Source organism: Podarcis pityusensis (genome assembly GCF_964106645.2).
Source record: "Podarcis pityusensis genome assembly, chromosome: 13".
NCBI lineage: Eukaryota > Metazoa > Chordata > Lepidosauria > Squamata > Lacertidae > Podarcis > Podarcis pityusensis.
The window spans coordinates 44,316,307-44,388,395 of record NC_138038.1 but is presented as its reverse complement, the minus strand read 5'-3'; the positions used below and the strand labels follow the sequence as shown (position 1 = coordinate 44,388,395).

General features: G+C 40.4%; 3 protein-coding genes and 1 long non-coding RNA gene across 10 annotated transcripts; 1 reads left to right on the top strand and 3 right to left on the bottom strand.

Annotated features, from left to right (window-relative positions):
• Nucleotides 1-354: 354 nt before the first annotated feature.
• LOC308460919 (vomeronasal type-2 receptor 26-like) lies at nt 355-11,198 on the bottom strand (the record flags this gene model as incomplete). Its single annotated transcript, XM_080977453.1, has 7 exons — nt 10,768-11,198; nt 7,203-8,090; nt 5,919-6,146; nt 4,609-4,735; nt 3,396-3,868; nt 2,155-2,281; nt 355-464 (listed from the first exon to the last, which is right to left on the bottom strand). The coding sequence occupies exons 1-7, from the start codon at nt 11,056-11,058 to the stop codon at nt 355-357; spliced, it is 2,244 nt and encodes a 747-aa protein (XP_080833579.1). The 5' UTR covers nt 11,059-11,198.
• A 4,254-nt stretch (nt 11,199-15,452) lies between these two features.
• Nucleotides 15,453-50,463, bottom strand: LOC308461093 (vomeronasal type-2 receptor 26-like; the record flags this gene model as incomplete). The annotated part of the gene is made up of 8 exons (XM_080977714.1): nt 15,453-18,057; nt 18,519-18,645; nt 33,323-33,550; nt 36,323-37,210; nt 46,163-46,390; nt 47,051-47,938; nt 48,455-48,746; nt 50,243-50,463. The coding sequence occupies 8 exons, from the start codon at nt 50,461-50,463 to the stop codon at nt 17,147-17,149; spliced, it is 3,783 nt and encodes a 1,260-aa protein (XP_080833840.1). The 3' UTR covers nt 15,453-17,146.
• Nucleotides 21,878-36,422, top strand: LOC308461122. 7 transcript variants are annotated; one of them, XR_013978800.1, is made up of 5 exons: nt 21,878-24,821; nt 25,333-25,427; nt 27,278-30,235; nt 30,407-30,526; nt 36,313-36,422. It is a non-coding gene; the product is annotated as an uncharacterized lncRNA (long non-coding RNA). The 7 variants fall into 7 exon arrangements; XR_013978802.1 differs by lacking the exons at nt 30,407-30,526; nt 36,313-36,422 and having other exon boundaries at nt 27,278-27,383; nt 28,282-30,355; XR_013978803.1 differs by lacking the exons at nt 30,407-30,526; nt 36,313-36,422 and having other exon boundaries at nt 27,278-27,383; nt 27,928-30,355.
• On the bottom strand, nt 40,940-56,436 carry LOC308461114 (vomeronasal type-2 receptor 26-like). Its single transcript, XM_080977746.1, has 3 exons — nt 56,227-56,436; nt 44,589-44,715; nt 40,940-43,872 (listed from the first exon to the last, which is right to left on the bottom strand). Exons 2-3 carry the CDS (start codon nt 44,605-44,607, stop codon nt 42,971-42,973), a joined length of 921 nt encoding a protein of 306 aa, XP_080833872.1. The 5' UTR covers nt 44,608-44,715; nt 56,227-56,436; the 3' UTR covers nt 40,940-42,970.
• Between the last annotated feature and the right edge of the window lie 15,653 nt (nt 56,437-72,089).

Below are 72,089 nucleotides of genomic sequence, written 5' to 3'. Positions count from 1 at the left end.
CAAGACAGAGTTGTTCCGCCAGGCCTTTGATCAGGGCGCAGCCTGACTCCCTCCTCTGGCAACCTGCACAGAACTTTGCTTAATTGGTTGCCATCAATTTGATTTAATTAATTTTTATAATGAAATATTTTTAGATTGTGTGATTATTTGATTTTTTGATTATTTGATTGTTGTTAGCCGCCCTGAGCCCGGCTTCGGCTGGGGAGGGCGGGATATAAATAAAATTTATTATTATTATTATTATTATTATTAAGCAGACAGCACAGGTCTGCCTTGTTTATTCAGGGAGCGGCTTGTGCATCCGTCTGCAAGGCCATAACGCCGTTTCAGGCGAATCCCAGGCTCCCTTCCACCTCAGATTGCAAACTCCCCGTTTCTCACATGGCCACTCATCTCATGTATCTCATCTCGCAGCTCTCGGAGCAGCGGTGGAGCTTCCTTAAAGAGCGGTCCTGTACTGCCACCTCGTGGCAATAAAAGAAAACAATGATTCAAATCAGCGTTTCTTGCCCTCCCTGCTCGCCCGTTTAAGAAGCCTTCGTAGGGGTTTCTGTACTTTCTGGGCAAATTGTGGTGGCAAGTCAACAGGTTTCCCACCCAAATCACTCCAAAAAAGCTCTTCAGTTAACTTGCACCCCTGCTCCAGATCAGTTCCTCTTCGATTCATACACACCCACTTAATTTTCCCAAACACCTGCCTCTAAATAAATTAGGTAAAGGTAAAGGGACCCCTGACCATTAGGTCCAGTCGTGACCGACTCTGGGGTTGCAGCGCTCATCTCGCTTTATTGGCCGAGGGAGCCGGCGTACAGCTTCCGGGTCATGTGGCCAGCAGGACTAAGCCGCTTTGGCGAACCAGAGCAGCACACAGAAAGCATGTTTACCTTCCCGCCAGAGCGGTACCTATTTATCGACTTGCACTTTGATGTGCTTTCGAACTGCTAGGTTGGCAGGAGATAAATAAATTAATTTCCCCTTTAATCATGAAACTACCCAGACCCTGAGATTACCTTCTGAGGCCCTCCTTTGTGTGCCTCCACTGTGAGAGGTTTGGAGGGTGGCAATAGGAGAACGGGGGCTTCTCTGCAGTGGCTCCCTGTCTGTGGAATGCTCTCCCCAGGGAAGTTCACCTGGCACCTTCATTATACACCTTTAGGTGCCTGGCAAAAACGTTCCTTTTTAACCAGGCCTTTGGTTGATCCAATTTACATCCTATTCCCTTTTAAAATGTGGTGGTTTTTTTGAAGGGGGGCTATTGGGTTGTTGTTTTTATTTTTATTAGGTCTTTTGTGCTTTTATATCTTTATTTTATTCTGTGAACCGCCCTGAGACCCCTGTGTATAGGGCGGTATATAAATTCAATAAATAATGGCAATAATAATAATAATAATGAATCACCATATTTATTTCCCCAAACCACCTGTAGGCAACATACTATTAAATTAATTCATTTCCCCAAAATTTAATATATTCCCTACTTACTAAGATCACCCCTTTGTTGCATATTGCAATATGCAGTGACTGCAGCAAGAGTGCTACTGGCTCAGAAATGGAAACAACAGGAAATACCGACAGTGGAAGAATGGAGAATGAAACTGTTAGACTATGCAGAGTTGGATAAATTGACTGGGAAAATCAGATACCTAAGAGACCAAAGGTTCATCGAAGACTGGGGGAAATTTGTGGAATATCTGGAAAGTATAAGTGAGGGACAGATAATGCTAGAGGGGTTTAAAAAAGCACTGTGAAAAACTAAGAAGTATTGTCTAAAGAGAAAGGAAATTAAGGATATAAATAATGTCAATACAAATTACGAAATGCGTATTTAAAATAATGACTATGGATGATTTATGGAGAAGCTGAAGGAAGTCCAGAAAAGAAGCAATTTGTGAAAATTGGATGTGAAATTTTATGTATGTTTTGTTTTGTTGTAAATTAATAAAAAATTATATATATATATAAAAAGATCACCCCTTTGTTTAATTTTATCTCAATTTTACCATCTGCCAAGAAACACCTGGGCCACTCGGAAAAACCCTACAGAGGGGGTGGGAAACTCATGGCCATGCTGGGCTTGGCTGATAGGAGGTTCCTCATCCCTGGCCTATAGGCTTACTCTGAGCAATACCCCCAATTGCGGTCTGCGCCTCCTACCATCCTGGTTAGAGATCATTACTTCTGTACACGGAGCACAGTCATAGCAGCAAGACTTCTCCCCCTCCTTCTTTGCCTTGCTGTAACCTGGATGGTGGTTATCATTGCACACTGAAAGGGGCTGCACCTTTGCACAATGCAAGAATAGGAATGGTTCATCATCAGCTCAAGTTCTGGCACTGTTGATTTCCATAGACTTATGAAAAATAGAGCCACACGTAGCACCCAGCTTCTGAATTGACTTAGACATGTTCAATGCTTTGCTGTCCAGTCTCAGCTATGCTAAAATTATGGGTCTTTCTCTTGTTTTCTATGGGCACTTGGCACTTCTACTCCAGAAGGCACGCCCCCCCCCCAAATGGAATAAAAAGTAACTAGGAAGTCTCAAATCCAGAAAATGGATGTGTGACTCTACTCTTTTTTTATTATTAAAAAACCCCAAATCTCTGTGTTGGTCTTCTTGCAGTTGTTTCAGTATTGATAAGTGGATCTTAACATTCGTTGATTTTGTGCCTTGCTTGGAAACTGATGCATTGGCCAATGGACACAAGCTTAGAAAGTGTTTTTTGTTTTTTTTGGTAAACGCAGTAACAGAAATATTTGTTATGAAGATAATTTTTAGGACCTGCACTCCAAATTTAAATCAGATTCAACAGTTAGCCCTAAGAGAAAATGAAAATAACACCAGAAATGTATGGAGATATACTTAGTCTGGATAGGTTTACTACATAAGTCAATGTATAGCAATAAAGAACAGAATATATCAGAACACCTTTCAGCATTCAGAGTTGAACTTTTGATCCCCTTGGCCACTAAAACAGCAACTATTTCATAATCACAAAACAAGAGAACAAAATCCTGAAATAGTATAATTCTATTGCACAGTTCCAGTATATTTACACCTGTTTTATAGTTCTATGCAGATACCAAGAATGTAATAAAACCACAGACTCTTCTATCATTTATGTCTTTCTCCGTATTAGATGTTCTCTGCTGTTCAGCTCAGGCCGCAACACAATAATGTAGCATTTGGGGAAAAAGATGCAGCCCAGCAGGCCAGCACTGGAAGCCAAGATGGAAAAGACTTCGACAGCCACCATATATTTTCCTCTTGTGCTCAGGTAAGTTGGGACAAAGGATACCCAAACACTGCAGAAGACCACCATGCTGAAGGTGATGAACTTGGCTTCATTGAAACTGTCAGGCAACTTCCTGGCTAGGAAGGCCACAATGAAGCTGACCGTGGCAAGGAAGGCCATGTAGCCCAAGACGCAATAGAACATCAGGACCAAGCCTTCGTTACACTGCAGGACTATTTCCTCTGTCATTGTGTGCGTGTCTAAATCAGGGAATGGAGGAGAGGTTGCCAGCCACAGAGTGCAGATCCCTACTTGAATTTTGGAGCAAAAGAGGACAACGGAATAAGCCAGTCTTTTATCCACCCATTTCCTTATCCTGGATCCTGGTTTGGTAGCCATGAATGCCAAAACCACCGATATCGTTTTGGCCAAGATGCTAGAGAGGGCCACAGAGAAGACGATACCAAAACTGGTTTGCCGGAGAAGGCAGGTCACCTTATTTGGTGTCCCAAGGAACAGTAAAGAGGAGAGAAAACACAAGAGGAGGGAGACAAGGAGAACATAGGTGAGACTTCTATTGTTGGCCTTGACTATGGGAGTGTCCCGGTGCTTAATGAAGATGCCAAAGACTAGAGCTGTGATCAGAGACAACAATAGTGCAGAGAATGTTGAAATGATGGCCAAAGCTTCATCAAAGGCTAAGAAGTTTGGAATCTTAGGAATGCATTGATTCTTGCCATTGTTTGGATAGTGATCTTCTTGGCATACGAGACAAGTTTCCATTTCTGGACGGGAGGAAAGCAATGCATCACAATCTGAACCAGTTACAGCTATTCTTAAAGACAACTTTTGTGAAGAGTCCACCTAGCCTAATATTTTTCTCCAGGGAGCCTTTCAAAACCTCATGCCTAAAACATTTTAAACAGTTAAGTCGTGCTATCAAATCTGGACTTTTGTAAGTGAAGGACGTATGTTATTTTTAATGCTTGCTTGCCTTGTTCTCTCCCCCCCCCCTTTATCCTCATGAATCATTATAGCCAAAACTTTGAGAGCCAACCCTGCTAATTTTGACAAGACTTTTCAGCTTCTCTCAATAAGCCTTGTTCTTAAAGGAGAATCACAATTTCTATTTCATCTCAAGTAAGTAGAACTTGATGGCAGAATGTAGTAACTTCATTTCTTAAAAAACCATATTCTTCAAACTGGTTGAAACTTAAAATTGTATACATATTATTTATAACCAATGGAAAAAAATGCATAATGCCATCATTAAATCCTTGCCCCGCTTTAATGAGAACAAAATTGCAAAAGAGCTTCTCAGAGATTACTGCAATGTATTGTACTGTTTGATATATCTTAACATGGCATGCCCTACCCTTCTCATTTGAGACCATCCCATCTGGACATGGAACGCAATCATAGCAGCAAAATTTAACTCCTTCCTTCTTTTTCTTTCCATAACCAGGATGGCAGATGTCATTACATTCTGAAAGCGGTGGCACCTATTCAAATATATTTGAAGAGTTTAATATTCAGAGAACATCTTGGAGCATTTATCTTACATCAGATAATCTACTAGTAAAGTGGAACGCTAATATATATTCTTCCTAATTGCACAGGTAGCACATTCAGGGCGACAATTACTTGCTGTATTAAACATCATCCGAACTGTAGAAGATTAGAATGTTAATACTTAGAATAACCAAGTAGGTTAGAATTCAATCTAATGCCACGAAGCAGAAATTTTAATCTTTTTTTAGTATTTTGACTTTGGTATGTTTTAAAGTAGTTACGTTTCCCCCCTAGATTTTCTTGTTTGGTCTTCTTGTAAAGCACTTTGAGATATTTTTAACAATCAAGGAATGCATGCAGTTTATGAAACAAACAAACCAACCAGCCAGCAAGCCAGTCTCAGGGATTTCACAGAAGAGAATGATGGACAACATCCTCTGACATTAACTGAGTTCTTGTTAGAGATTTTTTTTCCCTGGATGGTGCACTTTTAATATTGTTGTCATTTGTATATTTACTGGTAGAACTTTCAGTACTTCTTAAAGGACAATATCTTCTGCCAGGTGGCTCACAAACATATCTTCATATGAATGTTGGTATTGGAGAGACCTTCTTGGGAGAAAAGCAATGACAAACCTAGACTGCATCTTAAAAAGTAGAGACATCACCTTGCCAACAAAGGTCCGTATAGTAAAAGCTATGGTTTTCCCAGTGGTGATGTATGGAAGTGAAAGCTGGACCATAAAGAAGGCTGTTCGCCGAAGAATTGATGCTTTTGAATTATGGTGCTGGAGGAGACTCTTGAGAGTCCCATGGACTGCAAGAAGAACAAACCTATCCATTCTGAAGGAAATCAGCGCTGAGTGCTCACTGGAAGGACAGATCCTGAAGCTTAGGCTCCAGTACTTTGGCCACCTCATGAGAAGACTTGACTTCCTGGAAAAGACCCTGATGTTGGGAAAGATTGAGGGCACAAGGAGAAGGGGATGACAGAGGACGAGATGGTTGGATAGTGTTCTCAAAGCTACCAGCATGAGTTTAACCAAACTGCGGGAGGCAGTGGAAGACAGAAGTGCCTGGCGTGCTCTGGTCCATGGGGTTATGAAGAGTCGGACATGACTAAATGACTAAACAACAACAACAATTGGAGAGACTGTGCAGTTATTTCCTCACCTGAGTCAAGCCTCTTTGCCATTTGATTCTGTCCTCATCAATGGTGACTTGTTTCCCAGGAGGTGCCTGAGGATCCAGCCTTCCCACTTTGACCCTGATGTAGGATTGATTTGGGAAAGTGACCAAGTTGGTAATATCAAATTCAGCTACTAATTCTCCATGCTCATTAAATGTAATTTCATCTCCAGCGTTGTTGTTGAATGAGATCCTCTGCAGGAATGAATGGAGCTAGGTGGAGAGATATTAAAAATGTATCTGAAGTGCTGTGATATTCTTATTAAGATTGCTCCATAGCTTTCCTGGATGTATTTAAGCGCTTTTCCTTTAGGAGGGAACACGCGTCCACTAGAACCAAACATTCTGCACTATTTCCAACAATTTGGCAAGTAGGAGGTGCTAACATGAGCTAACTGTACAGGCATGAGAAACCACTTTTTTTTTTACTATTTTAAGTGCTGCCTCTCTCACTGAGGAAGGGACTGATTGTGCTATTTAACAGCTAATTTATCAAAGTTTATTTTGTTAAGTACTCGCATCTAAAAGTATTTATTTACTTCCACCTCACATAAAATATCAAAGCAGTGCACAGCATAAGATACCATCAATACTATACAAAAAGACACAAAATGACTGGTTCATCTAAAACTGAATGTGTTCCCCCCCGCCTGCTTTAATGTCTATATTTTATCTTCTTCAATTGCTTTTTTACTTTTCATATAAAGAGTGTATATATATATATATATATATGTATATGACGCGGGTGGCGCTGTGGGTTAAACCGCAGAGCTAGGACTTGCCAATCAGAAGGTTGGCAGTTCGAATCCCCATGACGGGGTGAGCTCCCGTTGCTCAGTCCCTGCTCCTGCCAACCTAGCAGTTTGAAAGCACGTCAAAGTGCAAGTAGATATATGGGTACCGCTCCGGCGGGAAGGTAAACGGTGTTTTCATGCACTACTCTGTTTTGCCAGAAGTGGCTTAGTCATGCTGGCCACATGACACGGAACCAGTACGCCGGCTCCCTCGGCCAATAAAGCGAGACGAGCGCTGCAACCCCAGAGTTGGTCACGACTGGACCTAATGATCAGGGTCCCTTTTCCTTTACACACACACACACACACACACACACACACACACGAATGAAATGGTAAGAAAAGAAAATTATAAGAAAAAGAAAAGCAAACAACTGAATAGGCCAGTTGGCATAACAGAATGCTTTACAAAATTAACCATTGTCCTGCTAAATTCCAGAACGTGGCCAGGTTTTCTAGAGGAAAAGAACACTACCTGCCAAGGTTTCACATTTTGAGGAGACAGCATATCCGCAAGCACTCTTCTTCTGTGGTTGGATCCAGCTGACTGCATAGCATGCAAAGCATGTGCCAAAGCATAGACAGCATTATAGATACTGTAGCTATGGCCAGTCATGCTCATCTCAAAATATGGAGAAGGGATGCTCTCCAGCAACTCCTCTCCAGTACACACTTTATGAGCGTTCATTGTCTCCGTGGAGTTTGAAACTGAACAAGTGAATGCCTCTTGCCAGAAACTATTTATAAAACCATCTCCACCTGCCCAACCAGGATATACATTTTGAATAAATTTTTGGAAGTCTGCAAGCTCCTTTGAGTGAATTGTGAAAGAGATAGCACCGTGGAATATTTGTATATCAGTCCCAAGAGTTTTCTGAATGCTGTGTAATGCAAAATCAATTTGGGCTGTTGTAATCCATACTTTTACTTCAGGGGACTTCTTATGTTGAGGAAATAGCAACTGAAAAATCTTCAATGCCTTTATAGTACTTGCCAACCATAAAATCGTCCCAGTTTTTCCGTATATAACAATTGCCTTGGCTTTGCTTGTCAAAAAAGCTGATGATAAAATTTTTGTATCTTTCATCAAATCAAATACGTCACCAGTGAAACGCAGATTGTTTACAACTCTCTCTGTGAATGCTGAACAGATCCCATTCTCGAAAAGCAATGGCTCTATGATCTGCAAGAAATGTTCTCCACCTTCATTATTCATAGTGACGAGCCCAACCCATTTCCATTTGAAATGCAGAAGTAGTTGAATAATTCCCTGGTACTGAAGGGCTTCATTGGGGACCATGCGGTAAAAAGATGGGAACTTAATTAGATTATTTGCTTGTGATTCAAATGAACCATATGAAATCTGAAAAAAAGGCAAACATGTAAGAATGGGAACAAGAGTGTGGATCACATTGCCATTTAACTGAATATTTTTTCACAGCGCAATTGTATATACTCCACAAATTTTTTTTGAGAGCAATGCCCCCTCTGCTTGCACACAAATACACAAACACATCTAGTCTTAGAATCATAGAATCATAGAATCATAGAGTTGGAAGAGACCACAAGGGCCATCGAGTCCAACCCCCTGCCAAGCAGGAAACACCATCAGAGCACTCCTGACATATGGTTGTCAAGCCTCTGCTTAAAGACCTCCAAAGAAGGAGACTCCACCACACTCCTTGGCAGCAAATCCCACTGTCGAACAGCTCTTACTGTCAGGAAGTTCTTCCTAATGTTTAGGTGGAATCTTCTTTCTTGTAGTTTGGATCCATTGCTCCGTGTCCGCTTCTCTGGAGCAGCAGAAAACTCTCCTCTATGTGACATCCTTTTATATATTTGAACATGGCTATCATATCACCCCTTAACCTCCTCTTCTCCAGGCTAAACATGCCCAGCTCCCTTAGCTGTTCCTCATAAGGCATCGTTTCCAGGCCTTTGACCATTTTGGTTGCCCTCCTCTGGACAGGTTCCAGTTTGTCAGTGTCCTTCTTGAACTGTGGTGCCCAGAATTGGACACAGTACTCCAGGTGAGGTCTGACCAGAGCAGAATACAGTGGCACTATTACTTCCCTTGATCTAGATGCTATACTCCTATTGATGCAGCCCAGAATTGCATTGGCTTTTTTAGCTGCCGCGTCACTTGTTCAACTGTTCCTGTTTATATTGATTCCTTTTACATTCATGTAGTTTTTAATTTATTATTTTTGTTTATATTACTGTTTCACCATAAGGAGCCCAGGATAACGCACAATGAAATGTCAGTAAAATATAAAAACACCATAGCATTTACAGCAAATATTAATACATCTAAAACAATCAAAACCAGAGGTCAGCAACCTTTTACAGCAGGGGGCTGGTCCACCGTCCCTCAGACCATGTGGTGGGCTGGACTATATTTGAAAAAAAAATAATGAACAAATTCCTATGCCCCACAAATAACCCAGAGATGCATTTTAAATAAAAGGACACATTCTAATCATGTAAAAACACGCTGATTCCTGGATCATCCACAGGCTGGATTGAGAAGGCGATTGGGCCGCATCCGGCCCCTGGGCCTTAGGTTGTCTACCCATGGTCAAAACTCATTCAAGCAACGCAGCACAACAGTACAATAGCATTACTGCTGGATTATTATTATTAATTTATACCCCACCCATCTGGCTGGGTTTCCCCAGCCACACTCTGAGCAGCTTCCAACAAAAGTTTAAAAATACATTAAAACATCAGTCATTAAAAACTTCCCTAAACAGGGCTGCCTTCAGTGCCAGATCTGTCTCCCCAGTGCCAGAACTACAACAAACAAATTTTTGATTGACTCCTGAACGTGAAGAATGTGGGGAAACTTCCTAGTTTCCCAGGGAGGGATTTTCACAGTTGGGACACCAACACTGGAAAAGCCCTGGTCCTTGTTATCACCTACTGGCTATGACTGTTGGTAGGACATTAAGCATGACTTCCCCATCTGATCTCAAACCATGGATCAGTGGGTATTGAGGAAGGTACTCCTTAGTTAATGGGTCCTGAACTGCTTGGGGCTTTGTAAGTTAGCATCAACATCATGAGTTGAGCCCACCAATCCAGTATCCAGTACCATGCTTTCAGAGATGATGATGATGATGATGATGATGATGATAATAATAATAATAATAATAATAATAATAATAATAATAATTTATTTATACCCTACCCTCCCTGCCAAGACCGGGCTCAGGGCGGCTAATACTGAATATAAATACAGTAAAAATATTTTTTTAAAAAACCAAAAAAAACCCCAAACCCCAACAACAACAGTTGATTAGAGTATAAGATAGAATACAGTTTAAAATGCAGCTTAAAATACAGTTTTGTTTTAGTGGTAGCCTATAGATCAAAGTCATAAGGGGAGAAAATGTCAAATATTCACTGGGGCCAACTATCCATGCTGGTCCTACATGGGTCAGCAAAAAGAGCTGAGGGGAAATTTATATACAAATCCCATATAAGGGGTTCCATTTTAAAAATAAATGAATAAATTGGGAGGGGGGGGGGTTAGACTGAGTCCAGCCCAAAGGCCAGGCGGAACAGGGTCTTGCAGGCCCTGCGGAAAGATGTCAAATCCTGCAGGGCCCTGATCTCCTGCAGTAGGGTGTTCCACCAGGCTGGGGCCAGAGCTGAAAAGGCCCTGGCCCTGGTTGAGGACAATCTAACCTCCTTGGGGCACGGGACTTCCAAAGTGTTGTTATTTATGGACCTTAAGGTCCTCTGCGGGGCATACCAGGAGAGGCAGTCCCGTAGGTATGATCCCACCTAGAAGTCCCATTTAGCAATCTGTCACCATCAGAATAATCTTTCAACACATATTCTTGAGATCCTCACCCTTTTCATACACATTGTTGGGTACCCATATTATATTCCCCAGGCATTTCCCATATATTTCAGCTCCTTTTGCTTTTGCCCAGTGCATCATTCCATATTTATGAATCAACAAATTCCTGCTGGAAAGAAAGAAGAATGGATTAGAGTGCCAAGTCTCTCTGTCTCTGATGCTCAGGTCCTACCTGTGGAATCTTGTACAGACCCAGTATGTCTGCCATGCATGAAGTGGTATCAGAACTCAGTCCCCCGATGACTCCTATTACATTTTTATGGATGCCACATTGGTAGTTGGGGACAAAGTAATTTGTATTAAAGAGCAGGTCCAGAGTGGCCCTGTAGGTCATCCTTGAATCAGTATAGCTGTCATAGATGTGGAACCCAAGAGTGACATTGGGCAGGATCCTGGGATTCTCATTGATCTCATCAACAGCAAAGACCAAGGCCAAGATGTGCTGGTAGAATTTTGTCAGCATTCTGCAAATAAAACGACTTGCTATTTGATGGGAAGATAAGACCAAGTTTCATAAAAAACATTGTTGTCTCCATTTATACACCGCCCACAACTGAGTCACACATCCATCTGCGTTGTAATTGAGGTGATGCAAAGCATATTTCAGGCTGATTGCTAAAAGGAAGACTTGTAGTAAAATAGCTGTGATTCCTTGTATTTTTTTGGTTTTATTCGCATTTTATTTACAACATAACATAACCCCCCCCCAATACACAAATCCACCCTCATTAAACGTGAACATAACATACAATGAGCATAACATACAGCAATACAAACAGGCAAATAAAAGACTTCCTTTATCCTATATCTGGCCTCCTTATTTGCTTCTTATAAACTGTTTCCTTTCTAAATAATTATTAAGATTTTTCTAATTATAACTTAAATATCCACTAAGTCTCCTGCAGACATTAATCGAAACAAGTCCAGGTATGTATTTTAGGGCACTGTTTTGTGAAGTATTCTCTGCATTTTCCCCATGCTTTCTGAAACTCTTGTCTAGTGTGATCTCTAATTGCCTCTGTTAATCTGGCCAGTTCAATACACTCTAACAGTTTGTCTTGCCATTCCTGTTTTGTCGGCACAGTTTCTTTTTTTCCAGTTTTTAGCAATTAGGATCCTTGCCGCTCCTGTGGCATAGAGGAATATTTTCTGATCTTCTCTTGCTATCCCTGTGTCCGTTATCCCTAGTAGAAAAGCTTCTGCATTTTTCATAAAGTTATACTTAAACATTTTTTTAAGCTCATCATATTCTGTGTTCCAGAAGCTTTTGATTTTTTTCACAGGTCCACCAAACATGTATAAGTGTCCCCTCTGTTTTATCACACCTCCAGTACAGATTTGTTTTTGTCTTATAAAAAGGTAAAGGGACCCCTGACCATTAGGTCCAGTCATGAACGACTCTGGGGTTGCTGCGCTCATCTCACTTTATTGGCCGAGGGAGCCGGCGTACAGCTTCTGGGTCATGTGGCCAGCATGACTAAGCCGCTTCTGGCGAACCAGAGCAGCGCACGGAAACGCCATTTAGCTTCCCGCTGGAGCGGTATCTATTTATCTACTTGCACTTTGACATGCTTTCGAACTGCCAGGTTGGCAGGAGCAGGGACCGAGCAACGGGAGCTCACCCCATCACGGGGATTTGAACCGCCAACCTTCTGATTGGCAAGTCCTAGGCTCCGTGGTTTAACCCACAGCGCCACCCGCGTCCCATTTTGTCTTATACATTTTAGCTATTTTGGTAGGTGTTAAGCACCATCTATAAAACATCTTGATTAGGTTTTCCCTCAATAGAGTCTACCCCCCCATAAAAGCAGGAATCATAGCTGTGATTCCTGCATTTCTGGGGGTAGACTAGATTTGCACTCTGGGACCCTCCCAAAGCTGCAATTTTATGGTTCTAACTCCGGTGGTCTAAAGGGGAGGGTGGGTAAGCAGAGGGGAATTCTCTGGTTTGTCCAGGAACCCACTTCCCTGCACAATACAGAACCAAGGAAAGCTGCAAAAAGTCCTATCCTCTAACTACTTTTCTCAAAGCAACTGAAGCACCTTACAGTCAGATAGAAAAATATAAAGATAAATGAAATTTAAATGGACCATTTACTTACAAGGGGTTGTCGATCATGACCCGAGAAGGGTGTTCATTGAATAAAACCTTGGGAAACACATAATGGATATGAGATGACATCTCACCAATGAGGAGATCGCCTGACTCATACCACTCATGATGAATATGTGCAGGATTGCTTTGGGTGCACTTCAAACTATGCTCTTTGCATCCCAGGTTGGGGAGCAGGAACAGCAGCAGCAGCACCACCAACATCCTGATTTCAAACTTTATTCTATGCATGGGCTTTCCTCCCTCTCTGTCTCTTTCCAACATGGTTGCTATTTTCAGCCTGATTTGAATAAGATGGCTTGGTGGCAGCAGAATCTGCCAAGGGATTTCTCAAGTGGGCATATATCCACTTTATCCTTGATTTCAACATTGTCAGAAAAGCATGCCTTGGATATCAAATAAGTAACACTGATCTGAAGCTTTAGCTATGTTAGGATTGTTATTGATTAAATTTCTATAGTTCCTCTCTTCTAAAGAACACAGGGCAGTTTACAACATAAACACACAAAATGCATAACATAATAATAATAATAAATACCACTACCCCCACTACAATGAACGAAGGAACCTGAACAGCTTAACAGAGCCTGATCACTCTTTTGTTCTTTATCCGATCTGGCCATGGATTACTGAAGTGTTTATAATCATTTTAGCCTTGCTTGTTGATTTTCCCCTGTCTCCCTACCACCTTCTGGAGCTTTGGCTGGGTGAATTGATTACTGTAATCTTAATAATTACAGGGGAAAGAATCACTACTGAAATGCTTTGGAATGATGTAATGTGTCATCATTTGGCGCTCTGCCAAAGGAAACTTATTTGTTAGAGCAGAGATTATGGAGGGGACTGCCAAGGATATCTAGTCCAACCCTCTGCTGATAGAGGGCCTCCACAGCTACAAAACCTGTAATACATGACCATCAGAATATTGTTGTGAGTGGTGTGAGATTCCAGGGGGTTCCAGGCACTTGCCCAGGGTTCGTGTTTCCTTTTGGGAATGAAGCATGGTTGAGATTGTGGTGTCTTTATGATATATGGTTTATTAGCACATATATACAACCTGACATAAGGGATGCAGGTGGCGCTGTGGGTTAAACCACAGAGTCTAGGACTTGCCGATCAGAAAGTCGGCAGTTCGAATCCCTGCGACTGGGTGAGCTCCTGTTGCTCGGTCCCTGCTCCTGCCAACCTAGCAGTTCGAAAGCACAAAGTGCAAGTAGATAAATAGGTACCGCTCCAGCAGGAAGTTAAACGGCGTTTCCGTGCACTGCTCTGATTCGCCAGAAGCGGCTTAGTCATGCTGGCCACATGACCTGGAAGCTGTGTGCGGACAAACGCCGGCTCCCTCGGCCAATAAAGTGAGATGAGCGCCGCAACCCCAGAGTTGGTCACGACATGACCTAATGGCCAGGGGTCCCTTTACTTTTACCTTTTATACAACCTGACCCTGCAATGGAGCATCATCACCCCCAAAGGGACTTGTTTTGCGCATAGCCACAGCCTTGGATTAGATAGAAATGAAACTTTTTTTTTTGGAAATAATTTTTACTTTATTTTACAAATTCATTCACATTCAAAATCACAGATATTAAAAATTACACAAGATTCTTCCGGATCTCAAGACCTCCCCCCTCCCCTCCGTGGGTTCTTTGTGGTGTCTTTATGATACAGTGGTACCTCGGGTTACATACGCTTCAGGTTACAGACGTTTCAGGTTACAGATTCCGCTAACCCAGAAATAGTACCTCGGGTTAAGAACTTTGCTTCAGGATGAGAACAGAAATCGTGCAGCGGCGGTGCGGCGGCAGCAGAAGGCCCCATTAGCTAAAGTGGTACCTCAGGTTAAGAACAGTTTCAGGTTAAGAACAGACCTCCAGAACGAATTAAGTACTTAACTGTCGGAACTCCGCTTGACCGAGCTGATAAGGCCTCATTTTCCTCCGAGTCGAGCCTTTGAAATCACCTCCGACGTGTTTAATGACCTGAGCCTTTGATAAGGCTCCAAGCCCATTCTATCCAGCAGGGTTCCCAGCACGGGGAAGAATGAGATAGTATGAGCTACATTGTAAAGAGTTTTATTTCTAAACTACGCAGAACAGAAAAGACATCCTCTCTCTATGAAAGCAGAGAGCAACTGAAACAAAGGAACAAAGGAAGAAAGGAAACGGGAAACCACTAACATCCTGTCTCCTTTCCTGTGAGACTCCAATAGTATGGAATCCCAGGAATGTAAACAGAGTCCTGTGACTCCATGCAGCTGCTCAGTGAGAAGGAGAAACTAACATCCCCGAGGTACCACTGTATATGGTTCATTAGCATATATATACAACCTGATATTGTATTGAAGGCTTCACAGCATCAACATCCCAAAAGGGTCTTGTTTAGCCCATAGCCTTGGATTAGATACATATGAAACATTGCCCCCTCCCCCCATCTCCAGCTTTTCACGTTTTCCCTCCATTTTACATCACTATCCTCCAAACTCTCTACTCTAAACTCTGGCTTTATCTGTTGAGGGATGGAGTCCCACCCATTTCCCTTCTCACACTGAGCCGCTTAATCCTTCTTAATGACTCATCACCCAGGTGATCACCTCATCAGTAAGGGAGCCTGGCTTATATTTGCTGGACCCTGGGGTTCAGGAAGCTAGCCTGGCTTGATTAACTTTTAACACTTGCTGGATCCAGGGATTAGAGGGACACCAGTTTAGCACTCCAAACTCATAATAATATGAACAGACCCCCAGCTTACACAAGATTTTCAATATTTTTTAATGGGGAAAAATGACATCTTAGGTTAGAACAATGAAACACAAAACAATGCAACAGAGTATCATGAAAAAAGAACAACACTTTTCTCTATGTGTCTAGTTTTCTACTGCTGGGCTACATCCTTTAACCAATGTAACAACCATAGTTTCATTCCTTCACACGGCTCCTATTCATTAACACCTCTATTATGAGGGTTCATGGTTAACCTACATTTTGTGTTTGTAACTGGATAAGAAGCTCACCTAACCTGCAGTGTACTCTGGGTAATCACCCCCTCTGCTCATGTCTTTCTGACCCTCCCTAGCAATTGCTGTGTGACAGGGGCCTTAATAATTAAATGACTGAAAATGCTGAGTCGCAATGATGATGATAATGAAATACATGAGCAATGGAAACATCCCTGAATGCAGATTTTACAACTTGAGAGCCGTGTCTCCAGAGAGAGGCTAACTCAGTCAAATATAGACACGTAAATTTGGGATGAGTAAAACTATAGCATGCCATGGGGCAAGCCTACCTATGCATCAACACCCATCCTCGTTGCATCACATACATGCCCACTTCTGGTACCCAAAATCCTATAGAGAAGTTCAGATTTTAGCCCTGTTGGTCACTATTCCTCTTTCTGGGTCCTGGGTCCAGCATATCCTTTTTCTTTCTTTTCTTTTTCTTTTTATTATTATTAAATATTTATTAGTTAACAAAAGTATGTGCAAAGTCTCTTTTTTCAAGTTACATTTTCTACAGGTCAGTTTCATTTGTTGAGACTTTAGTGTTACATTAGGAAGGAAAAAAAGGGGGGAGGTGGAGGGGGACCATGGTGGGTGGGGTTGGGGTCTGGTGGCGATGTTTCTCTTTTGCTTAATGTATGTGTGGGGTTTTTTGTTAAAACACCCACCCACCCCACTCACTCATGAAAACAAAGCTCACCACAGCCAATCACAAACAAGCAACCACAGCCTAGGCCAACCCCAACCTCTCTCACCACCAAAGGAACACAAGCGAATAGCAAAGAGAACCTACACAAACGACGCTGACACAAAAGTGTCACATCCTTATGCCCACACAGCTGCAGAAGTTGCTCTAGTCAGTGGTTGGATAGGTAAACTCTGCATTGATCACTATCTTCTTGGGAGCAGAGCTGGCCCAAGACATCTTGGTGTCTGAGGTAAGCCACAAAACGGCATCCCCATCCTCTCCAGGGATACCAACAACATAAGTGAAACTACAAACATGTCTGTTGATTACATATTTCTCTCTATCAGCTGCTCTCTATTGTTGAATTCAGGCCTTTCCAAAATAATGTAACTTTTTAAATTTAGCTTTTTAAATTCATATATCACTTAGTCAAAAAATATACTGTAATACATATATTATCTCTACATCTCATTCATATTAGCTGTCTAATCAGAATAGCTATAGAGTAATGTTGATGTTTCTCTTTCTCTTTTGGAGTTTCAGTTTCTTAAGCTGAACTTTGTATCCACATTAGCTGAACATTTGCCTCAGTTGATCAGAAAGGGCTCTTAAAAGAACATGCAACCATTTTGCAGTTTAGAAACAAAGCACAAAATTGTTGAAATAGTTTCGTTTGGTCACTTTGTCCTCATTCATTCACATTTTTGACATTTCACTGTAGAATACCAACTTGAAAATCACAGATTCTAATATTATTTATTATTCATCTTTCTTTGTATTAGATGTTCTCTGGTGTTCAACTCAGGCCTCACAAGAATAATGTAGCATTTGGGGAAAAAGATGCAAGCCAGTAATCCAGCACTAGAAGTCAAGATGGAGAAAATCTCCACAGCCACCATGTATTTTCCCCTGGTGCTCAGGTAGGTTGGAATGAAGGAGATCCAAACACTGCAGAAGACCAGCATGCTGAAGGTGATGAACTTGGCTTCATTGAAGCTGTCTGGCAACTTCCTGGCTAAGAAGGCCACAGTGAAGCTGACAATGGCAAGGAAGCCCATGTAGCCCAAAACACAATAGAACATGAGGACTGACCCTTCATTACATAAGAATATAATTTCTTCACTCATTGAGTGCATGTCCAAATCTGGGAAAGGGGGGAAAGTTGTCAGCCAAAGACCACAAAGCCCTACTTGAATTTTAGAGCAGGAGAGGACAATGGAATAAGACAGTTTTTTGCCTATCCACTTCCTGATTGTGGATCCTGGCTTGTTAGCCATGAATGCCAAAACCACTGATATGGTTTTGGCCAAGATACTGGAGAGGGCCACAGAGAAGACAATGCCAAAACCTGTTTGTCGGAGTGGGCAGGTTGCCTCCTTAGGTGTTCCAATGAACATCAAGGAGCAGAGGAAACACAAAAGGAGGGACACAAGGAGAATGTAAGTGAGGCTTCTGTTGTTGGCTTTGACGATGGCAGTGTCCCGGTGTTTAATGAAGATGCCAAACACTAGAGCTGTGATCAGAGACAACAGTAGTGCCGAGAAAGTTGAAATGATGGCCAAAGTTTCATCAAAGCCAAGAAAGTTTGGTATTTTTGGAATGCAATTATCCTGGTCTATGTTTGGATACTTATTTGCTGGGCAACTGATACATGTTTCCATGTCTGAAAAGAAATGATTAGGTGAATTTGAAACTATGAAGAAAATTCTTAAGATTTTTTGTCATCAGGAGTTCACCTAGCTAATGTTCTTTCAAAATTTCTAGCCCAAAGACTTTTGTCTGAGATATTTCAAAATTAATCTCATATATCAAATCTGGAATTTCTACATAGAAGACATCTCTATGTGTTAGTGGTCCTCCTCCTCTTTCTTAGAATCACAAGCTGTTATAGTGAAATGAGAGCATTATCACAGCTAAAATCTTCTGAACTGAGAGAGGTTACCTCCCTTTCTAAAAATATTTTCTTCAGGGTGTTTTAAAGATTATATTGCAAACAATGAGGACAATACAGACACCACAATTTTAATCCTTTCACCTCCATGCTTTTAGTGACAACAAAAATTTAAGGACTTAAGAGTTGGCTAAATAAATCGTGTAGTTTGGTCTTAATATGACATTTCTCACCCTTTTCACTTGAGTATGTCCCGCTGGGACACGGATCACAATCATAGCAACAAAATTTACTTCCCTCCTTCTTTTTCTTCCCGTAACCAGGACGGCAGTTGTCATTACATACTGACAGGGGTGGCACCTATCCAAAAATATAAGAATAATTTATTTTTTAATAAATTATTTTATGGGACTTAATCTAACACCAGGGGGTCTATCAGCAAAAGGAGCGACCGATAACATGAAACATATGATCCGTATGTGCACAGGTGACGCATAGAATGGGATAAAATGCTGTTGTTAAGCATCATACGAGCCCAATATAATTTGAGCATACATATTTGGCATACCTATACATACAACTTTATTAGAATTCAATAAATTGGCTATGCCAGTTGTAGGAACCACAGCTGTTTCCTTCACGAATGTCACTTGGTGTCCTTATGATGCAACTAAAGGATGTGGGAATTGGAGGTACTGCAGTATAATGATTCTGCTCCTACCTGCAGTGTTGTTACTAGTAAGTAATACTAGGAGGGTATTGCTTAGTTGCATGTCTTTGGGGCTGTGCTGGCCCACAAGGTTTCAGGTTCAGTCATCTTTATGATTCAACATTTATATGGAATAGCGGCTATCTTCTAGGAATCTGGAGGACAGTGTCACAAGTATACTGATGACCTGCATCTCTGTCTCGGCTTTCCGTAGGAATTAGGAGAACCAGTGAAGGTGTTGAACTGCTGTCTGAAGGTTGTGCTGGACAGGATGGTGGCTGAATCCTTATAAGTCCAATGTTCTTTGGGTGAGTGTTTTCTGTGTCTCAGAATTATGTGAAGGATCTCTTCTGGGAGGGATGGCACTAAATCTGAAGGAAGAAGTTTATAGGTTGGAACTACTTTGAGATTCCAACTCATCACTAGGGTCTCAAGTGGCTTTTGTGGTTGGCTCTTTATGCCCAGCTTAGGTTTATGCACTAGGTGCAGCTATGCCTAGCATCATACAAAATCCAGGATATTATAATGTTCATTTTAAGCCCAAGCAATGCTGCAACAATCATAGGATTCTATCAGATTCCACAAACTGGAGATCTCCCTCTGGGACTTCACATAAAAGAATGTCTGACAACAGTATCTGATAGCCATTGGTCCTTCTCAATGTGAGATGTCTTCTGAGCATGTTGCTCTTTTTCGTATTGTGGCTCATATGTTTGTTTAGTGTTAGACCTTACAGTATTCCTTGTTTAGTGTTAGACCTTACAGTATTCCTTGCTTACTGCTTGTTGGCTTACCAATATACAATAAATAGAAAGACAATATCCCTATATTATTCAATATAATATCTAATTCAAAGCAAAGTGCAATAAACCTCAGCTGGGCAACAAGTAGGCTCTTTTAAACTAACCTGCAAGCATGTTCCCACAAGTTAAGCCATTTGTTCAAATAGAGATTCTCTCCATTAAAATAGTATCCATCTAGATAGGAATTTCCTCTTCTGCAAGACTACTTTTCTCTCCCAGCAAACTTCACATTTAATCAGTGCTAAGTGACAAAAATGCCTCCTTGTTTTCATTGCATTCCATTTTATGGGATAGCCATGAATTTGACAGACTGTGCAGTTATTTCCTTACCTGAGTCAAGGCCCTGTGCCATTCAATCTGCCCATCATTAATGGTGAGCTCTTTCCCTGGAGGGGCCTGAGGATCCAGCCTTCCCACTTTGACCCTGATGTAGGATCTATTTGGGAAAGTGATCAAATTTGTAATATCAAAACCAGCTGCTAATTCTCCACGTTCATTTAATGTAATTTCTTCACCAACAGAGTTGTTGAATGAGATCTTCTGTAGGAATGAGTGGAGCTAGGTGGAAAGAGAATCAAAAGGTCTATAAAGTATTATAACATTCTGATTAAAATTGTTGAATAGCTTTCCTAGATGCATTCAAGATCTTTATAACTAAGGTTTATAAAGTTTTAATTCAACGTATAATTTATGACAGCGTAGAATTGGCTGAATCATTCTTGTTTTCTGCAAATGAAGGCATTTATACCACACACACCACACATGGAGGAAAAATTACATGCTGTCATGTCAAAAGACTTCTTTTATGCCCCCTTTCCATTTCACTTTTTAATCAGTATTGTGTGATGATATGTTCTTGCAATTTTTAAGAGGTTTTGAACAATCTCTCTGGATGACAATATTCAAGCCCACTACCAATTTATTGAGTAGCTGCAGTTTGTTATTCTAGGATGCGCCTCCTACCCTATGTTATTTTTTTAAAAAAGGTATATTTGAACCTTAAAGATACTTTTTCAATACTGATCATTTGAATAATTAGTTATATTTTGTGCAGTGCCAAATGACTCTGCTGCCTCATTTCACCAATCTCTCCCTTCTCCTCTGCAAATCAATAGTTGATTTTTCTGATGCTTTTGCTGGTGTTGGCAGTGCAGAGAAGGTTTTTCAAAGTTTGTATGGGTGAGTCAGAAAGTTCTTAAGAAATTCAAAGCGGGAAGGGGATTGCCTATATTTTTTCTATTCTTTGTTAACATCACAAGGTGGCTAAGTGGAAAATGTGCTTGATTTTAATTTTCTTTCTCTTTTTGGTTTATGGCATCCCTATACTTTGCTAGAACAGTGCATACAATCAGAAGGTAGCAAAAGAAAAAAAAAAGACAGGCACACCTTCCTAGCAAATATATTTAACCAATTACGCTGCACCTAACCAAACATGGTTTGAATTTCTATTACTACCCGCCCCATTTTTACTATGCACCCCAAAGCTACAAAAATTGTCTAATTAAATGCCAATTGACATATTGGAAAACACTACTTCCAACTCATTCTCAGCTGCTGTTATTTAGCAGCTATTCTGTCTTCAGGTAGCTGCTAGTCTGGTGCTTATGAAAGTCCCTCATCCAGTATTGGTTCTGTATCGTTTTAAGAAATATGCTAATTCCCATCTTTGATATTGTATCTATTATACTTAAATTTTATTTCTGTAACTGAATATTTTTCATTCTTTGTAAGTAAATACCAACTCACATAAAATATCAAGGGAGTGCACAAACACTTTGCAAAACAAACTCTTTGTAACAGCAAACACTACCTTCCAAGGCGCTATATTCTGAGGAGATCGGCTGCCTGCAGTCTCCATTCTTCTGTGGTTGGATCCAGCCAAGTGCCTATGAAAGGCATGTGCCAAAGCAGAGACAGCATTATAGATACTGTAGCTGTGGCTGGTCATGCTCATTTCAAAAAATGGCGCAGGAAGGCTCTCCAGCATTTCCTCTCCAGTACAAGGCTTAGCTTTGTATATTGACTTAGTAGAGTCTGTAAGTGAACAATCAAATGTTTGTTCCCAGAAACCTGAGATAAAACCATTTCCCTCTTCCCAGGAAGGATTTACATGCTGCAGAAAATCTTGAAAATCATTAACTTCCTTGGAGTGAATTTCAAAAGAGATAGCACCATGGAACATTTGTATATTAACATCAATCAGTTTCTGAAGAAAGTATATTATGAAATCAATTTGAGCTGTGGTAATCCATACTTTTCCTTCAGGTAAGTTCTTTTTGGACTGGGAAAGTATCAGCTGAGTTAACCTCATTATATTTAGAGCAGTTGACAACCATATAATAGATGCACTTTCTCCATATACAACAACTGCATTTGCTTTGCTTGTTATGAAAGCTGGGGACAAAATCCTTGTGTCACCCACTATATTAAATGAGTTACTAGTGATATGAACATGTTGTTTAACTCTTTCTGTGAATGCTGAACAGATCCTATTTTTGAAAAACATTGGTTCAATGGTATTCAAGAAACGTTCTCCAGCTTCATTAGCTGAAGTGATGAGCCCAACCCATTTCCATCCAAAATGCAGAAGCAACTGGATAATTCCCTTGTACTGAAGATCTTCATTAGGAGCCATGCTGTAAAAGGAGGGGAACTTAATTTGATCATTTGTGGATGTTTCAAATGCACCATATGAAATCTGAAAAAGAGAATAGAGAATACCCACTTCCAAAGGGATGGAAGAATTCAAAGGAAACCTATTTATCTCACATATCCCAAATTTAATGATATTTTGGAAAATATCCACCTCCACTTACATAAAAAATACACAAGCAATCTTGCTCAATTTCTCATTTCTTATGGAGAGCATTCTAGTTAGCATGTCCTGGGCTTAAATGAAAATATTATATGATTACAGTGGTACCTTGGGTTAAGAACTTAATTCGTTCCGGAGGTCTGTTATTAAACTGAAACTGTTCTTATCCTGAAGCTCCACTTTAGCTAATGGGGCCTCCTGTTGCCACTGTGCTGCCGCCGCACGATTTCTGTTCTCATCCTGAAGCAAAGTTCTTAACCCAAGGTACTATTTCTGGGTTAGCGGAGTCTGTAACCTGAAGCGCCTGTAACCCGAGGTACCACTGTATATGATCCCATCTGGATACCCCATTTACCAACCTGGCACTTTTTAACCAATCTTCCCTTACCTGCATTAAGCACACATCCTTAGTAACCTTGTTCCTGTCATGCACATTGTTTGAGACCCCCATGCTATAACAATACTATAACAACAACAAACCCATACATTTCAGTCCCCTTCACTTGTCCCTGTTATGCCACTCCATATTTATGAATCAATAGACTCTTACTGAAAAGAGAGCTGAAGAGTGAATTATGGTGTGAAATCTCAATTTTCTCTTATCCAGAATGTTCCTACCTGTGGAATTTTGTAAAGACCCAAGATGTCTGCCATGCACAAGGTGACCTCAGAGCTCAGTCCCCCAATGACTCCTATTATATTTTCCTGGGAGCCACATTTGTAGTTGGGGACAAAGATATGTGAGTTAAATAGCAGATCCAGAGTGGTGCGGTAGGTCATCTTAGCATCATAGTAGCTGTCATAGATGTGGAACCCAAGAGTGACATTGGGCAAGACCTTGGGATTCTCATTGATCTCATCAATCGCAAACACCAGGGCAAGGATGTGCTGGAAGAACTTTGATAACACCCTGGGAATAAAGTGGCATTATATCATGGGAAAATAAAATAGTGCACATAATCTAGATTTGAGAGATACAGCTTTCAGACTGTTGGGATATATAAGGGCTATATTCAAAGATAGTAAAGTCAATAATGAAGTAAGCTTTATTGGAAAGATGGGTGTTGTTTTGTTCCTTGTTTTGTCCCTTTAGAATGTTTGGATTGCTCTTTAGTCCAAATCTTTTTTATTTTATTTACTCAAACACATAGATTGTGAAGAGATCTATACAGAATGGGTCAGAATTTTTTTTGACTTTCAGTTCATCTTCTGTATTTCTGACCATGTTGTTCCTTCTCTCTATCCAGTTTCATCTAGAAACATGTGCTGTGCCATATGGCTATGCTACAGTTTTTGAAATTATTGCTATATCCCTTTGGTAGTAGCTTTCTCTGGAAATAAAAATGACAATATAGCTGATGACAGCTGCCATTTTCAATGCAAAGTATAAGTTTTTCGAGAGAATAAAGATACAGCAATGGAGAGTTTCACATATCATATTTCTACCAAGTATGCCTACTTGTGAGCTAGCAATGATGGTTGTGAAAGGCTCTGATCCCACGTTTACAAAATGCTTTGAATGCATTCTTCATTAAACTTACCTCTGCTTCTTTCCAATAAGCATTGGACACCGCCATTTTATTTTAATAAATATTCTTACCGCATTTCATGAAGAAAACACAGGCTGGCTTTCACTTGCTATGAATCCTCACAAAACCCCCCTAGGTTGTAGATGACCCAGAGAATGGAGATTTGAAACTGTATCTCTCTAGTGCTAGTCTGCCATGATAAATGACATGTGGGCAATGAAATAGGAGGGCCGAGGACTAGAACGCAGGTGATGTAAGTTTCCATATGAAACAGATCAAACACACGTCAGGGAACATTAGCACGCCAACCACATGGCAATGGCAGAGGCAAAGAGTGCTTACTCTTACAGCCACTATTGTGCTGAGTTTTTATGCGTAGTGAATGGGTATCTGTCATCTGGCCAAGTTAGCGTTTCTCTGACATCAGCCTGCTGTAACAATTTAGGGTGGCACTTTGGGGACAATATCACTCAGAGTCAGACAGTGTTTCATATCACAGCAGAGCAAGTCAAATGATATCTAGTGCACTCTCTGCTCCACCTTCCGTTCAGACGTGTGGGATGTTGGCATCCAAAACGCATATGTAAAGGGTTAATTTCAAGAGCTGTAGAACTCTGTGATGTCATACAGTTTGTGGCAGTTTTGACAGTTATGGCACTGTATTTAATCTGCAACTGCAGGTACACTAAGTAAAGGTTATTGGTTCTTTAAACTTTAAAAGAGAGAGTTTTGCATAGTTTTTATAGGAGAAAAAGGAGAATTAATTAAAGGATCAAACGACCCAGGGCTGACTTTCGCACGCTCTGCAAATGTGAACTAGAGTCTAATTCCCACAAGAAGTGCATCTGGCAACTTTACTATGTAGCTTTCAGCAACTCCAGACTCTCCAAGTGTCCCTATTTTCCAGGGACATCCCTGATTAAGTGAAGCCTTTCTGGTTTATGATTGTATCCCGGAACATCCCAGTTTTCCTTCAGATGTCCCTACTTTCTTTGGAGAAATGTTGTGTGTGTGGGGGGGGGATATGGAGTTATCTGACCCCAAGTCATCGGAAGTCAGCCCTGTTTAGGGAAGTTTATAAATGTTTAATGTAATATTATGTTTTTTATATGTTGGAAGTCGCCCAGAGTGGCAACCCAATGAGTTGAGTGGGGAATATATGGTAAAATTCTTCTTCTTCTTATTGAATAGGACGTCCCTATTTTCATCAGAGAAATGTGGAAGGAAATCAGTCACTGAGTGCGTGAAAGAATGTTAATAGAAGAACAAATGGCAATTGAGCAAGAGTAAGTAGAAAATAATTTGAACACCAACACGTGTAAACACATGTGCACTAGTCAAAGTTTATATGGGAGGCTGGAAATCACATAATTTTATCTTATTCTTCTTTTATAAACCCACTTCGTTTATGAATAACTGAGTAACTAAGACCAACATTATGTTTTGTTGCAAAGACCTTTCTTAACGGGGGGAAGCAATCAATTAATAATGATACATGACATGAAATAATAGTTTTGCCTAGTGAAATTTATAGGTTCATTTTGTTGTATTTTAGCAGCCAGTCCTTATGCAAATTCAGGGCATTCTCCATTACCTCTTGGGGGAGCAAATTCCACAGTTTGACTATTCAGTGCGTGCATAAGTAGGTTCTTTTGCTTGTCTTGATTTTTTCCACATTTAGCTTCATGGGATTTTCCCATGTTCAAGAATTATGAGAGAGGAGAAAAAAATTTCACCACACCATACATAATCTGGTGCACCTATATCATGTCAGCCCTTGCTCACCTTTCTCTGAAATAAAAAGTCCCAAATGTTGTAACCTTTTTTCATAGATGAGTTGATCTGATCACTTTTTTCCTGCTTTTTCTGAACCATTTCAAGATGTACAATAAATCTTTTTAGATACGGTGAGCAGAACTGTACACAATATTCCATAATTGGTATAATAGCATTATGATTTGTGTAGTTTTGTTTTTAGTTCCTTAAGGCTTTAGTGAGGATTCCTAGCATGGAATTTGCCATTTCCACAGTTTCTATACACCAGGTCAGCATTTTCAATGAGCTATTCATTACTGTCCCAGTATCTCATTTGTGGTCAATCATCAGCAGTTGAAATGCCATAGATTTGTAAGTGAAATTAAGGCTTTTTTTGCCCAAAGGTACATCACTTCACACATTGGATTGCATTTTTCATTTTACTGCCCATATATCCCATTTCAAAAGATCCGTTTGGACCTCTTCACAATCCATTTCTGTTTTAAACACCCTGAAAAATTTGGTTGCATCAGTAAACTTGCCACCCCCCCTTCTCCTTCTCTTACTCAATTTTCTCTTTGCAGAATTGGATCACTAAATCTTAAGGATTCCTAATGTCCAAGTGAGAGTTTAGACGTGGCTTGTATGCGCAGATGTTTCTCATACAGTCTATCAAATCTTTCAAATTAATGCAGTTAATTAATTAATACAGTTTAGTAATACAATTCTAAAACTACTCATTCAAAACAAAGTATATTTCAGTCACATATAAAAATGTAAAGCATTAATAAAATCCTATTAAGTACTATTTACTTACAGTGGGTTGTTAATCAAGGCTTCAGAGGGGTGTTTATTGAATAAAACATTGGGGAAGACGTAGCGGATATGAGATGCTATGCCACCAATGACAGGGTCACCTGGCTCATACCACTCATGTGGAATAGGTACAGGGTTGGCTGTGGTAAAATGAGCACTGTGCACTTGGCACACCATGTTGGGGAAGAGCAAGAGAAGCAGCAGCAGCAAGGTTCTACACATGGACTCTTCTTTGCCTCTCTACAATATCATCATCATTATCATCATCAGCCTGATTTGACCAGCATCGATTTGGAGGCAGCAGACTCTGCCAGTTCAGTGATTAAAGGGACATGCATGCATCTTATCATTAAACCCTGTCACAAAGACCAGCCTTGAATGGTAAATAAGATGAAGTGATTTGAAGTATTGCCTATACAATCACAGAGCCTGGCTTCTCTCTTCTGCATTATTCTAACTGTCTATGAAAACTTTCAGGCTTGCTTGCTGATTCTTCCCCACCCGACATTTTGCCTTCTGGAGCATTGGCAAGGTGACTTAATTATTGTAATTTTAATAATTACAGGGGAGACAATCACTTCTTGCCATTTTTAAGGACTCCATGGTGCATCGTCCTTAGCAGATCTGTCAAGTAAACAATTGTTGCCTCAGACAATTGTCAGTTAGGAAGGGTAAGTTTTAACTAGTTTGCCAGATAAATCATTCAGATCAGATGCCAGCCTTGCAAATTGGCGCAGGGTTAGCAGCATAGTGTGAGGAGCCAATGTCACAGCTCCTCCTAAAATATGCACCTGGGTCCATCATTCTTTAATTGAACGCATGACCCCGCTGTGAATCCTCACGAACCCAAAATTATATATGGTAAAATGAACTTCAAGGAAAAAGCAGTGACTCTACAATCCAAAACAGAAAAGCAAAACTGATGAAAAAGGGCTGATATCCAATTGCATCCATTTATAAATGGGACAAACTTCCATGAGTGGAGAAGAGAAAAAGAGCTATTACACAGTGGTACCACATATGGTTCATGTGCAGAGGGTCTGACATTCAATACCTAGCATTTCCAGGTATTGCTGGAAGAGACACCAGTCTGAAACCTTATAAAGCTGCTGTCCATCATTGTAGACAATATGGAACTAAATGCAGTAATGGATTGGTTCAGTATAATCTAGCTTCTAATGTTCCTATATTCCCTTCCTTCTCCTCCCTCTGCAGCTTCCCATAGGAGGGTACCCATGGTGTGCAGGAGACGAAGGAGAAATGAGGGGTGAGGGGAGAGAGACTTTCTGCTGGCTATCAGGCAATGGCTTTTCCCACCTGCCTTGCCCCACCCTTCAGCCCTAGGAGCCTTTCACAGATCATGACTTTAAAAACAGCAGATGCAGGCTTTGAGTCATGTGATATTGCATAGCATCCATAGTTTCATTCCTTCACACAGCCCCTATTCTATTATGAGGGGTCATGCTTGACCTACATTTTGTGTTTGTAACTGGATAAGAAGTTGGCCTAACCTGCAGTGTACCCTGGGTAATCACCCCCTTTGCCTGTTTCTTTTCCAATCCCCTCTAGGAAGTTGCTGTGTGACAAGGGCCATAATAATTAAATGACTGAAGATGCTGAATTGCAGTGATGGTGATAATAAAATAAATTAGCAATGGAAACATCACTGAATGCAGATTTCAGAACTTGACTTTGTCCGAATCTCTGGAGAGAGTATTCCTCAGTCAAATATAGATAGCTGAATGTGGGATGAGTAGAACAATAGCTGGTCATGTTGGGTGTGCTGACTAGCCAGGAAACAAGATGTACAAAACTTCCTTAAGGTAGGAAATCCATTCAGGAGAACTCTCTTTAAGAAAACCTTCCTTTACTGCAATCTGTCATGTACAAAAGAATCACATCTTAGTGCCACCTATGCATCAGCAGCCCACTTCATTGTATCACTTATACAAACCCTCTTCTGGTACTCTTAACGTAAGCCCAGCAACCTTCCACACATCTTCCTGCTACTCTCTGAGCAACATTTGTACTCCACTGGATAGTGTACCTAGGGGCTTGGTAGGGATTCAGTTGCCTGTCCGTGTGAAGCCCAGATATGTCATTAAGAACTATAATAGTTTCAGGCATAGAATTTCTGGTCCTGGGTCCATCAAATAGACCTATGCCATGCAGCAGTGGCTTTAGTCAGTGTTTTGATTGTTACTAACTTCTTGGGAGCAGATCTGGCCCAAGATCTTTTGGCACCTGATGTAAGCCACAAAAGGGCATCCCCATCCTCTCCAGGGAAGAAGGAGTTAGTAAATATCTACAATAGGAACAAGTGGGGAATAAAGATCTACATTGGGATCTGCTGCCCTTGTAGATCTTGCTGCCAGAGGTGGTCACCTCCCCTTGCCTCATGGGAGGGCCAGCCCTACTTGGGAATCATACAACACACTGTTATGCTGTATCCATATATCTTCCCCGTGTATTGTAGGAAGTTATTACTATGAGTCTGAATGTGTGAGGATATTATTTTAAAAGTACCCATGGTTCTATATGTTCTACACCAGGCTTGTCCACCTTTCAAGATACTGAGATCTACTCCCACTATAAAAAAACTGGCAGTGATCTACCAAAGTTGTTCAGCCTCTTTTAGGAAGTCAAAGTTGTGGAGCTTTTGTTTTAGGAAATCAAAGTTCAAAGTTATTGTTGAGCTTTTGAGAGGGGGCAGTGATCTACCATGATCTACCACAGGGACCTCACAATCTACCAGTAGATCGTGACCTACCTTTTGGATGTCACTGTTCTACACTATGCTAATCAATCTATTGTTAAAAGATAAACCATCTCCGTTGGGAACAGTCCAGTTTGTGAGAGCTCATTTTTGGGCACAAGGTAATTTGGGCCTATTCTCAGAGCTGTGCCCGGTTGACTCCAGCAAAAGATCTCACAAGGGAGTATGTTTTAGGGGTTAGGTAGGTTGTGGACACACATGGGGATTCCAATTTACACTTGTAAAACCTCATGTTCTCAGATTGATATCAAGAACATAAATGAAACTACAAACACACCTGTCATTTACATATTTCTCCCTATCAGTTGCTCTCTATTGTTGATTTCAGGCCACACTAATATAACATAGCTTTTTTATTTAGCTTCTTAAATAATTAATATATCACATAGTCAAAAAATTTTTTGCACTACTAGTTATCCTCTACTCTTCATTCATATTAGCTGTCTAATCAGAATAGCTGTAGAATAACGTTTCTCGTTCTATTTCAGAATTTCATTGTCTTCAGTTGAAGCTCGGAAGCTGATGTGAACATTTGCCTCATTTGGTCTGAATGGCCTCTTAAAATAACATGCAACACTTTTGCAGCCGAGAAACAAAGCACAAAATAGATGACATAGTTTCATTTGGTCACATTGTCCTCATTCATTCACATTTTTGCTGAAATAGATTTATTTGGTCACAAAGTCCTAATCGGCTTTTTTCCAGCCGGAACTCATTTCACCGTAACTCATTTTCGACATCTCTCAGGTGGGTGCCATTGCCATTCTAAGAGAATGAGTGAGATGTTCATTGTGAGTTCCAGCACCAATTTTTCCAATTTTTTTATGTTTCAGAGTTGAAAAGTAAAAACAATCATGGAAGCACAAATTCTTATATTATTTATATCTTTCTTTGTATTAAATGCTCTCTGGTGTTCAGGTCAGGCCTCACTACAATAATGTAGCATTTGGGGAAAAAGATGCAAGCCAGTAATCCAGCACTAGAAGCCAAGATGGAGAAGATCTCCACAGCTACCATGTATTTTCCTCTGGTGCTCAGGTAAGTTGGAATGAAGGAGATCCAAACACTGCAGAAGACCAGCATGCTGAAGGTAATGAACTTGGCTTCATTGAAGCTGTCAGGTAACTTCCTGGCTAGGAAAGCCACAGTGAAGCTGATAATGGCCAGGAAGCCCATGTAGCTTAAAACACAGTAGAACATGAGGACTGACCCTTCATTACATAAGAATATAATTTCTTCGCTCATTGATTGCATGTCCAAATCTGGAAAAGGGGGAAAAGATGCCAACCAAAGACCACAGAGCCCCACTTGAACAGTGGAGCCAGAGATGACAATGGAATAAGCCAGTTTTTTGCCTACCCACTTCCTGATTGTGGATCCTGGCTTGGTAGCCATGAATGCCAAAACCACTGATATGGTTTTGGCCAAGATACTGGAGAGGGCCACAGAGAAGATGATGCCAAAACTTGTTTGTCGGAGAAGGCAGGTTGCCTCCTTAGGTGTTCCAATGAACATCAAGGAGCAGAGAAAACACAAGAGGAGGGACACAAGGAGAATGTAAGTGAGGCTTCTGTTGTTGGCTTTGACGATGGCAGTGTCCCGGTGTTTAATGAAGATGCCCAGCACTTGAGCTGTGATCAGAGACAACAGTAGTGCCGAGGAAGTTGAAATGATGGCCAAAGTTTCATCAAAGCCCAGAAAGTTTGGTATTTTAGGAATGCAATTATCCTGGTCTTTGTTTGGATACTTATTTGCTGGGCAACTGATACAAGTTTCCATGTCTGAAAAGACAAAATGAAATTACGAAGAAAATTCTTAAAAAAATTTGTCGTCAGGAGTTCACCTTGTTTAATTTTCTTTAGCAGGGTAGCTTTAAAACCTCTAGCCCAAATATGGAATTTCTACACAGAGGACATCTCTGTGTTTTAGTGTTCCTCCTCCTCTTTTTTTTAGAAATCTATGTAAAATGCAGTACGTTCTTTTCCAAAACCATTTTCTTTAGGATGTTTTAAAGATTAAGCAATTATCTGACTTTTAGAAGACATCTGAAGGCAGCCCTGTTTAGGGAGGTTTTTAATGTTTGAAGTTTTATTCTGCTTTTAGTCCTCTGTTGGGAGCCTCCAGGAATGGCTAGGGAAACCAAGTCAGATGGGTGGGGTATAAATAATAAAATTATTATTATTATTTATTATATTGTAAACAACAAAAATAACAATGTAGAAATCCATTACTTAATCCTCCCCACAGCAGAATTTTAATGACAACAAAATTTTAAGGCTCTCAGAATTTGCTAAATAAATTGTGCAGTTTGCTCTGTTTTAACATGACATTTCTCACCCTTTTCATTTGAGTACATCCCGCTGGGACATGGATCACAATCATAGCAACAAAATTTACTTGTTTCCTTTTTCTTCTTCCCGTAACCAGGGTGGCAGTTGTCATTACATACTGAAAGGGGTGGCACCTATCCAAAATATTGGAAGAATTTAGTTTTTTAAAAAATGTTTTGGAGATTTAATCTTATACCAGGGGATGTATAAGCAATAGGCGGACCAATAATGCGAAACATATGGTCCATATATGCACAGGTGGCACATACAATGGGATAAAAAGCAGCCACATAGCATCAAGTGAAGGTGCTGCACTGCTGTCTGAAGGTTGTGTTGGACAGGATGGTGGCTGAATCCTTATGCGTCCAAAGTTCTTTGGTTGAATGGTTTCTGTCTCTCAGAAGGGATTGGACTCACTGTGAAGGAATACGTTTGTATTTTGGAAGTACTTTGAGATTTCAACTCATCACCAGGGTCTCAAGTGGCTTCTGTGATTGGGGGCTGCTTATGCCCATCTTAGGTTTATGCACCAGCTGTAGCTCTGCCTAGCATCATGCAAACTCCAGAAGATTATAATGTTCACTTTAAGCCCAATAAATGCTGTAACAAGATTAGCATTGTATCAGATTCCACTAACTGGAGATCTCCTTCTGGGACTTCACATAAAAGAATGGCTGACAACACCTTCTGAGAGCCATTGGTCCTTAATGTGAGATGTCTTCTGTGCATGTTGCTCTTTTTCGTATTGCGGCTCATATGTTTATTTAGTGTTAAACCTTACAGTATTTCTTAAAGGACATTGCTTACTCCTTGGTGGCTTACAAATAAACAATATATAGAAAGGCAATTTCCCTATCCTATACAATATAATATTACATACAAAGCAAATTGTGATTAACATCAACTGGGCAACAAGTAGGATCTCTTAAACTAACATGCTAGCATTTGAGAGTCTCATGGACTGCAAGAAGATCAAACTGATCCATTCTGAAAGAAATCAGCCCTGAGTGCTCATTGGAAGGACAGATCATGAAGCTGAGGCTCCAATCCTTTGGCCACCTCATGAGAAGAGAATACTCCCTGGAAAAGACCCTGATGTTGGGAAAGATTGAGGGCACAAGGAGAAGGGGACGACAGAGGACGAGATGGTTGGACAGTGTTCTCGAAGCTACAAACATGAGTCTGACCAAACTGCGGGAAGCAGTGGAAGACAGGAGTGCCTGGCGTGCTCTGGTCCATGGGGTCACGAAGAGATGGACACGACTAAACGGCTAAACAACAAAGCATTTTCCCACAAGTAAATCCAATAGTTCAAATAGAGATTCTCTTCATTAAAAAACTATTCATCTATATATGAATTTCCTCTCCTTAAACCCTACTTTTCTCTCCCAGTAAACTTCACATTTAATCAGGTGCTAAGTGAAAAAAGCCTCCTTGTTTTCATTGCATCCCATTTTATTTGAATAAACATGAATGTTGGCATTTGAAAAATTTATTTCCTCACCTGAGTCAAGTCCCTGTGCCATTTAATCTGTCCATCATTAATGGTGAGCTCTTTGCCTGCAGGGGCCTGAGGATCCAGCCTTCCCACTTTAACTCTGATGTAGGATCTATTTGGGAAAGTGATCAAATTTGTAATATCATAACCAGCTGCTAATTCTCCACGTTCATTTAATGTAATTTCATCACCAACAGAGTTGTTGAATGAGATCTTCTGTAGGAATGAGTGGAGCTAGGTGGAAAGAGAATCAAAAGGTCTATAAAGTATTATAACATTCTGATTAAGATTGCTGAATAGCTTTCCTAGATGCATTCAAGATCTTTATAAGTAGGGATTATAAAGTTTTGATTCAAAGTATAATTTGTGATAGTGTAGAATTGGCAGAACCATTCTTGTTTTCTGAAGATGAAGGAATTTATACCACACACACCACATATGGAGGAAAAGTTACATGCTGTCATGTCAAAAGACTTCTTTTATGCCCCCTTTCCATCTCACTTTTTAATCAGTATTGTGTGATGATATGTTCTTGCATAATTGGGACCGGTCAGGGACATATTAGAATCTTTGCAATTGCTTCTCCATGCCAATATCTCATCTTTAAGAGGAAGATGGTCTAAGGATCATATCTGGAGTGGACATGACAATTGAGGGGTTTTAAAAAGTTAATGGTATGACAAAACCTCCCAATGATTTATGTTCTGCTTAAGGAGCATAGCCTTCAATGCAGCAGGAATTTTCTCTTAGATTTGAGGAGGCCATTCAAAAGTCTCCATTACAGATATCAGGTAGGATATGTTGAAGGAAATTCTTTGTAACCAGGTATTTCTGTCACTTCCTGGTACTTGGAGGATGGATGGCGGCTAATGGAATGAGGTTGAATCCTGACAAGACAGAAGTACTGTTTTTGGGGGACAGGGGGCGGGCTGGTGTGGAGGACTCCCTGGTCCTGAATGGGGTAACTGTGCCCCTGAAGGGCCAGGTGCGCAGCCTGGGAGTCATTTTGTACTCACAGCTGTCCATGGAGGTGCAGGTTAATTCTGTATCCAGGGCAGCTGTCTACCAGCTCCACCTGGTACACAGGCTGAGACCCTACCTGCCCGTGTACTGTCTCTCCAGAGTGGTGCATGCTCTAGTTATCTTCTGCTTGGACTACTGCAATGCGCTCTACGTGGGGCTACCTTTGAAGGTGACCCAGAAACTACAACTAATCCAGAATGCGGCAGCTAGACTGGTGACTGGGGGCAGCCGCCGAGACCACATAACACCAGTCTTGAAAGACCTACATTGGCTCCCAGTACGTTTTTGAGCACAATTCAAAGTGTTGGTGTTGACCTTTAAAGCCCTAAATGGCCTCGGCCCAGTATACCTGAAGGAGCGTCTCCACCTCCATCGTTCTGCCCGGATGCTGAGGTCCAGCGCCGAGGGCCTTCTGGCGATTCCCTCATTGCGAGAAGCAAAGCTACAGGGAACCAGGCAGAGGGCTTTCTCAGTAGTGGCGCCCACCCTGTGGAACGCCCTCCCATCAGATGTCAAAGAGATAAGCAACTACTTGACATTCAGAAGACATCTTAAGGCAGCCCTGTTCAGGGAAGTTTTTAATGTATGACATATTAGTGTATTTTTGGTCTGTGTGGAAGCCACCCAGAGTGGCTGGGGAAACCCAGCCAGATGGGCGGGGTACAAATAATAAATTATTATTTTTATTATTATTCCTGCTAAATCAAATGACTGCTGTCTCATTTTAGGCACACCATTGCTATTCTAACTTATCACTTGTGCATATCAAAAAGTGGATAAAAGAACTTTGTTCAGAAGACTCCTCCATTAACATTGGAAGTGTTAACATTGGTGATAAAATTTTAAATTGAGCATTAAAAACATCTCTTTAATGATCTGTATTACAAGACATTTTAGAAGCAATTTTTCAGAGGTTTTGAACAATCTCTCTGGATGACAATAATTAAGCCCACTATTCTTGAGACTCATGAGAGTCCCATGGACTGCAAGAAGATCAAACCTATCCATTCTTAAGGAAATCAGCCCTGAGTGCTCACTGGAAGGACAGATCCTGAAGCTGAGGCTCCAATACTTTGGCCACCTCATGAGAAGAGAAGACTCCCTGGAAAAGACCCTGATGTTGGGAAAGATGGAGGGCACAAGGAGAAGGGGACAACAGAGGACGAGATGGTTAGACAGTGTTCTCGAAGCTACCAGCATGAGTCTGACCAAACTGCAGGAGTCAGTGGAAGACAGGAGTGCCTGGAGTCCATGGGGTCACGGAGAATCGGACACGACTAAACGACTAAACAACAACAAATCAATTTATTGAGAAGCTGCACTTTGTTATTCTAGGATCCGCCTCCTACCCTATATTACTTTTTTTAAAAAAGGTATATTGGGACCTTAGAGATACTTTTTCAATATTGACAGTTTGAATAATTAGTTATATCTAGTGCAATGCCAAACGACTCTACTGCCTCATTTCACCAATGGCTTCCTTCTCCTCTGCAAATTAAGAGTTGATTTTTCTGATGCTTTTGCTGGTGTTGGCAGCACAGAGAAGGCTTTTCAAAGTTTGTATGGGTGAGTCAGAAAGTTCTTAAGAAACTCAAAGAGGGAAGGGAATTGCCTATATTATTTCTTATCCTTACTTAACATCACAAGGTGGCCAAGTGGAGAATGTGTTTGATTTTAATTTCCTTTCTCTTTTTAGCTTATGGCATCCCTATACTTTGCTAGACCAGTGCATACAATCAAAAGGTAGGAAAAGGAAAAAGAAGACAGGCACACCTTCCTAGCAAATATATTTAAACAATTATGCCGCATCTAACCAAACTTGGTTTGGATTTCTGTTACTACCCACCCCATGGTTACTATGCACCCCAAAGCTATAAAAATTGTCTAATTAAATGTCATTTGAAATATTGGAAAACACTACTTCCAGGACACAATAGAGAACACTTTGTAAACCAAACTTTTTTTTTTTACAGCAAACACTACCTTCCAAGGCTCTATATTCTGAGGAGATTGTCTGCCTGCAGCCTCCATTCTTCTGTGGTTGGATCCAACCAAGTGCCTATGTAAGGCATGTGCCAAAGCAGAGACAGCATTATAGATACTGTAGCTGTGGCTGGTCATGCTCATTTCAAAAAATGGCGCAGGAAGGCTCTCCAGCATTTCCTCTCCAGTACAATGCTTAGCTTTGTATGTTGACTTAGGAGAGTCTGCAAATGAACAATCGAATGCTTGTTCCCAGAAACCTGTGATAAAGCCATTTCCCTCTTCCCAGGAAGGATTTACATTCTGCAGAAAGTATCGGAAGTCATGAATTTCCTTGGAATGAATTGCAAAGGAGATAGCACCATGGAACATTTGTATATTAACATCAATCAGTTTCTGAAGAACGTATACTATGAAATCAATTTGAGCTGTGGTAATCCATACTTTTCCTTCAGGTAAGTTCTTTTTGGACTGGGAAAGTATGAACTCAGTTAACTTCATTATAGTTAGAGCAGTTGACAACCATATAATAGATGCACTTTCTCCATATACAACAACTGCATTTGCTTTGCTTCTGATGAAAGTTGGGGACAAAATCTTTGTTTCATCCACCATATGAAGTATGTTATCTTTGAAACGCACATGGTGTTCAACTCTTTCTGTGAATGCTGAACAGATCCCATTTTTGAAAAACATTGGCTCAATAGCATTCAAGAAATGTTCTCCAGCTTCATTAGCTGGAGTGATGAGCCCAACCCATTTCCATCCAAAATGCAGAAGCAACTGGATAATTCCCTTGTACTGAAGATCTTCATTAGGAGCCATGTGGTAAAAGGAAGGGAACTTAATGTGATCATTCATGGATGCTTCAAATGAACCATATGAAATCTGAAGAATAAAAAAGAGAACCATTCCAAATGGATGGAAGAATTCATAACAAACATATTTATCACACATGTCGCAAATTTACTGATCTTGCTCAATTTCCCATTTCATATGGAGAGCATTTCTAGTTAACATGTCCCGATCTTATATGATCCACTGATAATATTTTCCCAGGATCTTATATGATTCCATCTGGTTGCCCCATTTACCACCTTGGCAGCTTTGAATTAATCTTCCCTTATATGCATTAAGCACACATCCTTAGTAACCTACCCCCTTTCATGCGCATTGTTAGAGACCCCCATGCTATAACAACAAACCCATACATTTTAGTCCCTTTCAATTGTCCATGTTATACCACTCCAAATTTATGAATCAATAGACTCCTACTGGAAAGAGAGCTGAAGAGTGAATTATAGTGTGAAATCTCAATTTTCTCTTACCCAGAATATTCCTACCTGTGGAATTTTGTAAAGACCCAAGATGTCTGCCATGCACAAGGTGACCTCAGAGCTCAGTCCCCCAATGACTCCTATTACATTTTCCTGGGAGCCACATTTGTAGTTGGGGACAAAGCTATGTGTGTTAAACAGCAGATCCAGAGTGGTGCGGTAGGTCATCTTAGAGTTACAGTAGCTGTCATAGATGTGGAACCCAAGAGTGACATTGGGCAAGACCTTGGGATTCCCATTGATCTCATCAATCGCAAACACCAGTGCAAGGATGTGCTGGAAGAACTTTGATAACACGCTGTGAATAAAGTGGCATTATTTCATGGGGAAATAAAATAGTGCACATAATCTAGTTTTGAGAGGTACAACTTTCAAACTATTGTGGTATATAAGGACTATAAGGAAAGGCAGCAAAGTTAGTCATGAAGTAAGTATTATTGGAAAGATGGGTCTTGTTTTGTTCCTTTAGAACAGTGTTGGGCCTCCAGCTGTTTTTGGACTACAACTCCCATCATTCCTCGCTAGCAAGACCAGTGGTCAAGGATGATGGGAATTGTAGTCCAAAAACAGCTGGAGGCCCAAAGTTGGGGAACACTGCTTTAGAATGTCTGGATTCCTCTTTAGCCCAAATCTGTTTTTTTTAATTCCTCAAACACATAGATTCTGAAGAGACCTATACAGAATGGGTCAGAAATTTTCTTGAATTTAACTTCATCTTTTGCATTTCTGACCATGTTGTTCCTTCTCTGTATTCAGTTTCATCTATAATCATGTGCTTTGTCATATGGTTATGCTACAGTTTTTGAAATTATTGCTGTATCCCTTTGGCAGTAGCTTTCTCTGGAAATGGAAATTTGCATTAAATGATAATAAAGCTCATGATAGCTGCCATTTTAAATGCAAAGTATCAGGTTTTCAAGAAAATAAAGATACAGCAATGGAGAGTTTCGCATATCATATTTCTATCAAGTATGCCTACTTGTGAGCTAGCAATGATGGTTGTGAAAGGCTCTGATCCCATGTTTACAAAATGCTTTGAAACCATTCTCCATTACTAACTTACCTCTGATTCTTTCCAATAAAAATGAACACAAGTATTTGACCCCCGCCCCCAATTCATCAAGGAAACACAGGCTGGCTTTCACTTGCTATGAATCCTCATAACACCCCCTAGGCTGTAGGTAACCCACAGTTTCATCTATGTAAGAAGTTTTAGCTGTTTAAGTCTCACCTACCTGTGTTGTACACTTTTTATCTGCAACTGCAAGTACACTAAGTAAAAGTTATTGGTTCTTTAAACTTTAAAAGGGAATGTCTTGCATAGTTTTTATAGGAGAAAAAAAGGGACCTCATTAAAGGATCAAATAACCCAAGGCTGACTTCTGCACGCTCTGGAAATGGGAACTAGAGTCTAATTCCCACAATAAGTGCATCTGGCAACTTCACTACGTAGCTTTCAGCAAATACTGAAGAGGCACCTCCACACTCTCCAAGATTCCCTATTTTACAGGGACGTCCCTGATTAAGAGAAGCCATCCTGGTTTATGATTGGATCCTGGAATGTCCCAGTTTTCCTTAGGATGTCCCTACTTTCATTGGAGAAATGTTGTGGGGGGGTATGGAGTTATCTGACCCCTGAGCCATCTGTAGGCAGCCCTGTATAGGGAAGTTTTTAAATGTTTAATGTAATATTATATTTTTATATATGTTGGAAGCAACCCAGAGTAGCAACCCAATGAGTTGCAGAATTGGATCACAAAATCTTAATGATTCCTAATGTCCAAGTGAGAGTTTAGACGTGGCTTGTATGTGCAGATGTTTCTCATACAGTCTATCAAATCTTTCAAATAAATACAGTCAATTGATTAATACAGTTTATTAATACAATTCTAAAATTACTCATTCAAAACAAAGTATATTTCAGTCAAATATAAAAATGTAAAGAATTAATAAAATCATATTAAGGACTATTTACTTACAGTGGGTTGTTAATGAAGGCTTCAGAGGGGTGTATATTAAATAAAACATTGGGGAAGACGTAGCGGATATGAGATGCTATGCCACCAATGACAGGGTCACCTGGCTCATACCACTCATGTGGAATAGGTACAGGATTAGTTGTGGTAAAATGAGCACTATGCACTTGGCATACCATGTTGGGGAAGAGCAAGAGAAGCAGCAGCAGCAAGGTTCTACACATGGACTCTTCTTTGCCTCTCTACAATATCATTATTATCATCAGCAGCCTGATTTGACCAGCATCGATTTGGAGGCAGCAGACTCTGCCAGTTCAGTGATTAAAGGGACATGCATACATCTTATCATTAAACACTGTTGCAAAGACCGGCCTTGAATGGTAAATAAGATGAAGTGATTTGAAGTATTGCCTATACAATCACAGAGCCTGGCTTCTCTCTTCAGCATTATTCTAACTGTCTATGAAACCTTTCAGACTTGCTTGCTGATTCTCCCCCACCCGACATTTTGCCTTCTGGAGCATTGGCAAGGTGACTTAATTATTGTAATTTTAATAATTACAGGGGAGACATTCACTTCTTGCCATTTTTTAAGGACTCCATGTTGCATCATCATTAGTAGAACTGTCAAGTAAATATATTTATCACCTCATGGAATTATAGGTTAGGAAGAACATGATCTTGCTTGTTTTTTGTTGTTTTTTTGTATGCAACCATGTAATGGAGAAGCGAGAAAATGGAGGGAGGTAGATACTGCTTCTTGTGCCTTCGTGGGTACCTTGTCAGCAAGGTGTTGATGGAAGCAAAATGATAACTTTCTATTTGTGTGAGCAGCAAGTTCTCACCAAGAACAATGGCTTCTGGGTACCTAGGTCAATTATATGAATGTAATGGGGGAGAGGAACTGGATAATTTTGGGGAGGGGATGTCTTTGCCATTTCACACGGGGTTCCCTTTGATCCTTTGACACATCACCCAGCCTATCACTTCACGGGAAATTAGCTTATATTAATCAGCTGCTGATTCAGGGGATTAGAGATGTCTAGTACATAGTTTGGCATCCCAAACCCTAATTAAATTCTGACACTTGCTGGGTCCAGAATTTATAGTGGTCTGGCAACCACAAGCTCTATATAGCTTCATAAAAATAAATAATAAGTTTCTGTTTTCATCTCAAAGTTTCAGTTTCTTCAGTTGAAATTTGGATCTGCTTTTCAACTGTTTTTCACATTTGGTCAGAACAGCTTCTTTAAAGAAGAGACAACCATTTTGCAACCCAGAAATAAAAGATTTTTTATTACATAAATTGATTTACATATGTTGATATTTTGACTTAGAATACAAAGAGCATGTATGAACCCAGAAAGTCTTCTGTTTATATCTTTCTTTGTATTAGATGCTACTTGTGGAGGATTGAATGACATAGCCTCTGATGATGTTAAATCAAAGTCAATTTAGATTTTAGTGAAGTTGCTTGTCAGTGTGAAGCCCAGATATATCATTCAGAACTACAATAGCTTCAGGCATAGAATTTCTGGATCCTGGATCCTGGGTGCAGCACAGCCTTATGCCCACATAGCTGCAGCAATTGCTCTAGTAAGTGGTTGGATAGGTACAGGTAAACTCTGCATCAGTCACTATCTTCTTGGGAGCAGAGCTGGTCCAGAACACTTTGGTGCCTGAGGTAAGCCACAAAATGGCATCTCCATCCTCTCCGGGGAAGAAGGAATGAGTGAATGTCTCCATCAGGAACAAGTGGGGAATAAAGATCAACATTGGGATCTGCTGCCCCTGTGGATCTTGCCACCAGAGAAGGTTGCCTCACCTTTCCTCATGGGAGGGCCAGCCCTGCTTGGGAATCATACAACACACTGTTATCCTCAATCCCTTTATCTTCCCCTTGTAGTGTAGGAACTTATTACTTTGAGTTTGAATGCGTGAGGATATGCACCCATGGTTCTATATATTCTGAACTATGCTAATCAATCTATTGTTAAAATATCATTTATTCTTTTGTAATAAACCAACTGTATGGGGAACAGTCCAGTTTGTGAGAGGTCTTTACTGGGCATAAGATAATTTGGGCCTATTCTCAGAGCTGTGTCCATTTGACTCCAGCAAAATAGCTCACAAGGCAGTGTGTTTTAGTGTCAGCGAAGCTCAGATACTGACAGGAGGAGAAGAAGCAGGCACAGGGATAGGACAGTTAACAGCAGAAAGCAGAGAGGAGGGGGAGAGCAGCTGTAATCTGAGCTCTGACCAAAGGGACAGTCAGATGTGTGAGAACTCCAATAGTTGGCAAGACGTTGGAATGCAGGAAACACTCTCTGCCAAATCTCAGGATTTCAAAAGTGGCAGAGACACACGAAAGATACTGGAAGAGAAGATGGGGGCTTCCGTGCTGGGGAAGGGGGAGGAGCTCAGTCCGGGCAACTCCATCTTCTGGGGAGGACAATGTGTAGAGGAGCGCCATCTAGTTTGCTGTTTTAGCAATAAATCTGAAATAATTAACAGCCAGAGTCGTCTCGTGTTTGTGGGAGAAACCAAGCCATAATATTTAGGGGTGAGTTAGTTTGTAGACACAAATGGGGATTCCAATATACACTTGTCCGACCTCATGTTCCTAAACTAATACCAAGAACATAAGTGAAACTACAAACACATCTGTCATTTACATACAGTGGTACCTCGGGTTACATACGCTTCAGGTTACATACGCTTCAGGTTACAGACTCCGCTAACCCAGAAATAGTACCTCGGGTTAAGAACTTTGCTTCAAGATGAGAACAGAAATTGTGCTCCGGCGGTGCGGCAGCAGCAGGAGGCCCCATAGGCTAAAGTGGTGCTTCAGGTTAAGAACAGTTTCAGGTTAAGAACGGACCTTCGGAACAAATTAAGTACTTAACCCGAGGTACCACTGTATTTCTCTATATCAGTTGCTCTCTATTGTTGAATTAAGGCCTCACTAATATAACATAGCTTTTTTATTTAGTTTCTTAAATAATTAATATACCACTTAGTAAAAAACAACTCTAATACTTAACTTCATTTACGTTAGCTGTCTAATCAGAACAACTATAGAATAATGTTGATGTTTCTCTTTCAATTTCAGAGTTTCATTGTCTTCAGTTGAAGTTCAGAAGGTTATGTGAACATTTGCCTCATTTGGTCTGAATGGCCTCTTAAAATAACATGCAACAATTTTGCAGCCCAGAAACAGAGCACAAAACAGCTGAAATATTTTCATTTGGTCACATGTCCTCATTCATTCACATTTTTGACATTTCAGTGTTGAAAATTAAGAACAATCATGGAACTACAAAATTTTATATTATTTATATCTTTCTTTGCATTAGATGTTCTCTGGTGTTCAACTCAGGCCTCACAAGAATAATGTAGCATTTGGGGGAAAAGATGCAAGCCAGTAATCCAGCACTAGAAGCCAAGATGGAGAAGATCTCCACAGCCACCATGTGTTTTCCTCTGGTGCTCAGGTAAGTTGGAATAAAGGAGATCCAAACACTGCAAAAGACCAGCATGCTGAAGGTGATGAACTTGGCTTCATTGAAGCTGTCAGGTAACTTCCTGGCTAGGAAAGCCACAGTGAAACTGACAGTGGCCAGGAAGCCCATGTAGCTCAAAACACAATAGAACATGAGGACGGACCCTTCATTACATAAGAATATAATTTCTTCACTCATTGATTTCATGTCCAAATCTGGGAATGGGGGGAAGGTTGCCAGCCAAAGACCACAGAGCCCCACTTGAACAGTGGAGCCAGAGAGGACAATTGAATAAGCCAGTTTTTTGCCTACCCACTTCCTGATTGTGGATCCTGGCTTGGTAGCCATGAATGCCAAAACCACTGATATGGTTTTGGCCAAGATGCTAGACAGGGCCACAGAGAAGACGATGCCAAAACTTGTTTGTCGGAGTGGGCAGGTTGCCTGCTTAGGTGTTCCAATGAACATCAAGGAGCAGAGGAAACACAAGAGGAGGGACACAAGGAGAATGTAAGTGAGGCTTCTATTGTTGGCTTTGACAATTACGGTGTCCTTGTGCTTAATGAAGATGCCCAACACTAGAGCTGTGATCAGAGAAAACAATAGTGCAGAGGAAGTTGAAATGATGGCTAAAGTTTCATCAAAGCCCAGAAAGTTTGGTATCTTAGGAATGCAATTATCCTGGTCTTTGTTTGGATACTTATTTGCTGGGCAACTGATACATGTTTCCATGTCTGAAAAGACAAAATGAAATTACAGACAATTCTTAAGAATTTTAGTCCTCAGGAGTCCACCTAGCTAATGTTCTTTACCAGGGTAGCTTTCAATCTTCTAACTCAAAGACTTTTAAAACAAAAAAATTCCTTCCAGTAGCACCTTAAAGACCAACTAAGTTAGTTCTTGGTATGAGCTTTCGTGTGCAAGCACACTTCTTCAGATACACTGTTTCACTGTTTTTTGTTTTGACTATGGCAGACCAACACGGCTACCTATCTGTAATCAAAGACTTTTGTCTGAGATATTTCAAAAATAGATCTCATGCATCAAATCTGGAATTTCTACATAGAGGATATCTCTATCTTTTAGTGGCCCTCCTCCTCTTTCTTAGAATGCCCTGTAGTGAAAAGAGAGCAACGTTACAGCTGAAATCTTGTGAGCCAAGAGAGGTCCACTGAATGAGACATTCACTCTCTCCCCAAACTGTCTTCTTCTTCGTGGAGTGACCATCACTTCTATTCCATCAGAATTTAGTAGAATTTGGATGCAAAATGTATTATGTTCCTTTCTGAAAAAATATTTTCTTCAGGATTTTTTAAAGATTATATTGTAAACAATGAGAACAATACAGAAATCAATTATTTAACCCCCACACCACAACAAAATTTTAAGGACCTCAGAGTTGGCTAAATAAATTGTGCATTTTGGTCTATCTTAAGATGACATATCTCACCCTTTTCATTTGAGTACATCCCGCTGGGACATGGTTCACAATCATAGCAACAAAATTTACTTCTCTCCTTCTTTTTCTTCCCGTAACCAGGACGGCATTTGTCATTACATACTGACAGGGGTGGCACCTATCCAAATATATAGGAATAATTTTGTTTTTAAAGGTTTTATGGGATTTAATCTAACATCAGGGGATCTATCAGCAATAGGAGGACCAATAATGTGAAACCTATGATCCATATGGGCACAAGTGGAACATAAAATGGGATAAAAAGCAGCCGTTAAGCATTATTAGATTTGAGTATAACTTAGCGGTTTTGCTTCTACTTGCAGAATTGTTACATGAATGTTCTACTAGGAGCATCTTGCTTAGTTCCATGGTTTTGGGGCTGTGGTTCCCCATGAGGTTTCAGGTTCTTTCATCTTTGTGATTCAACATTTATATTAAACAGTTAGGGGCTATCTTCAAGGAATCTGGAGCACAGTGTTCATATGTATACAGATGATGAACACCGGTATCTTAGAATTCCCTTGGAATGAGGAGAACCAGTGAAGGTGCTGCACTGCTGTCTGAAGGTGGTGTTGGACAGGATGGTGGCTAAATCCTTATAATTCCAAAGTGCTTTGGGTGAGTGGATTCTGTCTCTCAAAAGGATTGGGATCCCTTCTGGGAGGGATTGGACTCACTGTGAAGGAAGAAGTTTGTAGTCTGGAACTACCTTGAGATTCCAACTCATCACTAGGGTCTCAAGTGGCTTCTGTGGCTGATCTGCTTATGCCCCTTTTAGGTTGATGCACTAGGTGCAGCTATGCCTAGATGTATACCTGCTGCACCTAGCATCATGCAAACTCCAGAAGATTATAATGTTCATTTTAAGCCCAAGCAATGCTGTAAGAAGCTTAGCATTATATCAGATTCCACTAACCGGAGATCTGCCTCTGGAACGTCACATAAAAGAATGTCTGACAACAGTATCTGATAGCCATTGGTCCTTAATGCGAGATGTCTTCTGTGCATGTTGCTCTTTTTCGTATTGTGGCTCATATGTTTATTTAGTGTTAGACCTTACAGTGTTCCTTAAAGGACATTGCTTACTCCTTGGTGGCTTACAAATAAACAATATATAGAAAGGCAATTTTCATATCATATACAATATAATATCACATACAAAGCAAATTGTGATTAACATCAGCTGGGCAACAAGTAGGATCTCAATAATAATAATAATAATAATAATAATAATAATAATAATATAAAATTATTTATATCCCGCCCGCCCCAGCTGAAGCCGGGCTCAGAGAGGCTAACAACAGTAATATGATAAAACATTCTAAAATCTAAACTAACATGCTAGCGTGTTCCCACAAGTAAAGCCAATTGTTCAAATAGAGATTCTCTCCATTAAAATACTATCCATCTATATATGAATTTCCTCTCTATAAACCCTACTTTTCTCTCTGAGGAAACATCACATTTAATCAGGTGCTAAGTGAAAAAAGCCTCCTTGTTTTCATTGCATCCCATTTTATTTGGATAACCATGAATGTTGGCATTTGAGAAATTTATTTCCTCACCTGAGTGAAGTCCCTGTGCCATTTAATTTGCCCATCATTAATGGTGAACTCTTTGCCTGCAGGGGCCTGAGGATCCAGCCTTCCCACTTTGACCCTGATGTAGGATCTATTTGGGAAAGTGATCAAATTTGTAATATCATAACCAGCTGCTAATTCTCCATGTTCATTTAATGTAATTTCATCACCAACAGAGTTGTTGAATGAGATCTTCTGTAGGAATGAGTGGAGCTAGGTGGAAAGAGAACCAAAAGGACTATAAAGTATTATAACATTCTGATTAAGATTGCTGAATAGCTTTCCTAGATGCATTCAAGATCTTTATAACTAAGGGTTATAAAGTTTTAATTCAAAGTATAGTTTATGAAAGTGTAGAATTGGGAGGACCGTTCTTGTTTTCTGCAAATGAAGGAATTTTATACCATACATGACACAGTCAGATTGATAATTTTTGAATACATTCGAAAGAAAGGTTACATATTGTCATATTAAAAGACGTCTATTACGCCTTTTTTCCATCTCACTTTTTAATCAGTATTATGTTATTATATGTTCTTGGATAATTGGGACCAATCACATATTAAAATATGTGCAATTGTTTCTCCATGCAGATACTCTAACTCTAAGAGGAACGTGTTCTAGGAGAGGGGAGATGACAACTGAGGGTTGTTTTTTTTTAAGTTAACATTATGACAAACCCCCTCTTTAATTTATGTTCTGCTATAAGAAGCATAGCCTGCAGTGCAGTAGAAATCTTCATTGTTTGTTTCTTTAACAGGATACCTTTTATTTGTTTTATTTATAACTAAATACCAACTCACATAAAATATCAAGGCAGGGCACAATAGTGAACACTTTGCAAACCAAACTTTTTGTAACTGCAAACATTACCTTCCAAGGCTCTAGATTTTGAGGAGATCGTCTGCCTGCAGCCTCCATTCTTCTGCTGTTGGATCCAGCCAAGTGCCTATGTAAGGCATGTGCCAAAGCAGAGACAGCATTATAGATACTGTAGCTGTGGCTGGTCATGCTCATTTCAAAAAATGGCGCAGGAAGGCTCTCCAACATTTCCTCTCCGGTACAAGGCTTAGCTATCTTTGTTGACTTTGTGGAGTGTGCAAGTGAACAATCAAATGTTTGTTCCCAGAAACCTGAGATAAAATCATCTCCCTCTTCCCAGGAAGGATTTACATGTTGCAGAAAATCTGGGAAGTCACGAACTTCCTTGGAATGAATTGCAAAAGAGATAGCACCATGCAACATTTGTATATTAACATCAATAACTTTCTGAAGTTCATATAAAATGAAATCAATCTGAGCTGTGGTAATCCATACTTTTCCTTCACGTAAGTTCTTTTTAGACTGGGAAAATATGAACTCAGATAACTTCATCAGCTTTAGAGCAGTTGACAACCATGTAATAGATGCACTTTCTCCATATACAACAACTGCATTTGCTTTGCTTGTTATGAAAGCTGGGGACAAAATCCTTGTCTCTCTCAGCATATCAGTTATCTTACCAGTGACATGCACATGGTATTCAGCTCTTTCTGTGAATGCTGAACAGATCCCATTTTTGAAAAACATTGGCTCAATGGTATTCAAGAAACGTTCTCCAGCTTCATTAGCTGGAATGATGAGCCCAACCCATTTCCATCCAAAATGCAGAAGCAACTGGATAATTCCTTGATACTGAAGAGCTTCATTAGGAGCCATGTGGTAAAAAGAAGGGAATTTAATTTGATCATTTGTGGCTGCTTCAAATGAACCATATGAAATCTGAAAAAGAAAAAAAGAAAACCATAAGGAATTGATGGAAGTATTCATAACAAACCTATTTATCCCACACATTTCAAATTTACTGTTTTTTTTTGGGGGGGGTGGGGAACCCACTCCCACTTACATAAAAAATACACAAGCAATCTTGCTCAATTTCCTATTTCATATGGGGAGCATTTCTAGTTAACATGTCCTGATCTTATATGATCCACTGATAATTCCCCCCCAGGATCTTACATGATTCCATCTGGATATCCCATTTACCAACCTGGCACCTTTGAATTAATCTTCCCTTATATGCATTGATCACATATCCTTAGTAACCTACCCCCTCTCATGCACATTGTTTGAGACCCCCATGCTATAACAGCAACAAACCCATACATTTAAGTCCCTTTCAATTGTCCTTGTTATGCCACTCCATATTTATGAATCAATAGACTCCTACTGCAAAGAGAGCTGAAGAGTGAATTATAGTGTGAAATCTCAATTTTCTCTTACCCAGAATATTCCTACCTGTGGAATTTTGTAAAGACCCAAGATGTCTGCCATGCACAAGGTGACCTCAGAGCTCAGTCCCCCAATGACTCCTATTACATTTTCCTGGGAGCCACATTTGTAGTTGGGGACAAAGATATGTGAGTTAAACAGCAGATCCAGAGTGGTGCGGTAGGTCATCTTAGATTGATAGTAGCTGTCATAGATGTGGAACCCAAGAGTGACATTGGGCAAGACCTTGGGATTCTCATTGATCTCATCAACCGCAAACACCAGGGCAAGGATGTGCTGGTAGAACTTTGATAACACGCTGTGAATAAAGTCACATTATTACGTGGGGAAAGTAAATAGTGTACAAAATCTACATCTGAGAGAGAGAACTTTCAGAGGAAAGATGGGTCTTGTTTTGTTCCTTGTTTTGTTCTGTTAGAATATTTGAATGACTCTTTAGCTCAAATCTTTTTTTATTTTATTTCTCAAAGACATAGATTGTGAATATACAGAATGGGTCAGGAATTTTCTTGACTTTCACTTCATCTAGAAATAACTGCTGTGTCATATAACTATGCTACAGTTTTTGAAATTATTGCTATATCCCTTTGGCTGTAGCTTTCTCTGGAAATGCAAACTTGCATTAAATGATAATAAAGCTGACGGCAGTTGCAATTTTCAATGCAAATCATCAGGTTTTCAAGAGAATAAAGATACAGCAATGGAGAGTTTCACATGTATTTCTACCAAGTATGCCTACTTGTGAGCTAGCAATGATAGCGAGTGTACTCTCTGCTTCTTCTTCCCCTCAGAATGTGGGATGTTAGCATCCAAAATGCATATGTAAAAGGTTAATTTCAAGAGCTGTAGAACTCTGTGAGGCCATACAAGTTGTGGAAGTTATGACAGTTGACAGTTATGGCAGTTAACTGAACAGTCTTAACAGTTGGAGCAGCATTGATGAACTGTTGTGCTGCTCTCTGCCTCAGAGATGACCAGAACTGTACACAATATTCCATAATTAGTATAATAGCATTATGATGTGTACAGTATTCCTTTTTAGATGAGGTGACCGGAACACAGTATTCCAAGTGTAGTCGCACCATAGATTTTTGCTTTTTCTGAACCTTTCCCAGATGTACAATATATCTGTTTACATGAGGTGACCAGGACTGTACACACTATTCCATAATTAGTATGATAGCATTATGATTTGAGTGGTTTTGGTTTCAGTCCCTTAAAGCTTAAGTGAGGATTTCTAGAATGGAATTTGTCATTTCTACAGTTTCTATACACTGAGTCATTATTTTCAATGAGCTATCCATTACTGTCCCAGTAACTCATTTGTGGTCAATCACCTCCAGTTTAAACACCATAGACTTATAAGTGAATGAAGGACTCCCCCCCCCCAAAAAAAAACATAGATCACTTTACAGATTGAATTGCATTCATCATTTAACTGTCTATACATCCAGTTTGGCAAAATATGTTTGGAGCTCTTCACAATTCATTTTTGTTTTAGGCGCTCTGAAATTTTTTGTCACGTCAGCAAATTTGGCTGCTTTATTTCTTAGGTTTTTATGCCGCCCTGTTCTATTCTTACTCAATTTTCTCTTTGCAGAATTGGATCACTAAATCTTAAGGATTCCTAATGTCTAACTGACAGTGCAGACATAACCTGTACGCACAGATATTTCTTATATCATCCATCAAATCAATACAGTTCTAAAACTATTCATTCAAAGCAAAGTATATTTCAGTCAAATATAAAAATGTAAAGAATGAAAAAAATAATATTAAGGACTATTTACTTACATTGGTCTGTCAATCAAGACTTCAGAGGGGTGTTTATTGAATAAAACAGTGGAGAAGAGGTAGCGGATATGAGATGCTATCCCACCAATGACAGGGTCACCTGGCTCATACCACTCATGTGGAATAGGTACAGGATTAGTTGTGGTAAAATTAGCACTATGCACTCGGCACACCATGTTGGGGAAGAGCAAGAGAAGCAGCAGCAGCAAGGTTCTACACATGGACTTTTCTTTGCCTCTCTACAATATCATCATCATTATCATCATCAGCCTGATTTGAACAGCATGGATTTGGAGGCAGCTGATTCTGCCAGTTCAGTGCTTAAAGGGACATGCATGCATCTTATCATTAAACTCTGTCGCAAATACCTGCCTTGAATGGTAAATAAGATGAAGTGATTTGAAGTATTGCCTATACAATCACAGAGCCTGGCCTCTCTCTCCTGCATTATTCTAACTGTCTATGGAACACTGGGAGACTATAAACATTTCAGACTTGCTTGCTGATTCTCCCCCACCTCACATTTTGCCTTCTGGAGCATTGGCAAGATGACTTAATTATTGTCATTTTAATAATTGCAGGGGAGACAATCACTTGCAATTTTTTACGGACTCCATGGTGCATCATCTTTGGCAGAACTGTCAAGTAAACATTTGTTGCCTCAGGCAATTCTCAATTAGGAAAAGTAAGATTTTACTAGTTTGCTAGGTAAATCACTGAGATCAGATGCCAGCCTCGCAAACTGGCGCAGGGCTGGCAGTGAGGTGTGAAGAGCCAAAGTCGAAGCTCCTTCTAAAAAATGCACCTGGGTCCATCATTCTTTAATTGAACCCTTGACCCTTCTGTGAATCCTCACCAACCCAAAAATATATATGGCAAAATGAAATTCAAGGAAAAAGCAGTCACTATGCAATCCAAAACAGAAAAGCAAAACAGATGAAAAAGGGCTGATATCCAACTGCATCCATTTATAAATGGGACAAACTTCTACGAGTGGAGAAGAAAGAGAAAAAGAGCTATTACACAGTGGTACCACATATGGTTCATGTGCAGAGGGTCTGACATTCAATACCTAACATCTCCAGGTATTGCTGGAAGAGACCCCTGTCTGAAACCTTATAAAGCTGCTGTCCATCATTGTAGACAATATGGAACTAAATGCAGTAGTGAATTGGTTCAGTATAATCTAGCTTCCCTTCCTTCTCTTCCCTCTGCAGCTTCCCATAGGAGCGTACCGATGGTGTGCAGGAGAAGCAGAGGAAAGAGAAATTAGGGGTGAGGGGAGACTTTGTGCTGGCTATCAGGCAATGGCTTTTCCCACCTGCCTTGCCCCACCCTTCAGCCCTAGGAGCCTTTCACAAGACCATGACTTTAGGAACAGCAGAAGCAGGCTTTCAGTCATTTGATGTTGCATAGCATCCATAGTTTCATTCCTTCACACAGCCCCTATTCATTAACACCTCTATTATGTAGGTCTATTATGCTTGACCTACATTTTGTGTTTGTAACTGGATAAGAAGTTGGATGCGGGTGGCGCTGTAGGTTAAACCACTGAGCCTAGGACTTGCCGATCAGAAGGTCAGTGGTTCCAATCTCTGTGACAGGGTGAGCTCCTGTTGCTCGGTCCCTGCTCCTGCCAACCTAGCAGTTCGAAAGCACATCAAAGTGCAAGTAGATAAATAGGTAGTGCTCTGGCGGGAAGGTAAACGGCGTTTCCGTGCACTGCTCTGGTTCGCCAGAAGTGGCTTAGTTATGCTGGCCACATGACCCGGAAGCTGTACGCCGGCTCCCTCAGCCAATAAAGCGAGATGAGCGCCGCAACCCCAGAGTCGGTCACGACTGGACCTAATGGTCAGGGTCCCTTTACCTTTTAAGAAGTTGGCCTAACCTGCAGTGTATCCTGGGTAATCACCCCCTTTTCCTATTTCTTTTCCAACCCTCTCTAGCAAGTTGCTGTGTGACAGGGGCCTTAATAATTAAATGACTGTGTACATGACAAAGTGCAGTCAAAGAAGGTTATCTTGAAGAGAGTCCTCCTGAATGGATTTCCTACCTTAAGGAAGTTTTGGACACCCAACATGACCAGCTATTCTACTCATCCCACATTTAGGTATATATAGTTGACTGAGGAATACTCTCTGCATAGGTTCGGACAAAATCTCAGGTTCTGAAATCTGCATTTAGTGATGTTTCCACTGCTAATATATTTCATTATCACCATCACTGCAACTCAGCATTTTCAGTCATAAACCAAAACTGTGGGGAACAGTCCAGTTTGTGAGAGGTCATTTCTGGGCATAAGGTAATTTGGGCCTATTCTCTGAGCTGTGCCCAGTTGACTCCAGCAAAAGATCTCACAAGGGAGTGTGTTTTAGGAGTTAGGTAGGTTGTGGACACACATGGGGATTCCAATTTACACTTTTAAGACCTCATGTTCCTAGATTGATACCAAGAACATATGTTAAACTACAAACACATCTCTCATTTACATATTTCTCTCTGTCAGTTACTCTCTATTGTTGGATTCAGGCCTCGCAAATATAACATAGCTTTTTTATTTAGATTCTTAAATAATTCATATATCACCTAGTCAAAAAAACCCAACAACTCTAATACTAATACTCTCTATTCTTCATTCATATTAGCTGTTTAATCAGAATAGCTACAGAGTAATGTTGATGTTTCTCTTTCAGAATTTTACTGACTTTTACTGAAGCTCAGAAGCTGAGGTGAACATTTGCCTCATTTGATCAGACTGGCCTCTTACAATAACATGCAACAAACAGACCACAAAAAAGCTGAAATATTTTTATTTGGTCACATTGTCCTCATCCATTAACATTTTTGACGTTTCAGTGTTGAAAACTAAGAACAATCATGGAACTACAAAATTTTATATTATTTATATCTTTCTTTGCATTAGATGTTCTCTGGTGTTCAACTCAGGCCTCACAAGAATAATGTAGCATTTGGGGAAAAAGATGCAAGCCAGTAATCCAGCACTAGAAGCCAAGATGGAGAAGATCTCCACAGCCACCATGTATTTTCCTCTGGTGCTCAGGTAGGTTGGAATGAAGGAGAGCCAAACACTGCAAAAGACCAGCATGCTGAAGGTAATGAACTTGGCTTCATTGAAACTGTCTGGCAACTTCCTGGCTAGGAAGGCCATCGTGAAGCTGAAAGTGGCCAGGAAGCCCATGTAGCCCAAAACACAGAAGAACATGAAGACTGACCCTTCATTACATAACAATATAATTTCTTTACTCATTGAGTGCATGTCCAAATCTGGAAAAGGGGGAAAAGTTGCCAGCCAAAGACCACAAAGCCCTACTTGAAGAATGGAGCCGGAGAGGATGATGGAATAAGCCAGTTTTTTGCCTATCCACTTCCTGATTGTGGATCCTGGCTTGGTAGCCATGAATGCCAAAACCACTGATATAGTTTTGGCCAAGATGCTAGACAGGGCCACAGAGAAGACAATGCCAAAACTTGTTTGTCGGAGTGGGCAGGTTGCCTGCTTAGGTGTTCCAATGAACATCAAGGAGCAGAGGAAACACAAGAGGAGGGACACAAGGAGAATGTAAGTGAGGCTTCTGTTGTTGGCTTTGACGATGGCAGTGTCCTGGTGTTTAATGAAGATGCCAAACACTAGAGCTGTGATCAGAGACAACAGTAGTGCCGAGAAAGTTGAAATGATGGCCAAAGTTTCATCGAAGCCAAGAAAGTTTGGTATTTTAGGAATGCAATTATCCTGGTCTTGGTTTGGATACTTATTTGCTGGGCAACTGAAACATGTTTCCATGTCTGAAAAGATAAAATGAAATTACGAAGAAAATTCTTAAGAATTTTTGTCACCAGGAGTTCAACTAGTTAATGTTCTTTACCAGGGTAGCTTTCAAAACTTCTAGTTCAAAGACTTTTGTTTGAGATATTTCAAAAATAGATCTCATGCATCAAATCTGGGATTTCTACATAGAGGACATCTCTATGTTTTAGTGGTCCTCCTCTTTTTTGGAATCACAAGCTGCTCTGTAGTGAAAAAAGAGCAATATTACAGCTAAAATCTTCTGAACCGTGAGAGGTGCAATGAATGAGACATTCATTCTCTCCCCAAACTGCCTTCTTCTTAGAGGAGTGACCATCACTTCGATTCCATCGCAATTTAGTAGAATTTGGATGTAAAATGTATTACCTTCCTTTCTAAATATTTTTTCTTCAGGATGTTTTAAAGATTGTATTGCAAACAATAAGAACAATTTAAAAATGCATTATTTAATCCTCCCCCACACCAGAATTTTAACGACAACAAAATTTTAAGGACCTCAGAGTTGACTAAACAAATTGTGCAGTTTGGTCTATCGTAACATAACATTTCTCACCCCTTCCATTTGAGTACATCCCGCTGGGACATGCTTCACAATCATAGCAACAAAATTTACTTCTCTCCTTCTTTTTCTTCCCGTAACCAGGACGGCAGTTGTCATTACATACTGACAGGGGTGGCACCTATCCAAAAATATTGGAAGATTTTTTTAAAAAAAATGGTTGGGCGGTATTAACCTAACACCAGGTGATATATAAGGAATAGAAGGACCAATAGCATGAAACATATGGTCCATATTTGCACAGGTGGCACATACAATGGGATAAGAAGCAGCTGCATAGCATCATAGAAACTCAAGAGGATTATAATGTTCATTTTAAGCCCAAGGAATGCTGTAACAAGCTTAGCATTCTATCTGATGCCACTAACTGGAGATCTGCCTCATGTATTTCACACACAAGAATGGCTGACAACACTTTCTGATATCCATTGGACCTTCTCTTTTGTTTTTTTAAATAATATTTATTACTTTTAAAAGTTACAAAAAAGTAGAAGAAAAAGAGAAAAGACAAAAAAAGACAAGAAAAAAGAAAAAGAAAAACAATACAATATATAAACCATACAAACCCACCCTAAACCCATTAAATTAAACACATAAACAAAGCAAAACAAAAACAATTTAAAAACATCCCTCCTTTTCCATACTCTGTCCTTCATTCCCTTGTTTCCTCGACTTCCTCACACCTCCCTTTTTGTATCCCACTTCTAGTACTTGTTTCAGCAAATCCTTTCCATCTTTCTCTATTTTCTGTCATATTATAAATAACATATTCTTTAACCTTATTTCCCATTAAAGGTAAATTACTTATATACACCCAACTTCTTATAGCATTTCTGCTAAATCCATAAAATATCATTCCACCATTTTTCTAACAGTCATTACTTTAACAATATTTCTAAATAAGCGCTTTAAATTTTCCAGTAATCTTCCACTATCTCCTCTCCCTGGCTTCGGATTCTGCCAGTCCTTTCCGTCAGTTCCATATAGTCCATCAACCTGGTAATCTTATATCCGAGGCTCTTAAATCTCTTCCAAGTCTCTTCTGCAGGTTTTCTTCATATTCTTTGATGCTCAGGAGCCAATCTCGAGAATCCATTGGTCCTTCTCAATGTTAGATGTCTTCTGAGCATGTTGCTCTTTTTTTTATTGTGGTTCATTTGTTTATTTAATGATAGACCTTACAGTATTCCTTAAAGTATATTGCTTATTCCTTGGTGGCTTACAAATATGCAATAAACAAAAATGGAATTTCTAAATCGTATACATTATAATATCACATACCAAGCAGAATGCAGTCAACATAAGCTGGACAGCAAATAGGGTCTCTTAAACTAATGTGCAAGCATTTTCCCACAAGCAAAGCTAATGGTTCAAATAGAGATTCTCTCCATTAAAATACTATCCATCTACATATTAATTTCCTCTTCTTAAAGTCTACTTTTCTCTCCCAGCAAACTTCACATTTAATCAGGTGCTAAGTGAAAAAACGCCTCCTTGTTTTCATTGCATCCCATTTTATGTATGTTCCTATGTGATGCCAATAAAGGTTACTTGATTGATAACCATGAATGTTGGTATTTGAGAAATTAATTTCCTCACCTGAGTCAAGCCCCTGTGCCACTTAATCTGTCCATCATTAATGGTGAGCTCTTTCCCTGGAGGGGCCTGAGGATCCAGTCTTCCCACTTTGACCCTGATGTAGGATCTATTTGGGAAAGTGATCAAATTTGTAATATCAAAACCAGCTGCTAATTCTCCACATTCATTTAATGTAATTTCATCACCAACAGAGTTGTTGAATGAGATCTTCTGTAGGAATGAGTGGAGCTAGGTGGAAAGAGAATCAAAAGGTCTATAAAGTATTATAACATTCTGATTAAGATTGCTGAATAGCTTTCCTAGATGCATTCAAGCTCTTTATAACTAGGGGTTATAAAGTTTTGATTCAAAGTATAATTTGTGACAGTGTAGAATTGGCAGATCCATTCTTGTTTTCTGCAAATGAAGGAATTTATACCACACACACCACATATGGAGGAAAAGTTACATGCTGTCATGTTAAAAGACTTCTTTTATGCCCCCTTTCCATTTCACTTTTTAATCAGTATTGTGTGATGATATGTTCTTGCATAATTGGGACCGTTCAGGGACATAATAAAATATTTGCAATTGCTTCTCCAGACCAATATCTCACCTCTAGGAGGAAGATGGTCTAAGGATCATATCTGGAGTGGACATGACAACTGAAGAGTTTTAAAAAGTTAATGTTATGACAAAACCTCCCAATGATTTATGTTCTGCTTAAGGAGCATAGCCTGCAACTCAGTAGGCATCTTCTTTTAGATCTGAGGAGGCCATAGAAAAGTCTCCATTACAGAAATCAGGTAGGATATGTTGAAGGAAATTCTTTGTAAGCAGGTATTTCACTTCCTGCTAAATCAAATGACTGCTGTCTCATTTTTGGCAAACCATTGCTATTCTAATCTATCACTTGAATACACTCAAAAGCAGATAAAAGAACTTTGGTCAGAAGAATCCATTGGAAGTGTTAAGTCTGGTGATAAATTGTTAAAATGAGCATGAACAGGATCGCCTTATTCACCTGGATAACAGGACATTTTAGAAACAAATTTTCAGAGATTTTGAACAATCACTCTGAATGACAATATTTAACCTCAGTACCAGTTAATTGAGAAGTTGCAGTTTGTTATTCTTGGGTGCTGCCTCTACCCTTTGTGTTTTCTTTGAGGTACATTGTGACCTGAAACATATTTTTTTCAAAATTGGTATCATGGATAATTAGCTTTATCTAGTGCAATGTCAAACTGCTCCACTGTCCCATTTCCCCAATGGCTCCCTTCTCCTCTGAAGAACAAAAGTGTATTTTTTTCTTGCTGCTATTGCTGGTTGTGGCAGTGCAGAGAAAGCTCGTGAAAAGTTTGCAAAGTTTGGTTGGGTGAGCTTGAAAGCTCTTAAGGAATTCAAAAAGGGAATGGAATTGCCTATTTCCTTTCTTATGTTAACATCACAAAGTGGCCAAGTGGAGAATGTGCTTGAATTTAATTTTCTTTCTCTTTTAGCTTATGGTACCTAGTTGTGTACCAAATGCAATAATACGAGTAATTTTTCACTTGCTTGATCATCGCTTTGTCTTGGTGAGTGGGCCTGCACATTCCTATGACCCTTGTGAACAAAGCTGCCGGGACTCCCAGTAGGGTCACCCAAGCTGGTAAGGTCAAAGGGGAAGAGCTAAACAAAGAATGAACCAAGAAGTCCTCAGTGGCAGAACAGCTGGATGATAACAAGCGGTATGTTACAATGGCTGTGAAGGCAGATGAAGGCTGCAGGAGATAAGAATCTACCAGTCATCGTGATAATCATGCCATTGGAATAAAGCATTCCTGTGAAGACTGTGGATTGGTCAGCCTGCACTGATCTACACACATAAAACAAATTCACACACAGGCATCTTCCAAAAACCCATCCCAAACCCCAAAAGTCCCATGGCAATTGGCAAATGGTAATGGGGGCAGGACCTTGAAATCTGGAAGCCCCTAGTCATGAACGGGCACATGGGTGGTGGATACAGATTCAGTCGTTCTGACTCAAGGAATGAGGCAGTTGAGCAGCTCGGCAGCTGTATCCATGACTGAGCAGCCCTATTTAGGATCCACTCTGCTCACCCCAAAAAGGGGCTAGAAAAGGTGTCCTAAACATAGTCTGCCTCCCTTTTTCCCTGAGTGAATTACCGTGCCCAGTGGGGTCACCACCCAGCGGTCATAAAAGACAATTGAACTTTGGAACATGAAATATACGGACTTTGTCAGATAACACAGATAATGAATGTCCCGAATGCGGAACTGCATCATTGCAAGAGAGCTGCGACATTTTTACATCGATATTGCAGCACTTCAAGAAACTCGAAGAGCAGGTGAGAGTCGACTGAAGGAAGAAAAAGGAGGAAACACATTCTTCTGGAAAGGTCTACCTGAGCAAGAACGTCGAATACATGGAGTAGGCTTTGCTATCAAAAACAATCTTGTGAAGCTCTTGTCAGAAGTCCCTACCAGCATTAATGAACAACTTTCAACCCTTCAAATAAAGCTCACAAAAAACCATCAGGCTACTATTCTAAGCACTTATGCATCAACACTGGATGCTGATGAAGACATTAAAGAAAATTTTTACTCTCATCTGGATACCATCCTATCGGAGACACCTAAGGAGGATAAGGTTATCCTCCTGGGTGATTATAATGCAAGAGTTGGGTGAGATTTCAATATGTGGCCTGGGACTATTGGGGAAGAAGGAATTGGCAACAGCAACCAGAATGGAATCTTACTTTTGACGACATGTGCAGGGCACAACCTTGTTATTACCAACACACTCTTCCGACAAAAAAAAAATCTAAAACATATTGGAGACACCCTCAGTTAAGCCACTGGCACCTCTTTGACTATGTACCGGTAATTGTCCGACCTGAAGATCAATGCGATGTGCTCCTTACCAGAGCTATGACGAATGCTGATGACTGCTGGACAGATCACTGATTAATACACTCCACAATGGCTATCAAGGATAGGCAGGCTTCAAGGAAGGAAACCAAGGCACAAAATGAACACTCAAGTCCTTCAAGATCCTATTAAACGGGATTGCTTCCAAGTGACTCTTAAGGACCATCTGCTTTTGGAACTCCCTGATAACATCGAGGAACTCTGGGCCAAGCTAAAATCATCCTTTATTGCAGCCTGTGAACGAACTATTGGATACCAAACCAAGAAACACCAGGATTGGTTTGATGAGAATGACAGTGAGATTGAACGCATGATTGACAAGAAAAGGAACGCCTTTCAGATCTGGCAAAGAGACAGAAACTGCACCAGTAAGAAAAAAACCCTATGCCAATGCTAAGGCTGAGGTTCAATGAAGAACCAGAGAACTAAAAAACACCTGGTGGATAAAAAAAGCTCAAGAGACCCAGCACTTAGCCAACACTCATGATGCACAGAGTTTCTTTAAAGCCACAAATACCATCTATGGGCCAATAAATCATGGCATATGCCCCCTACACTCAACAGACCATACCACACTTCTAAACGATAAAGAAGCTATTGCACTGTACTGGAAAGAACATTACCAGCATCTCCTTAACCACAACTCCCACGTAGCTGTTGAGGTCCTCTCACAAATTCCACAAATACAAATTAGAGATGAGCTTGCGGTATCTCCAAATCTGGTAGAGTTGTGTGCAGCTATTAACCAAATGAAAAACAACAAAGCCAGCAGACGATGGGATACCTGCCGAAGTCTTCAAAGTGGGCAGAATTGAACTTGCACAACAACTTCACAAGCTCATAAAAAAATTATGGGAGATAGAGAGTAGAGCTAGGGATGCCAAAATTATCCATCTCTTTAAAAAAGGTGACAGAACAGATTGTGGAAAAAATTGAGGCATCTCTTTATTAACAGCAGCCGGCAAAATTCTTGCAAGGATCTTAGCAAAGGATCTTAAGGTCTCTTAACAATATCTGAGGCGACTTTTCCTGAATCCCAAAATGGTTTTAGACCTTCTGGGGACAGTGGAAATGATTTTCACCACTTGACAGCTTCAAGTAAAATGCAGAAAGAAAAACCAACCCCTGTATATGGCATTTATTGACCTAAGGCCTTCAACACTGTAAATTGTAATGCCCTGTGGACTGTCCTTCTGAAAATTGGCTGCCCAGATAAATTTGTGAACATCATTTAGTTTTTCCATGATAATATGACAGCAACAATCACAGATAACAATGGCTCTCAAAGTGAACCATTCACAGTGGGATCATGTGTTAAACAGGGTTGTGTTATCACCCCAATTGTATTCATTATTTTCATTGCCATGATCCTACACCTTGTTGAAGGGACACTCCCCTCCGGAGTAGAAATCATATGGAAATCATATGAAAACAGATGGAAAGATCTTTAATCTTAGCAGGCTGAAAGCAAAGAGTAAGGTTACCGTAACTTCCATCATAGAGCTTCAGTATGCTGATGACAATGTAATGTGTGCACATTCAGAAGATGACCTACAAACCATCCTAAATATCTTTGCAGAAGTTTACATAAAGCTTGGCCTATCACTCAACTTACAAAAAACCAAAGTGCTGCACCAACAAGCACAAAACAACCTCTCTGCAGCACCACAAATCCAACTCAATGGTGTAACATTGGAAAATGTCAATCAATTCTCCTACCTGGGCTGTTATCTCTCCACAAGGGCCAACACTGATGTCTAAATCCAACATTGTCTGAGCTTTGCAAGTGCAGCTTTCTACCAATTGAAGTGTAGAGTGTTTGAGGACCAGGACATTCTCAGGGAAACCAAAATGCTTGTTTACAAAGCTATTGTTCTACCAACCTTACTGTATGCTTGTGAAACGTGGACCACTTATAAACACCGTCTCCAACTCCACAAAAGATTCCATCAACAGTGTCTCTGAAAATTTTTACACATCACTTGGGAGGACAAGCGAACTAATGCCAGTGTACTGGAAGAAGCAAAGATCACCAGTGTTGAAGCAATGATTCTTCAACATCAACTTTGTTGGACTAGTCATGTTGTGTTGATGCCTGATCATCGTCTTCCAAAGCAACTACTCTATTCTGAATTTAAAAATGGAAAGCAAAATGCTGGTGGTCAACAAAAGAGGTTTAAAAACTCTCTCAAGGCAAATCTTCAAAAATGTTGTATAAACACTGACAACTGTGAAACACTGGCCTGCAAGCGCTTCAATTGGAGAACAACCTTTACCAAAGGTGTCATGGGCTTTGAAGACACTCGAACTCAGGATGCAAGGGAGAAATGTGCCAAGAGGAAGGCATACTTGGCAAATACACACCATGATTACTTCCCGCCCGGAAACCAATATCCCCACCGTGGAAGGACGTGTGGATCCAGAATTGGCCTCCACAGTCACTTACGGACTCGGTGTTAAAACCATATTTATGGAAGACAATCTTACTCAGCTATGAGTGATCGCCAAAGAAGAAGAGCAATAATATGACTGAAAGCAGACCCAATTTCAATAGAAACTTGAATATGACTGTGTAGGTTCCACTTTTGGTTGAAAGTGATGTATGCGCCTGTGGGACTAGCTCCTCTCACATTGACCGATTCTTTTTACTCCAAGTGGAAAAAAAACAGTTAAATTATTAAATTTGGGTTTTTCCATCAGCGATATCCTAACCCAAGTAAATGATAAAGCAAAAATGAATATTTCACAGAGAATCAGATATATCAAGCTACAAAATCACTTAGCCCTAGCTGATTTATATCCCATGCTCAGGACAAACAGATTGGTGCTGGTACTTCCCAAATATTTGACAAATTTGGCTATCCTCAAATTTAGAAGGGCATTTATGCCTTCTGATCTATTGGAAGGCAGATATAGAAAGATTTTTCACGGCAAGCAGATCTGTCCACGTAAGAGCGGTCAAGCAGAAACAGTGAACCATATTCTATTCCATAGTAGATTTTATTCAGATTTCAGAGCATCCCTCATAAACCTGCTTGTACAAAAAGTGCCAGGGAGGATAGAGGAATACTATTTAAATTACCTCCTGTCCAACCAGAATTCTTATGTCACCAGAAATGTAGCTAGATTTGTGCAATAGCCATAAGTAAAAGAAAGTAAAAGATTACACATCTGCATAAATCGTCATAAACTGGTACAGTTCTTAGTTAAATCTTTTATTATTTTAAACTCTTATGGTGTTTTATTCCACTGGACATGTATTTCAAGTACACTTAACCACTATATTGCTTGTTAAACCCCATACTGATAATTTTTATTGTTTATGTAGAGAATTATCCATAAATTTTGATTTAATATGCTAGCTGTTTGCCATAATAAACATTGATTGAGCTTATGGCATTATATCCCAGCAAATGTATTTAAACAATTATGCCACACCAAATTTGGTTTGGATTTCTGTTACTATCCACTTCACAGTTACTACCAGCCCCAAAGCTTCAACAATTGTCTAATCAAATGCCACTTGAAATATAGGAACAGCATTCATTCCAACTCTTCAAATATCTGCTGTTATTTAGCCACTATTTATAACTACCGTACATACCAACTCACATAAAATAGCAAGGCAGTGCACAATGGTGAACACTTTGTAAACCAAACTCTTTGTAACAGCAAACACTACCTTCCAAGGCTCTAGATTTTGAGGAGATCGTCTGCCTGCAGCCTCCATTCTTCTGTTGTTGGATCCAGCCAAGTGCCTATGTAAGGCATGTGCCAAAGCAGAGACAGCATTATAGATACTGTAGCTGTGGCTGGTCATGCTCATTTCAAAAAATGGCGCAGGAAGGCTCTCCAGCATTTCCTCTCCAGTACAAGGCTTAGCTTTGTATATTGACTTAGTAGAGTCTGTAAATGAACAACCGAATGCTTGTTCCCAGAAATCTGTGATAAAACCATTTCCATCTACCAAGGAAGGATTTACATTCTGCAGAAAGTATTGGAAGTCATGAATTTCCTTGGAATGAATTGCAAAGGAGATAGCACCATGGAACATTTGTATATCAACATCAATTTTTTTTTGAAAAATATTTATTACGAAATCAATTTGAGCTGTGGTAATCCATACTTTCCCTTCAGGTAAGTTCTTTTTGGACTGAGCAAGTATGAGCTCAGCTACCTTCATTACGTTTAGAGCAAATGACAACCACATAAGAGATGTACTTTCTCCGTATACAACAACTGTGTTTGCTGCGCTTCTCATGAAAGCTGGGAAAACAAAACTTGTGTCACGCACCATATCAAGTATGTTACCAGTGAAACGTAGATGGTATTCAACTCTTTCTGTGAATGCTGAACAGATCCCATTTTTGAAAAACATTGGTTCAATGGTATTCAAGAAACGTTCTCCAGCTTCGTTAGCAGAAGTGATGAGCCCAACCCATTTCCATCCAAAATGCAGAAGTAATTGGATAAGTCCCTGATACTGAAGTCCTTCATTAGGAACCATGTGGTAAAAGGAAGGGAACTTAATTTGATTATTTGTGGCTGCTTCAAATGAGCCATACGAAGTCTGTAAAAGGAAAAGTCCAAGCATTCTGAGTGAAAGAATTCATAACAAACCTATTTATCCCATAGATCTCCAATATACTGATTTTATGGAAAACACCTACCCACACTTACATAAAAAATAAAAACACAGTCTTGCTCATTCCCCTGCCCTGTAGATATTAATTCCCATTATTACGGAATCAAAGCAGATTCCTACATGTAGATGTTACTTTACTTCAAGTATAGGAGAGCATTTACTCTTTTTTAATTTGCTGCTTTCAGCGCCACAAAATTAAAAAGCAGTAAAATACAAAAATACCATATCAATCACATCCAGCAAAAAACAAAAGAACTAAAATGAAATTAAACAATACAGAACACCATATAATACTGGCACTGCTAGAAGTGTCTCCCAAATGCCGAATGACAGAACAGTAACTAGAAAACATGGTTTTCAATTAGCCGTTGAATGTGAACATTTTGCAGAAACAGCATAGTTCCCCAGAAAAAGAATTTCCCAATTCTTATGGAAAGCATTCCTAGTTAACATGTCCTGATCTTACATGATCCACTGATAATATGTTCCAAGGATGTTATATGTTCCCATCTGGATATCCCATTTCCCAACCTGGCACCTTTGAAGCAATTTTCCTTACATGTATTAAGCACATGTCCTTTGTAACCTTGCCCCTGTCATGCACATTGTTTGAGACCCAATGCTATAACAGCAGCAAACCCATACATTTCAGTCCCCTTCACTTGTCCCTGTTATAACACTCCAAATTTATGAATCAATATACTCCTGCTGGAAAGAGAGCTGGAGAGTGAATTATGGTGTGAAATCTCAATTTTTTGATAACCATAATATTCCCACCTGTGGAATTTTGTAAAGACCCAAGATGTCTGCCATACACGAGGTGACCTCAGAGCTCAGTCCCCCAATGACTCCTATTACATTTTCCTGGTAGCCACATTTGTAGTTTGGGACAAAAGTATATGAGTTAAACAGCAGATCCAGAGTGGTGCGGTAGGTCATCTTAGCATCATAGTAGCTGTCATAGATGTGGAACCCAAGCGTGACATTGGGCAAGACCTTGGGATTCCCATTGATCTCATCAATCGCAAAAAACAGGGCAAGGATGTGCTGGAAGAACTTTGATAACACGCTGCGAATAAAGTGGCATTGTTTCATGGTAAAATAAAATAGTGCACAAAATCTAGATCTGAGACTTTTGGGATATAGAAAAACTATAAGGACTATATTCTTTCCTATGAGCCATAGACATGACCAGTTTATTTTTCACATTTTTCACCACCTTTCAGCAATGAAACATAGGCTGACTTTCTCTGTTCTCTTTGCTCCCCTTGAATCCTCACAACATTCCCTTGGCTGGAGTTGACCCAGAGAATGGAGATTGGAAGCTGTATTTCCCTAGTGTTAGTCTGCTATGCAACTAGAATGCAGGTGGTGTAAATGTCTGTCTGAAACAGGTCCATCAAACGTGTGAGGTAACATTAGCTCACCAACCACATGGCGGCGGCGAAGAATGCTTACATTGTGGCAGAGCTTTTATGAGTGGTGAATGGGTATCTGTCATCTGACCAAGTTACCATTTCTCTGGCATCAGTAATGGTGCATGAATGAGCTATCCCAGGAGCTCATTCCTGGTCAGTCAGCACCAATTCAAATGCCATAGATTTATAAGTGAAATTAAGACTTACTTTTTTTTGCCCAAATTCAAATCACTTCACTCATTGAATTTCAGTTGTCATTTTACTGCTCGTACATCCAGTTTGGAAAGATACATTTGGAGCTCTTTGCAATCCATTTTTGTTATAACCAATCTGAACAATTTGGTCACATCAACAAACTCGACTGCTTCACTTCTTCGGTTTTTATGCCACCCGCCTTCTCCTTCTCTTACTCAATTCTCTCTTTGCAGAATTGAATCACTAAATCTTAAGGATTCCTAATGTCCAAGTGAGAGTGTAGATGTGACTTGTATGCTCAGATGTTTCTCATACACTCTATCAAATCTTTCAAGGCTGTCAAATCAATGCAGTTCTAAAACTATTCATTCAAAGCAAAGTATATTTCAGTCAAGTATTAGAATGTAAAGCATGAATGAAATAATATTAAGGGCTGTTTACTTACATTGGTCTGTCAATCAAGACTTCAGAGGGGTGTATATTAAATAAAAAATTGGGGAGGATGTAGCGGATATGAGATGCAATCCCACCAATGACAGGGTCACCTGGCTCATACCACTCATGTGGAATAGGTACAGGATTAGTTGTGGTAAAATTAGCACTATGCACTCGGCACACCATGTTGGGGAAGAGCAAGAGAAGCAGCAGCAGCAAGGTTCTACACATGGACTCTTCTTTGCCTCTCTACAATATCATTATTATCAGCAGCCTGATTTGAACAGCATGGATTTGGAGGCAGCAGACTCTGCCAGTTCAGTGCTTAAAGGGACATGCATGCATCTTATCATTAAACACTGTTGCAAAGACCTGCCTTGAATGGTAAATAAGATGAAGTGGTTTAAAACTTGCCCTATATAGTCACAGAGCCTGGCCTCCGTAACCTGCATTATTCTAACTGCCTATGGAAGACTGGGATACTGTAAATATTTCGGACTTTCTTGTTGATTCTCCTCCCACCCCACATTCTGCCTTTCAGAGCTTTGGCTAGGTGAATTAATTATTGTAATTTTAATAATTACAGGGGAGACCATCACTTTTTGCAATTTTTAAAGGACTCCATGGTGCATCCAGAACTGCCAAGTAAACATATTTATCACCTCAGTGAGTTATAGATTAGGAATGGTTCTCCAAAGTCATCTAGTCCAACCTTCTTGCTGATACAATACATCCATAGTTATGAAACCATTGATAGACAGGCATCAGCCATTTCCCTAAAAAACCCTCTATCAAAATACAGTATTTTTTAGAGATCAACCAGCCCTAGCTTCCCCCAATTTGCTAATTTGCTACTACTGGGGCTTCTGTACTCTCTCATGTATGTAACTTTGTTGGGACACTTTTACCACCCCACTAACTGGATCTTGGGAACAGAGCTGGAACTGTTCCAGCACGTAGGGATCCTGGGAAATGAAGTAAACCATGACACCTAGCCACTTTAGAAACAATACATTTTTATTGTCTGAGGCAATCTGGTATGCATGGGAACCTCTCTGGCAGTGCACTCCCTACTGATGGGTGGTCCCATCAGTAATAGTGAACACAATGTGCTCCAGGTCTTGCTGAACTGCAGCTCCCATCATCCACCCATTTACATCCATTTCTTAAATGATTCAGTATATTTAAAGGACATGGTTGGATTGGTGATTAACACAGTGCAATTTATGGGCTTCTTTGGTGTCGTAAAAGGCACCTTGAGAGTGTCAGTGGACAAACAATCTGGGTCCTTATTGCTGGATTCTCATCATACTTGGGTACTTTCCTGAACAAAAAGTGAATGTATTTATTGCCAGACTGGCTCCGCTCAACTGCCTTTAACTTCTGTAGCTTCTGGACTGGCACAGCCAGCTGTAGGCACTGGTTTGGTTGCTAGTGCAATTCGGCACAGGATGAATAACAAGGTCTCAGGCAAAATTAAACTAGAATTCAATATGCTTTACTAAAAGTTTCATTTTCATTTTTTTCATTAGGTTTTCACATAATACATTTTAAGAACACCATATGTTAACCATTCTTATTTTTCTGGTTTTTTCCTGTGACTTCCCATATCACTCAATAAGACGTTATATCTCCATTCTCTGTACTGTCCATTCGTTTCTAACATTACACAAAGTATAAAATATAAGCCTAAAAATAACATATTCTTGTTGTTCTGTTACTCAAGATATAAATCCATCTCATATTGGACAAGAATCAAAGTATTTTCTTAAGGAATCCGAAAATGGTTTCCATTCTTCTACAAACATCTCATTGGTCCGCTCACCTTCTGCAGTGGGCGGTGTTGTGGCCAGGCATCCAGGACCTTTAGTGACCTGGCTGTGGGGCGGAGGGATGCCGCCTGGATCATTCTGACTCCCGGCTGTGTCAGGCCCCTGGTTGTCCAATCAGCACAACCGGGGGCATGGCCGTAGGCTGTTTAAACGATGGCGTGGCTCGGGGACACCCTCCTGTTCACCTCCTCACTGGATCTCCCAGCCCACCCTTCCTCTTTTCATGCATTGCTATAACAGCGATCTTGTTATAGACAAAAGGGCTCCCCCTACTGGTGTTTTAAGGGGAAAGTTTGACTCTCCTTTGTATTTTTACTCATTGGGAAAGAAGTAATCATCCAAAAAGCAGATAGGTGTAAAGGTGGTGTTCCCTCTTTGCAGTAAAACTCCAACACACACAGCATGATATTTACAGTCTTTATTACATATATACAAAGAACAGCTGCAGTTCAAAATCATGCATCCGAACCTGTTGGGTCAGTTTCGGGGAGTGGCTTCCTTCGATTTTGGCACCAACAAAGTAGGCATGGAAACCTCGTGATACGTCTTTGCTCTTTATGTTTCATTTCCCTCCTTGCCTGTGCTGGTGTGAAAGCCCCTCCCCCATTTTCTGACACTGAACTTCCTCCTACTGGCTCTGGTGGCTTGTAGGGCTCTTCACCATCCCTGACCCCCTGCTCTTTCTGACTACTCCCATCCCCCTGCTCTGCTTCGTGCTTCAGTTTCCTGTCTTCCTCTTCTGCCAGTTCCTGCTCAGAACCCTCCCCTGCTACTGATGAAACTGCACATTCTGGCTCTTCCCTGACAATAGGGTGCTATCTGTTTGTGTCCATCCATGAGTAGAAAAGACTTCCATATGTATAGAAGTGAAGGGTCTTAGCTCACTGGTATGTTCTTTTCAAGGTTCTCACAGGACCAGTGGTCAGGGATGATGGGAGTTGTAGGCCAAAAACATCTGGGGACCCAAGGTTGAGAAAGGCTGAATTAGAGCATAGTAGTGAGCTATGTAGATGGGAAGAAGCATCAATCCTGTGGGGTGGGATGTCTGGCACAGAGGAGAGTCAGGTCGCATCAGGCTTTTACATTCTCCTGATGCTTGCCTAAGAACTCCCACCTCTGATCAGGAGAGTTTCAGGAGCTCTTGGGGGGGAGGGGGGGGCGCACACCTGTGGCTGCAACCAAATAAGAGGAAGGGGACATGTAGACATTCATTGACACAATGTTGGATATTGTCCATAGTTTCATTCATACACACAGTGTCAATTCATTTACACCTCATATGTTACTATGCTACATATCGATAAAATAAATGATAAGGCATTCTTTTCTGTTATTTATATCTTTTCAGGAAATTTCATTTCTAGGAAAATCTTGGTAAAATGACAATGCCAACAAGTCTAAATAGCCTAAATCCCAACAAAATGGACTCCCTTGGGAGGTAGGATGGCCATCTGTCATGGATAGTTTAGTTGAGATTCCTGCATTGCAGGGATTGGACTAGATGACCATTGAGGGGGGAACTCTACAGTTCTGTGATTTGATGAGATATTACAAACTATTCTGTCATTACATCTTTCTCCGTATCAGCTGCTCTCTGTTATTCAGCTCAGGCCTCACCACAATAATGTAGCATTTAGGGGAAAAGATGCAAGCCAGTAATCCAGCACTAGAAGCCAAGATGGAGAAGATCTCCACAGCCACCATATATTTTCCTCTGGTGCTCAGGTAAGTTGGAATGAAGGAGAGCCAAACACTGCAGAAGACCAGCATGCTGAAGGTGATGAACTTGGCTTCGTTGAAAGTGTCAGGCAACTTCCTGGCTAGGAAGGCCACCGTGAAGCTGATAGTGGCCAGGAAGCCCATGTAGCCCAAAACACAATAGAACATGAAGACTGACCCTTCATTACAAAGAAATATGATTTCTTCCGTCATTGAGTCCATGTCCACATCGGGAAATGGGGGAGAGGTTGCCAGCCAGAAGACACAGATTCCTACTTGAACAATGGAGCAGGAAAAGACAATGGAATAAGCCAGTTTTTTGCCTACCCACTTCCTGATTGTGGAATCTGGCTTGGTAGCCATGAATGCCAAAACCACCGATATAGTTTTGGCCAAGATGCTGGAGAGGGCCACAGAGAAGACAATGCCAAAACTTGTCTGTCGGAGAAGGCAGGTTGCCTCCTTAGGTGTTCCAATGAACATCAAGGAGCAGAGGAAACACAAGAGGAGGGACACAAGGAGAATGTAAGTGAGGCTTCTATTGTTGGCTTTGACTATGGCAGTGTCTTTGTGCTTAATGAAGATGGCAAGCACAAGAATTGTGATCAGAGAGAATAAAAGTACAGAGAAAGTTAAAACAATGGCCAAAGTTTCATCAAAGCCCAGGAAATTTGGTCTCTTTGAAATGCATTGATCCTGGTCTTTATTTGGATACTGACCTGCAGGGCACGTGACACATATTTCCATCTCTGTAAATACAATGTACAAGAAAAATGAAAGAACCATGATTATGCTAAAGGATTTTATTATCAAAAGAGGGGGTGATCTTATGAAACCATACATAATTGTGCATAATTGCCAGTAAGTAAGGGGTTAAGGGACACAGGGCTGTAAATTTTTAGAAAAGACTTTGATATCACATCTTCACTTTTCCAAGAAGGGAGGAAGTATGTATTATTTCCAGATCCCTCCCCACCCCCAACCCCCAATAATATATCAAGCCATAATATAAGCATTCTCTCTTCCAGAAATTTAAAGGCAACAAAACTGCCCAGAATTTACCAAAATAAATTGCATAGTTTGGTTTATGCTAACACGGCATCTCTCACCCTTCTCATTTGAGAACATCTCATGTGGACACGGATCACAATCATAACAGCAAAACTTCTCCCCCTCCTTCTTTCTCTTCCCATAACCAGGACGGCAGTAGGCATTACATAATGAAAGTGGCGGTTCCTATCCAAAGATATAGGATATAAAATAAGAAAATGTTTGGGTTAAATTAATCTAACATAAGGTGATCTATTAATAAATAATGTGAAATGTATAAGTCATAGTTACACAGGTGACACGTCCTTTGGAAAAACCTTTCCTTTTTCTTCCAGCGAAATATAAATTTAATTATGTATTAAGTGAGGAACTGCTTCCTTCCCCCCCTCACACCCCATCTTATTGGATAACTATGAATGTTGCCATTTGAGAGCCAGTGCAGTTATTTTCTCACCTGAGTGAAGCCACTGTGCCATTTGATTCTGTCCGCATTGATGGTGAGCTCTTTGCCAGGAGGGGCCTGAGGATCCAGCCTCCCCACTTTGACCCTGACATATGATCCATTTCGGAAAGTGACTAAGTTTGTAATATCAAAGCCAGCTGCTAACTCTCCGTATTCATTTAATGCGATTTCATCACCAGCACTATTATTGAATGAGATCTTCTGCAGGAATGAGTGGACCTAGATGAAAAGAGAACCACAAGGTCTATAAAGGCAGGGGATGGACGGGTGTGTGGGGGGACACCCTAGTCCTGAATGGAGTAATTGTGCCCCTAAAGGTTGGGTTGCCATATGTTGAGAATTTCCCAGACATCATCATAATAATAATAATAATAATAATAATAATAATAATAATAATAATAATATCTTTATTGTCATTGCCCCCTTCGGGGACAACGAAATTACTTGACTGCTCCATAAAAACGCTAATTAATCAATACAGTATAATACAGCAAGGGAGATTAGATGACTTTCAAAGTCCGGGCTTCCCATTCAGGGCCGAGATCGCTCTGGAGAAGAAGCTGTTCTTAAGATGGCTCGTTCTTGTCTTCATCGTCCTGTATCTCCGTCCCGACGGCAAGAGCTCGAAGAGACAGTGACCAGGATGCGATGGATCTTTTACTATGTCCAGTGCCTTCCTATGGCACCTTGTGGCATAAATCTGCTCTAAGGTGGAGAGTGGGCAGCCAACAATGCTCTCTGCTGCCTTAACAACCCTGCACAACCCCATCCTGTCCTGGGTAGTACAGCTTCCGTACCACACACATAAGCCATAAGTGAGCATGCTCTCAATGGCACAGTGATAGAAGGCAAGCAGCAGTTTCTGCGGAAGATGGTTTTTCCTTAGTATTCTCAAAAAGTACAGTCTCTGCTGCGCCTTCTTCACAAGCCCCCTTGTGTTGACACTCCAGGACAGATCCTCTTGTAATTCAATGCCCAAAAATCTGAACGTTGTTACCCTCTCCACCCAGACCCCATCAATCAAAAGTGGCTGGACGTTGCTCTTCTGTCTCCTGAAGTCCACCACAAGCTCCTTTGTCTTCCTTGTATTTATGAGCAAGTTGTTAGCTCTGCACCACTCTGTCAGCCGCTCCACCTCATCTCTATAATCCGTTTCACCCTCCCTTTCAGGGATGAGCCCAATCACGGTTG